General features: G+C 39.4%; 1 protein-coding gene across 2 annotated transcripts; it reads right to left on the reverse strand.

The window, feature by feature from the left end:
• Positions 1-22,004: 22,004 nt before the first annotated feature.
• LOC149303351 (HEAT repeat-containing protein 1-like) lies at positions 22,005-50,819 on the reverse strand. 2 transcript variants are annotated; one of them, XM_089481516.1, is made up of 44 exons: positions 50,678-50,819; positions 49,346-49,562; positions 48,702-48,843; positions 48,268-48,369; positions 47,719-47,859; positions 47,327-47,535; positions 47,007-47,140; positions 46,751-46,853; positions 46,316-46,426; positions 46,093-46,210; positions 45,742-45,849; positions 45,262-45,357; positions 44,609-44,691; positions 44,238-44,449; positions 43,496-43,617; positions 43,117-43,283; positions 42,607-42,806; positions 42,028-42,176; positions 41,732-41,921; positions 41,324-41,496; positions 40,616-40,780; positions 38,948-39,190; positions 38,675-38,806; positions 38,478-38,587; positions 37,850-37,993; positions 36,848-36,966; positions 36,373-36,494; positions 35,107-35,235; positions 33,196-33,426; positions 32,469-32,598; positions 32,156-32,322; positions 31,242-31,288; positions 27,979-28,102; positions 27,234-27,374; positions 26,351-26,643; positions 25,777-25,927; positions 25,431-25,589; positions 24,822-24,956; positions 23,758-23,862; positions 23,492-23,660; positions 23,253-23,407; positions 22,724-22,882; positions 22,210-22,318; positions 22,005-22,093 (listed from the first exon to the last, which is right to left on the reverse strand). In XM_089481516.1, the coding sequence occupies exons 1-44, from the start codon at positions 50,817-50,819 to the stop codon at positions 22,005-22,007; spliced, it is 6,447 nt and encodes a 2,148-aa protein (XP_089337642.1). The 2 variants fall into 2 exon arrangements, with proteins under 2 accessions (XP_089337642.1, XP_089337643.1); XM_089481517.1 differs by having other exon boundaries at positions 32,156-32,295; positions 32,451-32,598; positions 41,732-41,935; ... (1 more) ...; positions 42,607-42,790; positions 43,104-43,283.
• Between the last annotated feature and the right edge of the window lie 13,295 nt (positions 50,820-64,114).

A 64,114-nucleotide genomic window follows, 5' to 3' on the forward strand; every position in this document is an offset into this window, starting at 1 on the left:
TGTTACCTGGTGATACCTGGGAATTTCAGTCAGCAAGCTACCTAATGCTCACCCTCTTCTAAGGGAGCGGCTTCATGGTGTCTAGGGCTACCCACACATGAACGTAGGCCTAATCACTCACGGAGTGTGGCTAGCCATCGTAGTGGCGGGGCAAGACATGGACAAGAGGAGTAGTCCAAAATTCCATTAAATGGGTTAGAAGTGAGAAGAAAATTTGTCAGGGACTGGGTGTTGTTAAATGCCTTTCCTATGCCCCGGAGATCAAGGACAGTGACCAGAGACCTGGGGAAGCAGAGTCACCAACCTGGAGAGTTCCTGGTTATGGCCATGATTCACCATGAGTGAAAGAGCTGCTTGATTGGACATGAGAGGCATTGGAAGAGGATTCATAGAGGGAGGTATGATGGGAGAGGCAGTGCTGTTGCCAAGCAGGGGAGAAGTGTCCCAAAAGAATAACATGGAGAAAGTCAGCACTTCTTTTGATTGCCCTCTTCCATGGAGAGAAGAGGCAATACCCCTATGAGCCACCTTATCCTCACCCAAAGATGTGCCATAATAATCATAATTGGTTGTTTTTTTATGTAAATCTCTCGGTTTATTGGTTAATCTGTTTCGAAGCCTATTTTAAATTATATAAAGGGCTCATGGTTCATGTCTGTATGGATTGGGCAGGAGAGGTTAGATACATTGCAAGAGAAAGGGTGTGTGATCAGGGATCATGGGATGATATAAAAGGGACAGTTCTGCCTTCAGACTTCTGTGGATAAAAATAACACATGGATTAGTGCTTCTTTTTTTCTTTGTTTCTAAGCGTCCAAAATTCTCAAAACAAGGCCAGCCTAAATTGAACTAAGGCGGAGCATAGTGGGGTAACATAATGCAACGCTACATTACTCCATGGTAGTAGTGCGGCTGCAAAGAAGGGCCCGGGAAAAGTGACTATGTCAGATGGGGGGTAAGAAGTGTAAAGAAATGATGTGTGATAGGAGTACTGTGTGACTGATAGGTGTGATGGGAGTGAGTTGTGATGTGTGATAAGTGCGAGGGGATTAGGGGTTATCTGGGATATATGTGAGGAAATGAGGTGTTATATGTGGTAGGTGAGATGGGAGTAATGTGTGACCTGAGTGATGTATGATAGATATGATGGAATGAGGTGTTGTGTGTGCGATAGTGTGAAGGAGCAAATTTTACAGCTGTGATGAGAGTGAGGTGTGATGATAGAGTGAGGATGTTTGAGTAAGTATGTGTCTGTGTTCTAGTGCATAAATTGGTTAGAACTGTTGTTCTGGTAGAAGGGAGGCATGGTAAGGGCCAAAAGGTAGAGGTTGGTAGAAGAATACAAATCCATTCTGGTATCCAAGCATTGTCTGGCTGATAATTGTTTTAATCCTTGAAATTTAACCCAGAGCTTGGACCATATCTGTTAATATATTTTGTGGCGGGACACACAGGGAGGGTAAGGTGGGCCATTTAAAACTGTTTCAATTTTTCCACAGCAAAATATCTGCCCACTGTCTGCTGACTTGGGTGCAAACAGGTGGAAAAGAATACATGACAATATGCTACAAATTATTTTCTACGCATAAACCACAGTGGGTACCAAAAGCTCTATTTGTGCGTAGAACACATGGGGTTCTGACAGATAAACCAGCAGATAAGACAATAACCCCTTTTGTCAGAACTCAAAGTTCCAAAAGTAATCATAAATTTGGGAGCAAAATCACTAATTTTTCCTTTTATCGCCCAGCTCTACACTATATTGTATGTATTCGCAAAACTTGGGGATTGCTAGGTATAGATATATATATATATATATGATAGATAGATAGATATAGATATATACACAGAGCTCACAGAATACCAAACAGTTTGAAATAATATAGTAAAATCCATTGTTTTTATGTTGTATTTTTTTACTGTTACTAGCTAATAAAGCACATTAACCATTTAAATGCTAATAATCATTATTCTGTATCCAATAACAAGAAAGGCTATAGCTATCCTGTATGATGAATAAAGGATTTTTATTTCACTATCAAATAAAGAGTCTTTGAAAATTAACTGACCTCTTCGCAAGTCGATAAAGAACAAAATGTTGACTTCACTTGATAGCATAATAAAAGTCACTCTATCTATCCTTATGATGAGTGCTATAACCTGAATTATATTACTAAGTGGAGTAGTTTGGCTTTATGTATTATATTGTTCTGTGTTACAGAGAGCATTGATGAACTGTTGGATCTCATGTTACCTTTTGTTAGGCAACAACTATCGGTATGTAAATGTAGGCATATATTGGAGAATGAGCAATAACATTTAAATTGACAGCGTAGAAAATTAACAATAATCTGAACACACATAAGACATATTGTTGCTAAAGGAGAACAGGGTCCAGTTCTTGCAATATTACTGTTTGCTAGGAGGATTTGATTGTAGTGAAGGTCACATGAAGAAGTCAGCAGTTTGGTAATCTTCTTGGTGTGGGAAGAGATGGTTCTTTCCAAAAGACAGGTTGTGGGATATTAAGAGGATAAATTGTATGTTTCTCAGATGATGTGGGTTTTAGTGTGTGTTTAAAGCTAAAATAATTAGGAGACAGTTTTATAGCAATAGGTAAGGAATTCCAGTGAATAGGTGCAGTATAGGTGAAATCCTGGAGAAGTAACCGTGGTAAATATTGTAGGGCAACACAAGTGATTGGCAGATCCCAAATGGTTTGGAGATTATAGTAATAATAATAAATAATTAACAAATTAAACATATAAATATAAACATTTAAAAAATCACTACACACCTTGTATCTGTAAAAGCCAGAGATATGAAGCCATGGAGGGAGGGGGCAGCTCTCCAAAAAAAAGACAAAAAAAAGACAAAAGCAACATGAGTAAACACAAAGTATACTTTTCAAATTATAATTTCATTTATGGAAGGCAAAGAGTGAATCAAAGCCTTATATCATCCATGTGAAAAAAGTTATTACCCCTTAAAACTAATAACTGTTTGTGCCACCCTTAACAGCAACAACTCCAATTAAATTGTTGCGATAACAGGCAATGAGTCTTTTACATTAAATGTAATTTACATTTAGACTGAAGAACCAATTGGCGGCCATTTTTGAGGCCAAATAATATCCAACTGCAACTGGATACCCTATTATAAGGACATGTAGAATATTACATATGGGATATACGGAATCATTGTTTGACAACCACAAAGCACATTGTAGTGTTTTTTATTGCAGGAGTTACTACTCATTTCCAATGCATCTATATTCAATATACATTACTGTACAATACCACTTCTCAAAAGGTGGTATTAAGATATGCAACTTTCGAAAATATATGATACTTGCTCTCTATTACAATCCCTTCTGGATAATTTTCATTATAAAAAAAAAAAGGTTTTAGAACATTCACAAGTTTGCGGAAGGCAATATTTAATACATTCTGACAAATTAAAACTATGAAAGCCACTATCACGAAATCCATTCGAGGTAGGCACGCTGCCAGCATGCTGGTGCCAGCACTGCACTATGAAAATTTGTAGTGTCTGCAAAAAGAGCAAATTCCATTAGCAAAACCAATCTAACATTCACATTCATTAAATGACTACATGCAACCAATATTAGAAGTGATAGAAGTTCATAAAGACTTTGTGAATTACAATCCAACCCAAGTACGTGTCCTCCAAGCAGCAGGCTTGGTAAATAGAACCTCATACTATTCCTTCAGCATTTATTTATAATACACACACATCTCATTAAGGGCAGTTTTTTTGCTATGTGCATTTTTAGAATATAGAAAATGAAATATTAAATTACAGCAAGAGACAATTACGAGCACAATTCCATATCACTGTGTACATTTAAAGACACTCAAAGAAATGTACCTTATGTATCAGCAGCATGATATATATATATATATATATATATATATATATATGTGTGTATATGTGTATATATATATATGAATATCAGATATATAAAGTACATTGCACATGAAAAAGCTAATCACTACTGGTAAATAAAAGTAGAATGTTAGTATCTTACTTTGGGATTTTATTGCGTCTCTTGCTATGAGGTGGTCTCGCTGTCTACATTTGCATGCTTCTTATGTGGCACTTTGGTCACATCTTCACACCACCTACATGTGCCCATATGTTTCTGGTGTCTCTTATGGAATCTCATTGCATTCTTAGGGCATAGTTTTCACGGTCATGTCTTGGACACACCTTGGTGTCTTTTTACCACTAACACCAACTGCAGATCCTTGTGTGTGTAGTGAGCCTTGTTGGTGATCTTTGGGTGCCCTTATGTGTTTGTTGGTGTCTCTTTTATTCTCTCAGTGGTGGAAATAGTGACCCCCATGTGTTTTGCTTTACCCACAGGTCAGATGGCATATCTCAGATCCCCTACCCCCTGTCAAATGCCTTTCCCTCAGGCCCCTATCATAACCCCCATCTCTTAGTCATATTTCCCCAGAACCTAGTCATATTCCAAGAGAACTCTGTCATTTCCCTTAACCCCTGTAATATGCCACAGCCCTGTATTTCCTCCCCTAGCCCCAGTAAAATACTGAACCCATTTTTTGTCCCCAAACCCTTGTCATAAGCCACTATCCCCTGTGTTGTCCCCCAAACTTTGTATTATTACCACCAAATACTATAATACCCCCTGATTGTCTATGTTTGTTTTGGGATGGTGACAGCATTCCCTAATGGACCTGTCAGGGCCCGGGTGATCAGGTTGGGTAGGAGCCTCACTGCAGGGGATACCTAGGGTTCTGTCTGCACACGGCGATGCATGGTAACCGAAGGATAAGGTAGACAGGCACAAAGGAATACACCACAGGCAGAATTCCAGGTAATGCTATGTATTGTATATTATGGCAGGACAAGCAAATACAGGTAAAACAGTCTCTTGGCAAGAAAACGTACGTATGATAGGAAGCCCACTGGCAGGGCAGACGGCAGGAAGCCCTCTGGAGGGGCAGACGGCAGGAAGCCCACTGGACAGGGCACAAGGTCACTGGCAGGCTGAAGGTAGGAACATTACAGGACCAGGTACGCAGGAAGCCATGAACAAGTCAAGATCAGGTACAGGGCCAGAGCAAAACAGTCCTATAACTTCAATGCAAAGGCACCTAACAAACAGGGGAGTATCCAGATATAGGCCTGGTCATTAGGTCAGGTGTTAATGACATAGACTTCAGGTGAGGGAGGGAGGGTAATAAAGCCTGTTGGTTAGGTCAGGTGTGGTAATGGCATAGATATAGGTATAACCAAACACAGCTCAACATAAATACACAGAACATGGATTAAATACATAGCAAATGAAGGGTTAGACTTGAACTATCCTGAAGTACCGGATGTGATGTCACATCTGCCTTTCTCAAGGGAGCCAACAGGTCTGTGCTGCAGCTGCGTCTTCCGTCGTACATTTAAATGAGCTCCGATGATCTTGGCACCTTGCATTGGCTTCACTCTCTATTGTACAGGCCTTGCTTTGTCTCCTCCTTTGACTGCCTGCCCTGACTCTTTGGTCCGTTCCTTGACTTCGAGTTAGGTCCTCTTTTTTTTTTTTAGAGAAGTGGCTAAGTCTTGGCGGGTTTCAGACTGTTATAGTCAGAAAACCTCGTCTCCCATGTTTTGCATAGTCATCTAAAGGCCCAAATGTAGATGTGGTATCATTACATAGCAGTGATGAAGTGACAATATTTAAAAATCTAGTATATACAATATAGAAATACATCTATCATTACTCAATAACATGTAAGTGTAATACCTGGACTACCAGTTTAGGTCATGCTTCAGCTTTGGCATGGTTTATAAGTCTTGTAAATATCAACGCCAATATCTGTGAATTACGTATTATACTAGTAATAATTAAAATACAAAGTGTAACTGGCTACCCTTTCTGTGATCATTTATCATTACTGACAACTGAGAGACAAATTACTGTCTTGGATTTCTTGTTTTACAACCCCAGAAGGGGGTTCCATAGAAAGGTAAATAAAAGTCTACGAATGTTATGAATAATAAAGTAAATAAGGCTAGTGTTCCAGAGTTCTTAGGAAATATACCTTACTGTATCTCATGTCATTTGCTGCCTTTTGATGTCATACGTGTTTGTTGCTTTTCTGGCTGGCATGTAGCTACTCAGAAAATCACCATTCTTTCTGTGTCTAGAAAATGTCTACAATTGGAAATCTAAAAGCAGCTGCCTTTAATTTGTAATAGACCAAGTAAGGGAGATCATCACTGATAGCAGCTTTTAAGTGGATACAGCGGGGATGAATTTTAAAGAGGGAAGAGATTCCCTAATATGTAAATGCAGCTTATCGTCGTATTGATTATCTGTAAAACCTTCATACAATTCGCTTTAATCCATCCCCTCCTCTGCATTTGCTCTCTTGCCCTAGCTCTTTGGCTAGCTGGTGATGTGTTTGGCTAATGTGCATGTGCCCAATACTTGCCGCCAACCAGCTCCAGCACTGGCTAGCACTTGCGTTCCATGGACCATCTTCATGCACGCACAGATAGCGTCCCTTTTGATTTCAATGGCAGTGTGCTGTAGCTCTGGAGCTGCAGCTGCTCCTAAAATCAAGTGCCTGTAATTTCTTTCAGCTAAAGACAGTTTATTAGAGTACTTAAACATTACTTTAATATGCATTCTTTGTTTGATAGGCCAGCACACGGCACTGGAGTGTCCCTTTAAGTTGAGAATAAAAATGTTTTATAGAAAAGGACTATTTAACTGTAGGTAAGTTACGCTGAAATAAAGAAAATGAATCTCGTCACCATAACTATATGCAAAACGGAAAAATGATGGAAACTAAATTGTAACATTCAATTATTTCATTTTACTATTCAGTCAAGAACATTGACTACAAGATCTTTAAAATGTTATTGTTTATCGAGAAGAAATTTGTTACTTTGTTCTCGGAATACAGAAATCAGTCCCATTAGAGTCCCAGTATTTATCTCTGCCAACCTAGGCTTGAATAATCAGTCATGTGCTGTCGTAGCTGACTTTCTGAAGGTTTTTTATTTAACTAGATGAGTCACCCAATCAGGACCCGTCACCCTGGAATTGTGTTCTCATAAATGTACAGCTTTTCTGTCAAGCGCGGATTCTGTTCCTTTATCCCCGGATTGTAATGACAGCATTTATACGATCTTTAGGCTAATCTGAACAAATGTTAATTCTCAAAGGGTATAGCAGATGTCAGTGCCGTTTATTACAAAGACATTTTAATCAGGGTAAGAAAAAAAGGTTATTTTCCTGGAATTTTTTTTTGTTCTGGCTGTAGGTCATGGGTGCTAAAGCAAGTATTGGATGGTCCCACTCTGTTCTAGAATGAAGACAAGCAACTGGTGAATATATTCTGTACTCTCCTGGCAAACCTAGGACTGTTGGCAGCTATGAGTTTATACAGAATAAAGTATCTCCTAGATCTGTTTTGTCTAATTCTTGCACAGAGAATATTTCCTTGGTAATATTATTTTAAAAAACGAGTGTATATTGCATGAATTACTTTACTATGATTTATAAATACCTTCAAATTGGGTCATTTATCTTTTCTATGGCAAGGTGAAAAATGTCATGCACTTGAGTTTATACACTTTTAGTAAACAGTCATTTAATCTCAAATTAAAAATTAAAATTTAGCAATTAAAATAGAAAAAAACCCTCTATGGATAGGTCATTTGGAACCATGAAAATGTATTTTTTAACCCTTTTATCTCAACTGTAAAAATCTAGTATGCTTTGAATGTCTTTACTCTGATTATTCAGCATTAAACCCACTTAAACAGGTCTGTTTATATATGGTTACAACATTTCCAAACAGTGCTGCTTAAAGTCTCATATATTAATAGCTTATCTATTTGAGACAATCGCTTTCAATAGACTATTCTGCATTGGCAATAGTCAGCAGTTCCTGTCTCCTCGGTGTTTATATACAGTAGTAAAGCATATATCTTTTTAATAAGAGACAAGGAGGCTATTATTTTTTTTGTTCTTTGCCATAGTTGATTCTTTTTCTTTATCCAAGAGTGCACATTGATTGCCTAGTAATTACCTCTCTTCATGTTGCTCTGCCATTTTACAAGTGGCAAGGGAGTTAACCACTATCGTTGGGTACCGCAGAACGGGCTGTGTAGGCAACCGTCATCACTATTAAAAGGGAAACAGAATAACATTACATTTTCCATGCACACTAATGTAGTGTTGATAGCACTAAAGAAAGGTGTTGCATATGTTTTAGAGGCTACATTAGGCATGCTTTATTGGCTGATCTGGAACTCACCATTTTATGTTGCCTTTTGACTCTTGGCAGTAGCCCATACCTGGGAACTTTCCAGAGGTGTAATGCAACTCAAATTACTTATGCCCCTGTCTGCACATATCTTTTGGCAATGTCGCCATGCAATGTGCCTTACTAAAGAATAGACCTCTGTAGCCACAAGCTCCACATGCATCAGTCACTGGCCCCCTTTTTATCAGCAGTGTTTCTGCAAGCTTGATTTTTGGGCATGCGTTATTTATGCCTCTACACTTGAGATAGTTTTGCCCAGGAATATTCTGGAACTGCTCCTGAGTCTCCGGGCTTGAAAGCAGACTCTTTGTCCTCTGGGGCAGAATTGGATTTCATGATGTGGGGATGGGGCTTAGCTCTACTCAGTTTCTAACCTTCTACCCTTTTTTCCTCTCCCATATGGAGAGAGGAGCCACCAAAACTTTCCAGGTATGCAAGTGCCTATTGGTGATTTCTCTCTAGCAGAGTAGTCATTGGTCAAGTTGTTAGCTTTTAAAAGTTGTTTGTGTACCCTTATGCGCCACAATTTGAAAAACACAATGTTTATTACCATGTTGAATGCTTGCAATCAATTTGCAGTCGAGCTCATGTGAGTTGGAAATTGAGTTGAACTTACCTTTGATTGTAAATCACCCTTGCATGCCAAGTCCATTTTATGTAAATGGAAATGGGCCACCAAAAAATAATAAATAAATACAAAAAATGGTGTAGAAAGGCTAAAAATTTTAGTTGAAGTGGGTTTAAAAGCGTCATTAATTTAGCTCCATGGTAAACCATACAGCCGTATTAGGATTAGATATGACCTAAAGGTTAGCTACTTTGACATAGTAATGCGATACCCAATACATGACCACATAGCATGAGTGAATCCCCAATATTTATAATTGGCATTGCATTGCAGAATGAATCTGCTGGGTCCGCACTGATTCCTTGCTTTATGGAAAAATAAGTCTGGCTGATGATTGAAAATGCCTGCTGACTGCGCACAAGCCTGTATATATGCTCCTGTGCAATCAGTGACATCTGATGGTTGAACAGTGAATTATATGTTCAGTCGCTATAATATAATGTAATGTAGTTCTTACAGGAACTACTTCTTTGCAGGTGGAAGAAATATAACAAGATAACGTTTATTAATAACATAATAAGATATGACCCAACAATTTGGCCCTACATTCAAATAATGTGCAGCCTGCAAAACTATTTCACATCTAGAACAAACTAGCCTTGTGTCCCACAGCTAGTCTCATGTCAAATGTTCTGCATCCTCCCACATGGCATACCTCTGTTGCAGTGTCCCTGAAAAGTTCCCTTACTAATTCTCAGTCTACAACCAGAACTTCATAATGAATATGTCATAGGTGTACACTATAACCACGATTTTGGGGCCATCAAGGTGGTTTCTTGGTGTGATTGCAGTTGGTGATTAATGGAAGAGCTCTGGACTGTAGTTTCATATTCCATACAGCAATGATTATTCAACATAATTGAAGATATGAAACAAACATTTTAGGGCAGTCGTAATATTAGTATATTAAATAATTTAAAAAAGATATTGAGATCATAAAATATTAGTATGAAAAATAGAAGGGATCATGCTAGCAATTTTTAATGGACTGTCTTGCAGTTAAGCTAAATTGGAGGTTGGGCCCATGGTATGAGACAACTAGGGAAACCCTGAGAGTGCAAATGTTCCGCCTATACCACTCATTACATTGCCTTACATTGAGCTTAATGGTACTGTCTGTACTTTGCTGCTACATTAATAACCAAGGTGCTAAGGTAAGAACTCCAAGTTAATAATCAGGCAAAAGTGGGAAGGCAGGATGAGGTTAAACTATGTAAAAAGAGCCTAAACTAAGCTCTATGTCAATAATCAGACCAAAAGGAGAGGACATGCTGAGATCAAACAAAGTCAATAGTCAAGTCAGGGTCAAATACCATGAAGACTATAATAAGTCTACCCGAAGACCAACCAAACTACAAATCAGTGTCAGGACTCAGCCTAATGCAACATTTTGGCGCCCACATTGTAGAAAAGACACTACTGCAAAAACTTGAGCATGTGAACCCAAAACCAACAGAAGGATCTATGGAATATTCGACTAACAAACAACTTAAACTTGCACCACTACACGGCAGTGGTGCTGAACATACGTAGAAGGACTGGAATCATCAGTTACGTATAATTGTGCGCGCGTGTAAAAATACTTGGCACTCAGCGGACTTGTTGCAATGTCATTTGAATGTTTTACATTACAACTGGTGTGTAAGTTACAATTAGATAAGCTTTTCTATAAGAATCACCCACCCACATATATATAGCAGGATGCAATTCCTCCCTCTTAAGAACAACCTGTGGTTATTTAAAGACAGGATATTCATTTAGCCATCAGCTCAAGTACACATTAACATTAAACACAGGTTTGCCATCTAAATTGTGGTCTAAATAATTAAGTGCTCCTGTGGCTTATTTATACATTGATAAAGTTTACAATGGATCACAGAAATAATGAATATAAAGAACAAGACATAGGTTCTTCAAAATATATATTTTTTTAAATACGTATGGACCTTTTCAAAATGCTCTCCTATATATTGGGTTAGAATCATTTGGGCATTGCATCCCTCACTAAATGGAATAATCAAACAATAGATTCTCTGGCTGGGTGGAATAAATGAGAGACCCAACATTACACAGTCAGGTGGCTGGATGTGGGGAGGTACTGTACTTGTGAACTCTTTGGGTTTGACTCGAAGTCCCCAGGTGAAGCCCTGCTTCTGCAGATCACCGCCTTGGTTTCTTCTTTCTCGGTTTTTAGGGTTTTGTTTCACAGCTTTTAAATTGAAAATCCAGACACATATTCACCACAACTAACCATCTGCCATTAGTATAAACTAATAACATCATATTTTCTTTGTATGTTGGCTCACCAGCCGCTCTTTTATTTACTTTGTGTATCACTTCCTGTTCTGGCTGGAAGCCGAAGCAGGACTGTGCAGCCACTGCCATTTTATTGCAGGCAAACAAATCCTGGCTGCCGTGTTTGCTATAAAACATGTCTTTAAATTAAGTACTGCCAACAGTCATCGGGAACACAAGTTGGAATCCATGGTTATCGACATGAGCGGCCAAGTAAAAAATGTATGTGCAGAATTTTAAAGTGATACATGAGTCACTCATTAGCATAATGAATTTGGTTTAAATCCCAGGGTCATTTCTTAAACCTAGATACAAATCCATTGTTGTCACACTTTGAAGTCAAATGCCAGCGTTGTACAATACTTTTGTGATGATGTAGGCTGTTGCTTGATGAATCCCAGCCATGGCGTTAATGGGCACTTACGTTATCCTAGGTCCTGGCTGGTTACCTTGTTTCTTCTATGCTATTTGAAAGTCTGCTTCATGTTGTCTTATGAAAACCCATCCTTCCTTAACACATAGTATGACATTGAAGGGACAAATAACCCATGAGAGCAACAAAACGTCTGGCTCATAACGCAACATATTTTGCTATCCATTTACTATCTCAGGTAGTCTGAGGGTTAACAATATTTTCTGTTTTTATTCAGTTGATAGGCTGTCAAATGACTGGTTATTAAAAAGCTGAAAATCATCAATTAATGTCAGACATGCAAATAACAAAAGTTATGAGATGTGATTGCTTGAGTCACCCCATCAACTGACATGAATTGCATCTTTCTACAGAACCTTCCATACCAAAACTAATATCAACAAAACAGATTTATTCAGTATTTACTTATCTGGCAGTTATTTCTTAATTATCAGAAATTTTCATATCGGGAATGGAAAACTAGAGAAACCCAACCCTGTAAAACTGAACTTTACTGTACTTGTGATCATCTATGATGTTCTGGTCAGTATGTTTGTCTGCTAACATGGGTTAGATAAGCCACCATTGGCTAGAACAGTGATTTCCAAACCAATCCTCAAGGCACACTAACAGTCCATTTTTAGATTCTAGACTGTTAGGGTACCTAGAAGACTGTGTTGGGAACCACTGGGCTAGAATCAAACATCCGGCTTGGCTTGTCAGGAAGGTTAGAGGGTAGGCTGAGCCATCAATACTACCTTCCAGAAGGAAGCACATGAGGACCTGTTTATCGACAGGGTAACCCTTGTTCAGGTCATGCACTGTATTGGGTCTGACCTGCGCTGCATCGTGCCGGTTCACTCACCTCTCATTTTCATGAAGAGCTTCAGTTCTTTAATAAGAATGGAACAGAGAGACCTCTCCCTCTCTATTTTACACCATAGATACTATAATTCAGCATCAATGCCTTATATACAATTAAAAGGACATGTTTGTTGCATGGAATACACCTGTACAGGTGACTTGATTGCAAATATCTCAACAGAAATATTAGCATTTAAAAGTGACCACATTTCATATAAAACTTAATTGTGAGTCAGTTAAATACTGTCACGAAGAAGTCATTGTAAAAATTAGCATAATGTATAAATAAAGAGACCTGTTTAATGCATTTTGAGTACATTAGGCAGTCTTCAACCTACCAACCTTAGTCTGACAGCTAAGAAATGACTTTCCATTGTGTCTGTACCACCTGTTTTCTGTCGCAATTGCTAATGGTTTATTTGATTTCAGCCAACAAAAAGCTTAAAAATGTTTGCTGAATACAGATAGAATGTATACCGACTTTCATTAATATGTCGTCATCCATCTGTGAAGGTTCTCATGAATTAGACAGAACAACTGTATTCAGTTCAGTGCCTCTTTTCTAGGAGTAGATTGGGTTTCTCACACATTTGTGAGTTCACGCAGCGCTAGCTTACAGCACCACAGGTACAAACAGCTCTACAATTTAAACCACGAGTGGTTACAAAGAATGACAGAAATATAGTGCTTGTTGCATGGACCTGATGGAGGCAAATATTGTTCTATAAATGCTATTCCTTTGTGTTCCTCTGTAGGTATCTGCAAGGCTAGAATATCTCCCATGATCCTCCACCAATCCATGTATTGTTAATTTTTCCAGAACATTAACCATATAATGCCTGTGAACATGATGTTTTTAACACTTCCTTTCCCAATTCTCACATATTGTGAAGAAAGATGCATATAGGATAGATAGTTCAGGTTAGATTCAATGTAATTGGTAAAAGAGACATTAACGGAGGACTTCCAGTATGTGCACTTTGATGAAGCTGCCATTTTTTTTTCCATTGGAAACAACAGTAGGCTCTCAGCCTTTCACAGACTTTTTATTTTACAGGAGAGTTATGAGAAAGTGCCTGTGTAGAGAAAGGGAGACCCAGGCAAGGGTCTGATAAACAGTGAGTTTGTCGTCACAACTCCATGGTGAATAACAGAAAAGGATTGGGAGCAGGGACCATGTGTAAACCTTATTTTTGGGCCCCAACATATATTTTTGATGCATTTGGCAGATAAACCACATTACAGAGATACATGCAATCCATATAAATTATTTTATCATAGTGTTTTTTGTTTATACATAATAAAATTGACACATCGTGGTACACTCCGGACAGGAAGTGACAGGAAGTGCTCATGAAACTTTTCTTAGCTGCTTTGTCTCTAATCACACCCTGACACACAAAAAGTATAAAGTTTTGTTTGTGATGTCATTAAAAAAAAGATGTGGTCAAAGTCTCAAACAGGATGTCAAATCAACTTTTAATTTAATCAAATTAAAATATTTAAGGTCATCTATGATATATGGAATTTTACATTCTAGTTGGTAGAGCTGAGAAACCAAATGTGCTCCACCACCCATTACTAAAATCAAACGCAAACAGGTACACAGTATATCCACTGGTGGTAGAGTATACTGAGAACGATATGAAAGCATGCTCTTTTGGTGAATAGCTAATAGTTTTTTGGGTTTTTTTTGTCAATATAAAGGTTAAACAGCTTGTTTAGTAAATGCTAATACTTAGTTTGTGCCAAGTTTCATGAATATGTCCCCCCATCTGAGTATATTTAGATTCAGACAGAGCAGCTGTACTGTCCCATATACTGGTATAGACTAGACGGGCCAAATGGTTCTCATCTGTTGTCACTTTCCATGTTTCTATAGCACAACATTCTGGGACACCTTACAAGGTGTGTTGAGGGGCCTCTCCCCATATATGTATCCAGTTTTGAACTGAGTGCTCTCTGATGTGTATTTTAGATTTATTATGGAGAAAACTGGGTTGGGGCCATCATCATGACCCAGAGAAAGGGCGCTTCGCCCAGACAGTTCCCAGGTAGGGCTATTTGTTACTGTTTATGCAAAGGTACTTAAAGCAGGATACATGCTGTGGTACCAAAACGTTGAGATGGTCTCACCTAGCACCAATTTATTAAGAACTTTAGATAAACAATAATTGTTATTGGTAATGGCAGGGAAAAATATAAGACATAAATGGAAAGGATGACATTTCATTTTCTGCCTTTTCAGTACGGATTCCCTGGGCCCAGGAGAAATCATCCTCTATTAAGATAATCCAAAATTAATTACCATGTTGTTGTATTGTTGTTGGTTTGGAAAAATCTATTAAAGTTCAATATTGGCATATATGGTATTAATGTGAGGTCTTGCATTTACGTTATAGTATTAATTTTATTGTTTTAATTATTTTATTATTTTATTTTTTCTTAATTTTGAGACCAGCGATTCATTTTTTTCTAAAAGAAAATTCTCTTTGGATGTGACAGCTCCTTTTCAATGAAGATCAAACTCCCTCTGGCCACCGGGTACCATACTGATGGGTTTATTTACTGGGAATCGGAAGCAGAGTCTGCAGGATAGTTGTGGTTTTATGCTCCTGAACTCACTATGCATTATAAAGAGTCATTATAAAGGGCAAAGGTAAATCTCTCTGCACAAAGGGCTGAGCCGGCTCTGTATAAGGCATTGCTCAGTGAGGGTGCAAAACAAGAGAAAAGAAAATTCCCTCATACCTACAGTGTCCAAAAACATAAGATAATTGTAGCGATATGCCTGATGAGTTTATGTTACAAGATTCCTCTAATATGCCTAACATTTATACTCTGTACAGAACATCAGGGGCTATGTTGTTGGAAGGCAATGTTTCATCACTTACCAGGGACACCACTGCTAGAAAGTTAACATGATGCTAGAAAGTTGAGTTTAGCTAAAACATACCAGTTTGAGATATACGCCTTTGCCTGCTTGCCAGAAATGGAAGTCAGGCCCTCATTCAGGTAAGCAACACCTAATAGGAGAAGGGTGACACACATAAGACAATATGCTTCTTCATGAGATGTGGATCCAAAGAACATCATTGTAGTCTACATAAGAGCAGAGACATAGGCCAATAATAAGTAGAAAAGCCTAATGCATTTCATGAATCATGGATAGCCTTTGTTACTACACCCACATTAGTCTCTCCATGTAAGACGGCGTTGGATCTGTCAACCTACATTCTAATGTCATGCATCCACGCAGCACAAAAAATCTATTACAAATATACTTAACATTTCCCAATAACTTACTTTACTTGGCGTATCTAAAGCTGTTTGCTGAATTCCTTTATTATCGCATATCATGGTAAAGACACTGGTGTACTTATCATTAGACTAATTGTCATTTCAATATGAAAATCTCTATTAAGAACAATTAACTTTATATATGTGAAATAGGATACACTATAATATCTGTAAAATTGAGAGGGTTTATGATTTACAACTCAGTTATTTTGTTAGGACACGTCATGTTCCACTGCATGGATGACATTAAATTAAATGACATCTGTAACACTCCATCTAATAGACTGTCTATCCTCACTCATTTAGTTAGAAATCAGTTATGGATGCTAATCCTAAATAATTCAATCTCTCCAAATTCACATTGGAAATGTAAGCAGATTTTAACCATGCAAATAATATCCAAAGTATATCCATTTTGGATATTAAAGATTTAAATTAAGCTTTAAATTAAGACGCCTATAAGCAGAAAACGGAAATCCTAAAGCACAAGTATTATTAATTGATAATTATGGAAAATATCCATATAAGTGAGAATCCATTACCAATAAACCCATACACTATCATCTTTTTTTTTATAAATTATTAAAAAACTGATATAGTGGAAAGATTATCGAAAGATTTGTCTTTATTATGACAGTAGTGTTTCAGAAAATGGCGCACGTCATGGTGCTAGGCATATTACCCTCTACATCGCATAGGTTTAATTTCGTAAGGAAGCCACGTTCCTAAATAAAACTGGGCATAAAACATGTTAAATCGTTGCCTGACCAACTAAAAATCCCTCGGATTAGCATTAAATAATAACCCAATACATGGTTATCTTGGCTTGTTATTGATATAAAACTGTTTTTTGGTAAATTTATTGAAAGCAATCCAAATAATAAAACGGACTCTCAGGAGCTCCATGAAGTATGTGTCAAATTTAATAACATTTCCAGTTTTCAGAAAAACTTGATTAATGCAGGATTATTCTGCAGCCAACTTGGCATCAATTATGGATGTGAAAACGCCAGGTTTCCATTCTAATTTGGCATCTAATGATCTCTCTGAAAGTTTAAAGCACTATAATTGCACAAATATGTCCTCTGCGTAACTGCAAGCATGACACTCTTCAATAAAGGTCTTCTAAAAGCTGAACTTGATCATGAACCTAAAAAAAATATTGAACAAGATTTCCGCCAGACAATGATGAAACATATGATTATGGAGTGTTTTGTGAAATTATGATTATCCTAAATGACATGTATACTCTTTGTAATTATGGATTGACGGTTTATGTTGTGGGATAAACCGCTTAAAATTCAGTATGCTGCAAAATTTTGTAGCTCTGGGGATGTCTGTACTAGCCACAAATGGGCTTGGAAAAATTGTGTTAAATTATACACAGATTGATCGTAGGACTCTCCTGATCTGCCCTGGAGGCTCAGGGATTGACAGCTGGTTGCCGGGCTTCTACTCAGACTTTTGATCTCTCGGTGGGGCAATATAACCCACCTTTTTTGCATGCCATATGGAGCAACCATCTTGACTTCAAGTTCCCATTTTTGCAATTTATTTAAAAAGAGCCAGCAGATTCCATAGTGCTGCTACGAAAGGTGACTGAAAATGATGATGATGATGATGAGATTGATGCATTTAAATGAATAAGTAATAATAACACGTTAAAACATACTGGTATGTCTTACAATGTATGAATTGTAATTGGATATTAATAATATATTCTAGGTCTCATCTTCCCTGATTCGGAAGAACAATAAGTAAGTCGTCTTCTTCTCCCACGTCTTAGTGTAACCTTGTAGTCTGTCAGGGAAAGTCCTATGATAAGCATTTCACAGGCATCATTAGGAAGCAACTATGTGAGATGACTCCGTTAGAGGAAATAGGTTGCATGTGTATTACATACCATTAAGAAGACTAATACTGACATGTAGGTGTGCTACAGTATCAAGTGCCATCTTTAGTAGAACAAACTTACTTTAGTTAAAGGCACACCCTGCTAAAGACAAATGCATATTAAAGTACTGTGATATTACTGGAGATAGAAACTGCAGCTCTGAAGCTGAAACTGCCCTCCTTCTCCAGGGTTAGACGATTCCTGCGAATGGCTGCTTGAAGTACATAAAGTGCATGGAGACAAGTAAAATGATTGTAGTTGGTTGGTGCACATGTGTTCTTCAAGGGAAACAGTGCTGGATACCTGGAGGGGAGTGAGGTTGTATAGACACTGGGGAGAGCAAGAGAGACAGAGGGGCATGGACACTGAGGAGAGGGGGAGAGGCAGAAGTGCATGGACACTGAGGAGAGGGAGAGAGGCAGAAGTGCATGGACACTGAGGAGAGGGAGAGAGGCAGAAGTGCATGGGCACTGGGGAGAGGGAGAGAGGCAGAAGTGCATGGACACTGAGGAGAGGGAGAGAGGCAGAAGTGCATGGACACTGAGGAGAGGGAGAGAGGCAGAAGTGCATGGACACTGAGGAGAGGGAGAGAGGCAGAAGTGCATGGGCACTGGGGAGAGGGAGAGAGGCAGAAGTGCATGGGCACTGGGGAGAGGGAGAGAGGCAGAGGGGCATGGACATTGGGGAGAGAGGCAGAAGTGCATGGACACTGAGGAGAGGGAGAAAGGCAGAAGTGCATGGGCACTGGGGAGAGGGAGAGAGGCAGAGGGGCATGGACATTGGGGAGAGAGGCAGAAGTGCATGGACACTGGGGAGAAGGAGAGAGAGACAGAGGTGTGGACACTGGGGAAAGGGAGAGAGGCATGGATACTGGGCAGAGGGAGAGAGGCAGAGGGGTATGGACAATGGGGAGAGCAGCAGAGGGGTATGGGCACTAAGGTGGCAAGGGAAATGCACTCTGAAGGAAAGAGGTTGCAGGAGAAAGGGACACAGGGGGAGTAAGTAGAGGGGTATGGACATGATGAAATTAAGTGAATTATATATTTTTTTCATAGGCGTATCCGTAAAACAAAATGTGTTTCCTTTTTATATAAACGTATGTGTCCAAATGCCCAATCACAATTTTTAAAACTGGTCTTGCTTAATACGTTTTGTCACTATCCCCAAAATAAGGAAACTTTTATTCCTTCCGTTAGATGCAGATTAATTGCAGTTTGTTTACTGTTCATGAATATGTATTAACAAATTGCAGATTACCTTAGTGTATTTAGATAGTCCCTAAGTACAGCGATGGGGCAGTATGCTGATAAAGTATTGTGAAGGTTACTCATGAAGGTTAAAACCACTCGCTATAATGAAATATGCTGGGCACAGTGAAACCTTGAAGCTATGCTTCATGAGTCTGTTCCCACCTTTTTGTATGCAACGCATGGAATACATTTTTCTTAAACTTTACTTTAGGTGACAGCTTGTAGATCCGTACACAAGAAGGTTATTAAGAGGACGGCCTAAACTGAATGAATAATGAATATGATGTCAGTCATTTCTTGCTTATCCGATGTGTATTTGTACAATGTATAAAGTATAGCTTAGATGTTTTGCAAAATGGTAGGATAGGGAACAAAAAAACCAGCAGAATGAAAACGGTTTAGTGATAAGTAATAGCTGAAATTATAATGAACGGAGGTTCTGCTTTAGCTGATATGGAAGGAAGACTCCCAATGCTGAAACCCTGGACCTACAGAGAAGACAGAAGGATCCAATCCTTGCTGGATACATTTTATGAACTGGGTAATTAAAGAGGTGTGAGAGTGGTTGTGCTATTTGAAACAGGTCTGGTAATCATTCCTGGATTGGGCTTGGCTCCAAATGGAACAAAGCCGCTGACCATATAGAATCTTGACCAGTAGAGATGTAACACAGCAACAGGAAGGGAACAAAATAACTGACAGCAGAACTCTGACTTCATGTAGAGACAACTCAGTCCAGCAGAGTCTTCCAAAACTGCTGCCTTACCAAACCGGATAGAAACGCCAGCTGCATCTGCCCAAGATTCGATACAGCTCTATTAGGATGAGTACGGCGTTCAACTAGGGTCTGCAAAGGTAATCTGGACAACTTTTCCTAGTTGTCCTATCCAAATAAACGGCAGACATCTCAACACATCTAACGCACAGAGGAGGAATTCCTTCTCATTCCTTGGATTGGGGCAATACTGGGAAATAATCTGATTCTGGTAGAGTGTGGAATACTTGAGAAACCACAAACTGGAGTGAGAGCCATGAGTGATGCAGTCTTATCAGGAATCTAACACACACTTCTTGCAGAGATTCAAAGGATGTCAAGGTTAGCTGGGAAATAATAAAACTCTCCATCATTCTTCCATGTCACATTCAACAAATTCCTACAGAGAACTGCTTCTTTAAGATGAAATATTAGTATGGTCGCTGGACAAGGTACTAGTGTAGTATCTTTACCTTCAGGGTAGCTGGGTAAAGACCTATTCAAATCCCTTCTGAAGGACATTTGGTATTTGGCTGGCAGAAACATCATGTTGATCAGTGCAGCGGGACAGTGCTTAGATGAGTAGATATTAACCAATCCATGTCCAGCATATGTCATACCTTGACTGCTTGCAGGGAAAAGGCCATATACAGACGCCATCAAAAAACAGGTCTTGAAGTTGACTGCTTTAGAATTGTCTTCAGACAGGACTTGTGATTGTCATCCCTTCAGGGCTACTGGGAAATCTTCAATCCTAAGTGACTCAGACTTTATAGAATACTTTCTGATCTTGCACTTGGAGAAAATTGTTCTTCCATAACAGCTTCCCAACCTGGCATATCTCATGAACATTGCCCACACATGATGTGCCCAGGACATGCCTAGTTCTCTTCTTCTGCTGCCACCAACTGGGAAAATCTGCCATCGTACCAGGAAACTGAAAACTGTATTTTCGCCTTTGCATAGCTGTAACAGATAAGTTATGCGGTTCTGGACCTTGCTGTCTGGCAGAAATACTCTTGAGGAAAGTCTAATCATAGATTCAGGAACCACAGGTCAATATGGTTGAAGATGGAAACTCTTATAAACATCCATCAAAAGTCTTGCAATTTTGAACGCTGCATTGTTCTTTTCTCTTTGACCATGTGAATGTGGAACGTTTTCCAAATTTCCTGCCAGCTGATCAAAACATCTGCAAACCTTAGAACTCAAGCTGACGTAATGCCCTTTCAACAAATCAACTGCACTGTTTTCACTTTTGCTGTTAACTTTTACATTATAGCCAAACATGATAGACGCATATGCATTTCACCCCAATTCAGGACACCAACACATGACATCTCCTCCTTTAAACCCATTTTGAGGCTGAAAACCTTGGTATTAAGAGAAAAGCTAATACAATAATCCTAAATGTATTTCAAAGCCTAAGCAAACATTTTTTTATTTTTTTTAATCAAGCGGTGTCGGATAGCTTTTTTTTTCTTCAAGAAATCCCTAAATTGGTGTGCAAAGATCATTTAGTATTTGCTGGCTAATTGGGTTTTACAGGCTTCTTAAGATGTGGGGGATTTATTCTGCTTATGTTCTGTGTAATGGAACAATTTACATCATATATATTTATATTCCCAAGCATCGACTAAGAAAATATTTTTACCCCCCTTGAATAAAAAAAACCCAGCGTCTCCATTTTAATACTCTTGTTCAGATTGGCTGCAGCAGCGCGACATAAAAGAATACAAGAACTATATGCCAACACTGCCCCCTAATGGCAAACAGGATGTTTTCTCGTGTGTACATTTCTCACAATGGTAGTCGATTTTGGATGCACTTCATATAGTGAAGATCTAACCTGTTTTAAATTTGGATATTTTATTTTATTTGCAGGACTTCAGCCAGATGGCCTCACATGGGGTGATTCTGTAAAGTGAAAGCAGGTCACTCTAGTAGGTACACAACAACATTTCTACTTAGGAAGCCTATGCTGAGAATAACAAACTATGTTGCTTATATAGAATCATTCAATGGGTGCTACTGTACACTGCCAAAGAAAAATATGAAATCTTCAAAGGAGGATGGATGTACAATATTTAATATTGCACTTTACACAAGTTCATTTTTTTTTTAAGACTAAAATCCATTGGTGTTTACAGTACAAAAACAGAATATCCATGTTTAGTAGATGGTATGATCCATACTGGGAAGTACCATCTTCCTTTTATGAACATCACTTTATCATATGGAGCCTTTAGGTCTGCACTGTTGTAAGTTCTTAATATTGCTCTTCTCTTAGAAATAGCTCTGTAGTGACTCTCCCAATATGGTTTCCATCTGTTTGATGGTCTTCTGGCATTGGTGTTCCACCTCTTCATTTTCATCTAAAAAAAAAATAAAAAAAATATCAGGCATTCAGCTCCGATATATTGCCATGGCTTTTCACCATTCAATGAAACTAATTAAAGGTAATGCACCTATGACTATATGAAGTGCTTACCTTCCATCAGTTCTGCCAGGAAAGGAATGGATTCTGGGAGCAACACCATATAATTCTCTCTGAGCTTTTCAACCAGATCAGTCAACGCCAGCAATGCAGCAAACCGAACCTGAACACGAGTGAAACATTAAAAACATCACAAATGCTGTAAATCAACCATGTGACAAAATGAAGCAATTTTAATAGAACACAGGGTCAAAAATTTACACATTTTTATATTTGAACATTTTCTATAAGATGTAAAGACCATCATCTTTAAAATACTACATTCTAAAGGTTAACATTTCCAAAGCAATGAGACATAAATTGCTTAGAAGTAATGTTTTGTTTATATCTGTACACTACTTTTCAAAAGTTTATGGTCACTTTTAAAACAAGGAATACATGTCCTTCAACTCATCATTCATACACAGATTAGTATATCCAAATACATAAAAATCAATTTTTTTGGTAATATGACATGTAAACAGACTATGCCATATGGTCCTGGATCTTCACAAAACAACTTTCTCACCTTGGGAAAAGAATGGCGCATCTTCAGGAGAATCTGATAGTTGAGAGGTTTCCACAGCGAGTCATCTGCCATCGCTACAGAGAACTGAGCTATACAAGGGACCAGACAACTGCTCACCCTCATCTGGAATTTTTCATCACCACCCATCAAGTTTTCAAGCTAATAAAGAGAAACATTGGTAGTGTCAGATTTCAAACAAACCAATAAACCAGATATGTTCAAGGACATTGGTTAAGCAGCAATACAGAGGAATGGCCGCCGGACCATTAAAAGTGTATTGTTTTGAATATTTCAGTGCTGTGAATGTAATAACGTTGATTAAAGATAATGAATGAAAAGAATGGTTCACATCCTTCTGTTTTAATTCCCCCCCCCCCCAACATTCTCTACATATACTTAAGTCTGTATGTAGAGTTCCGCACCACAAAAAAAACAAAATACATATATAATTAATTGAGCCCTGAAGTAAACCATATCTTCTACACTCAGATCTAATAAAATTGCACAAAAACTTTTCACGCTGGAATACCTGATCAACCAGTGGCATCATCAAAGCTTCTGCCCTCTCCTTGCTCACAAAATGTTGAGTATCATACAGAAATATTTTGTGCAGACAGCTCAGGACAAACTCCAGTATCAAGCAGCTTTTCTCAACATTGTTATCAGAGTCAAAGTATGCGTCATCTGTAAAATAAAAATATATATAAATCAGAATATACTTTCTAAATCAGCATGGTAACCATGTATTTGTAACACACATAGACCTACCAGTTTTACTTGCGTTGATCCGATTCAGAATTTCAGCGAAGGGCTTCACCAGGTTACCGGCAAACAAAGTAAACAGTCCCTTTAGCTTGTCGGCGATGCAGTCAGCCAAACGACAGAAGGTGAGGACTCTGTCCTTCGAAGAACCTTCAGTCTTGGCCCAGTCAAACAGCTGCAAAGGGCGAGGAATTTATTTATTAGAAGCTGGTGGGAGGAAGTGATGAAGCTAAATCTTTTTATCATTATTATTTAAAGTGCAGTTATTTTACCTTGAAGAAGAGCGGTCTAAAGGTCACTTCAGAGAGCTTCATGACCATGATGATTAGACAGTTAAGGATATGACCCTCTGTGTTGCCCACTTGTTCCAGATCATTCTGTAAATAAAAAAGGTTGGCATCAGTTATTATTAATTATATTTTATTTATATAGCGCCAACATTTTACGCAGCGCTTCTAACAATACATATATTCAAGGGGTAAGACGAGAACTGACAGGATAAGACAAACCGATACATTTGGTAGAGAGAGCGCTGCTCGCAATCAGTTCAACATCTAAGAATCCCGCGTTTGTGGACACACAAGAAGCGAGAAGTGTTGAAAAAAGCTTCCTCAAGCTCGCCGAAGCACAGTATACGTTATTTAATTATTTGTCATCTTACTGGCTATGGAAAAATAAACCCATTGTTTACAGAGGCCAGATAAGTATATTAACCAACGAGTAAGGCCGGGTGGGCCTTAATTTCCTCACAGAATTCTAATGAATATTGTAGCCTCTGCAGCAGTCTCAAAAAGATTTTGACCGCAGGTTCAGTGGAACTATGAAGACCTGGGAAAGACCCTTCAGAAAAGGCCACCGTTTTAAGGGTCAAAAGAGCACCCCAGTCCTATTTGCATGTTAAAAGTATATTGGAGCCCATTGGGCATGGACGCCAGTGCAGTTTACGGCATACAAACTGGTGTAGGTGCTTTTTAGTTACTGGAGTTAGTAAAGGATACTTCATTTTATACCTAAAACTTTTTTCCCTAGCTGCCTCTGCTGAAAGTATGCTGCTTGAATTACTTCAATGGGGGCTTCTGCTGAGCAGGTCCCAAAAGTGTACATATCAATGCTTTCTAGTGTCAGTAAAGGGGATGGGGGGCACTGCACGTAAAATGGATTCCAACAAGCATTACTAAAACTTGGACTGCTCATGTAAGTAAATATAGAACAGTGCATCAAAAACTGTAGTGACCCTTAGAAGTAACACACGCACATCAAGGTTCTCTGTTCTCATCACACCACCACTAGATAACAATGCGCAGCGCTGTACACACTAAAAGGATCATATGAATACCTCAGGATGCTCAGCACGATAATCCAGCGCCTTCATAAAGAACGTGGTGAGCTCAGACTGGTGAGACGAGAGCTGTTGCTTGTCCATTATCGCAATGTGTTCCTGGAGAATATCCATGAGCGAGCCAAGGTACTTCTGCGAAAGGTGGAGGGGAAAAAAATAATAATTAATAAGTCTGGAAATCCTAAAATCTAAACCATGTTTTGCTCCACTGTGGACTTAATCCTCTGCGCTCCACACAATCTAAACATACCAGTTACTGGCAATTAAACTGCTCATCGAGTGAACTGAATGCATATACACTTCAACAGGCTACATTGATAAAGCAGAACCCATTGTCCCAATCACTCTCATACCGTTTATATAGTCTACATGCCAAGCATAGTCTATGCACTATATATGCCTTAAAATATGGATTTTTACTTCTGCACTGTTTATAATAATAATAATAATAATGTCTCAAGCATGCCAAATGTTATTAGTATTTTTCACTATACATTCAAACTCACGCATTTTAACCATACGCTGCTACCTGCATACATAGCCCCGGTATTTATTTGCCGAGGTCATAAATGCAAAAACTTTTATAATCATCCAAAAGAACATTACCTGCTGAGTGTCAGCCAACTGACAGTAACACTTGGTAATAGTTGGAAGAACGACTCTGGCTGCCAGCTTGGTTGCGAGAGTGGTCTTGAGCGCTGTCACTCTTATAGAGAGCTGAGATGTAGGACCCACTTTACTGGAAATCTTGTCAAGCCGAGCCACCTAAACAAAATTATGGAGCAACAAAATTACCCACTGAGTCTCATACATCAGATCAAAGGCCGGTGTCTTCAGAAACGTAGTAACAGGGTGCGGAGGACAAATTTACAATTTCTAAGAAAATGAAGTTATTTTATCTACCAGCTAGACAGAGGCAAAGACAAGCAAGAGACGTGTGGCTTTCACTCACCTGCAGCACGCACTCCTGTAGGTAGGGGCTGAGGAAATGGGGAAGAGTTTCCACCACTTTCTGCAGAGCAGTCACGGTGCTCAGTAAGTGGATCTCGCTAGAGAGCAACTCCTTCTTGTGCTTCAGTGTGGATAACAGAGCTGGCATCAGTCTGCAAAAGAGTCAGAACACACAATATAAGCTAGAGTTAAAAGACAAATGTAACATCTCTAATATCTACAAAGTGGAGGAGGACATATAGTTTCATTAAGAATAGTTCGGCCTTGTAGATTGATGTTTTACCCTGCCAGAGGGGTGTACTATCACATGCTCCCATCCCCATCATGCTATCATCATTCTATACTCTTACTATAGACACTATGATAATCAGCTTTCGTTCCTAATCGATATGTCTATATACACACATGAAAATATTTCCAGTGCCAAACCTATAAAATTAGCACATACTGAAATTTGCCTTAATTGCCTGAAAACAGGCCAAATATAAGCCCATGGAGGTGGCAACAAGAGCACGGAGCCTATCATGATTGGAAGGGGTTTTCTAAAGAACCCTAGTGGTCTTGAAAAAGAATACCTAGGCAGCTGTGGTATCGCCAAGGCCTTGACCGTGCTGGCGATTTCTGCGATGCACAGGAGTGCACTACCCATCACGTTCTTTTCCTCTGGTATATCCGCAGAGATGAGGTTCACAGCCATGTTCAGCACAGGTACAAACACATCTGGTCTCTGGGACCCGAAGCATTTGCAGAGCAATTTCATGCTGTACAGGGCAGTCTGCCGGTTGATGGCTTGTTCCTCCTCCTCTACACTTGGCTTGCGATTCACAATGCACAGGAGGTCCTTGATCAGTCCTAACAGCAGCTCAATCTACAAGAGAACACACAAATAAAGGGTTATTCCAAATAACCTCGCTTGGTGGGAGAGTTGGAGAATGATTTTTCCTGCCATATCCAGTTGTGGTCAACTTGACTTCACCTCATTCATTCTCCAACGGTGATACATTATATTACACTGTTCTCATATTTATGACAATGGAAATAATTTAGCAAACATCAATGTCAGTGAATTGCCATTGTTTTGAATGTATTAATTTCTACATTATTAATTTCCTTGAATTATTATATTAAAAACAATAAAACATTTTTTCCACTGGACTAATGAACTGGGAACTTCGGTATGACACAATCAATACTGGTATGAAGCGTATACAAAGTTTACATTTTTATTTACTTTAACACTACATTAATAAAAGGAAGAAGCTACTGTGGTATTATTAAAACTCCCCAAAGTATTTCTTTTTTTTAGTATTGTATATATATATATATATATCTTATGCAGGTATAAATATTTATGGCTATTTATACATGGACTACAACATCGTTTGATCTGTTGGTTCCTGCTCAAACGATTTTTACCACAATCTAATTAGAAACCTTAAGGAACAAGATCGTTCTTACCTGTTCTTCCTGCCACTGCGAGCGGTGCTGCAACTTGTTATTCAAAAGATCCATAGCCTTACGTCTCACGGATGGCAACTGGTTGGACATCAGCCCTCGTATTACTGGGATAAAGGTTTCTGTTGGCAGCAGAGCATTGACCTGTGGGGGGAAACAAAAACTGAACAGTCATATCTTCTGAATACAAACATAAGAATCAAACAAGATTAAATTAAAAAAAAAAAAAAGTGAAGACAAACCAACAGCCCTTCATTACACGGTTAAATCAATGTAGTAATCCCTTAAGGACCGGTCCACAGTATATATCCCCAACACTGTAGATCTTTGAAAACAGAGCCCTGGTCATCTCAAAAAACATAGGATGCCCAATATCAGCATCGATAATTTTAAAGCCCTGATTGTTACGATGTCATCATTTCTTACTTAAAAAGCGTATATATATAATAAAACATCATCTGCACAACACCATCAATCTATTTTGTACCCCAAGCCAACCATGTCAACTAAACAATGAACACAGATGGAAAACAGACGGAATCTTTTGAGAATTGGTGTTTTTGTTATTAATGTCTATTTCTGAAATCATAGGGTGCCGAATTCAGCAAAACCTTGGGCCAGTAAGTGGTTTCTAGTCGCCATTGGGAAGTGGCACCCGGGGTTAGTCGAGCCCTGCCTTAAAGCCTGTCTTAGTGTCCAGTTTCCACATCCCGCATGTTAAACATACAGGATTAATGGCAGAACTCACCTTATCCAACATCTCGTAAGACTTGTTGAGAAGAGCTCGCCAGAACTTTGCTGTGGGTTTGTCGGCATTGCCTTCCACGGAACGGGCTACTAAATTGATATAGCAAAGGACCTCTTCCAATAACCTAAAAAAAATTAATTAGAGGTAAGAAAGATGTTTTTTTAATAACTTGGTTGTTATAGCATATAACATGCAGTGTATAGCTACCCATGCTTTTTAATCATTAACCCCTTGATGACAATTGCCGGTCCGGGCACGTCACGGAAATTCAAGTCGATAACGACAAATGACGTGCCAGGACCGGCACGTCATTAAACGGGTGCAGAAAGCGATCTATTTTCGCTTTCTGCACCGAAACGGCGTTGCTGTAATGCCTCGACCTCGAGGCATTCAGCAACGCCATTATCAGCACAAAGGGGCCATCTCTGGCCCCTCCCTGGGGCGTCAACATCCGCCATACTTTGTATGGCGGTGGACGCCCGTTTTAAAAGCGTTTAGGAGGCGATCAACGATCGCCTCCTAAACTTAAATGGTGTCGCTGGAATGCCTCGATCAGGAGGCATCCAGCGACACCAAACACTTACCTGGGGATTGACTGTGACCGCTCCGGAGATGGCGGCGGTCCGGGAAAATTCAATAAAGAAAAACAATAAAGTCTAAAAAGTTCGCTAGACGGTCTCCAGACCCTCTAGAGAACTCTGGCTCCACTTGCAGGTTGAATATAGGTACTGCATTCAACCATGCAAGTCAATGGAGCTCAGCTTTCTAATCACAGTGTGATTAGAAAAAATAAATTAAAAATAAAATAAAATTAATAATAATTAGAAAAAAAATAGTAAAAAACCAGTAAAATGTAAAAATAATTTCCCACTGATGTCACTATCAGGGGAACCTTCAAGTTGAAAAAAAATGTTAAAAAAATTAAAAAAAAAGGCAAAAAAAAAATATATATATATAAAAAATATATTTTTCTGAGCAAGTCCTAAAATTAGCATATTAGCTTAAAACAATTCTCGCATGGAAAGAGTTAAAATACTGGCATATTAAATGCCCATGGGGTGTCCCAATTAACACAGGGGGAAGGATGGCCACACATCTAATTTCCAATTAGAAAAATGCACACGTACCAAATGTGGCCTTTTAGTTCCCCCCAAAAATGACAAACCCATGCATGTGGGGTATCACTGCGCTCAGGAGATGTTGCTGAACACATATTGGGGTGTCGTGTGACAGCGGCATATACCAGGAGCTGTAAATTCATACATAAAGTAGGTGTGTGTGGGAAAAATACACACACAAAAATACTACTGCAAACTTTGAAAAAATGCTGGTGGTAAAATGTGTGCATGCAAAGAGTTAAAATACCAGCATTTAAAATACCCTGGGGTGTCTAGTTTTCAAAAATATATGGTTTTGTTGGGCACACTGAAATGGCCCGGCTCAAAGATGTACCAAATAGGGCATGGGCAGTGGATCCCCAAATGCCAAAGTTCAACATTGAAAAATGTGCATGCCCCAAATGTGGCCCTTTTGCCCCTGAACAGCCAGGCAAAATCATTCATGTGGGGTATCACTGCGCTCAGATGTTGCTGAACACATATTGGGGTGTTTTGTGATAGTGACATATACGAGAACTTTTTAATTCATACCTGAAGTAAAATGTGTGTGACAAAACAAATGCAAAAAAATGACTATCACAAAGTTTGACAAAGACTGGTGGTAGATATGGTGCATGGAAAGAGTTAAAATACTAGCATTTGAAATACCCTGGGGTGTCTAGTTTTCAAAAATATATAGCTTTATTGGGCACACTGAAACGGCCCGGCTCAAAGATGTACCAAATAGGGCATGGGCAGTGGATCCCCAAATGCCAAAGTTCAACATTGAAAAATGTGCATGCCCCAAATGTGGCCCTTTTGCCCCCAAACAGCCAGGCAAAATCATTCATGTGAGGTATCGCTGTACTCAGGAGGTGTTGCTAAACACATATTGGGGTGTTTTTTGATAGTGAACTATACCAGAACCTGTTTATTCATACCTAAAGTAAAATGTGTGTGAAAAAACAAATGCAAAAAAATTACTACCATAAAGTTTGACAAAGGCTGATGGTAGAATAAGTGCTTGGAAAGGGTTAAAATACCAGCATTTGGAATACCCTGGGCTGTCTATTTTTCAAAAATATATGACTTGATGGGGTAAATTGCATTGGCCGGCTTCAAAGATACCCGAAATGGCACATGGGGGGAAGAATTACCAGATTTGGAAAAAATGGCTTTGAAATAGCAAAACGCTACCTGTACTTATTGCTCCATAACGTGCAGAAAAAAGCAAAAAAACATAAAAACATTGGGTATTTCTAAACTCAGGACAAATAGTAGAATCTATTTAGCAGGTTTTTTCATTACCTTTTATAGATGAGTAAAAGATTTTTCAACTAAAAGTTAGAAACAGTCATTTTTTTCGAAATTTTTCACCATATTTTATACTTTTTTTAATAGTAAATAATATGATACAATCAAAACAATGTCATCTAAAGAAAGCCCTTCTTGTCCTGAAAAAAACAATATCTAATGTGTGTGGGTTCAGTAAACGGGAAAGAAGAAAATGACAGCTAAACACGAGCAGCGCAGAAATGTTAACAAAGGGTACAAAAAGTAAAATCAGCCTTTGTCACGAAGGGGTTAAGTAAAATAAAGCTGGAAGTTTTGTTTTTTTTTTCAAAATGCTGGATCGATCCCTTTGGTTTTTTTTGTATAGCTACCCATCACTGGAGGATGATGCTAACAATGTTACCTGTATAGTTTTAAGGTATTTATACAATTGTGTAAAAAAGGCCAAATATAACAGACGTGGATAAAATAAAAAAGCTAAATATGCAGGGGCTTTTAGGCACACAGTTCATACACAACCTCAGGTATTAGCGATGTCAGATTTGAAGGTCTTGAAAAATCTAAATTCTATGGATGCTTATTTCCTTAAGCTTAAAGAAAACCTATATGTTTTTTATTTTTATTTAATGATGGGCCACACAGGTCTTCATCAAATTCTATGATGTCCGACGATCAGTTTAAAACATGTGATGTGCCCGCAAAATGACAGATCATATACCCAGCAGAACAGAGGTATAACTGTTATTTTGTCAATGAAAAGAAAAAACACCTTGTACGTTAGGTTCTGGACAATAGGAAATGTGACAGTAACCTTTCTGATCTTCGCTTTAAAGTATTAGGAGATCAGAAGGGTAAAACAGTGCAAACATGTACCTCTGTTCCAGTTTCTCCAGGTCTCTGGCTGTTTCACATTTAACAACCTGATAAAAGATAAGTAAAGACAGTCTTTAAAAAAAAAACAAAAAACAGATCACAGGAACAAACATTAGGTTACTGCATCTGTTACCTAAATGAAACAAATCAAGATCAAAGCCATCCAAAATGTAAACATAAAATATATTTAAGCGAGTATGAAAACTATACTTTCGCTACATGCGGAAACAAGCTTTGTGTTTGCAAGAGAAGTAATATACCAATCTGCTGCAAACACCAAAATTTGTTTAAAAATTGAAACAATATGAAAAAAAATTCTTAATTGTTAAAATGTTTCAGCAAAACTGGTTTTCCCAAGACAGTCCTGATTTTCTGGCACTGTCCTGCATAACGGTCAGGGCCAGGGGGCTGTAAGATCAGTTGAGGTAAGGTGAGAAGAGGCCACACTGACAGCCCCACCCACTGCCATCTCCCGCCCCACCCACTGCCATCTCCTATAAACAGGATCCATAGGTCGCAACCTTCTTCCAAAGGCGGGGGGGGGGGGGGGGGGGTCGCAGGGTGTAAGTGGATGGGGATCATATACCCACCCAGGGTTATAACCCACTTCTCCTACACTGACTAGGGTCTTGATAGAAATACTAATTGCATGCACATTCTCGGAGCAGAACTGCAAAGTGCCCCTAGGTGAACTGTGTCTTCCTATTTCTTGCACTTGCTGGTGGTAGCATCAGCACCCTAAAGCCTATATGGCGGTGAAGCCTTGACGCCACCCCTTCTTGATTTCACAATAACACCACTGCATAAAACAATTTCCCCACAATGACCCATAATTGAAATAAAGGAAGTATTGGAGGCTGACAGAATGCTGTAAATCTAAAATGGCCTTAAAAGTCTCAGGGGCCAGAGCTTACCTTGGCAACAAAACTGTGTGATGCCAAAAGTTGCGCCATAAAGGATACAGACAGGAACTTAAAATGGCGCAACTGCTTGGCTGAGTTAGACTCCAGACTAAAGAGACCATCTACTGCATTTTGAGGTTTCTGTTTCTGTGCTCTGCTTGGCCTACTCTCGTGATCCCCTGCAAAAAAATAAAAAAATATATATATTATATACACACACATAAGCAAAGTCGCCCATGGATTCAATATTTTATTTTGTAATTTGCCACTATCGATTTAAAAAACAAATACCATACAAATCTTTGACAAACACAAATTTTCTGACCTTCATCTTTATTTTCTGGAAGCTTTGAAAGAAACTGCAGCAACTTGATTAAACTGTCGAGCTGATCATAGGCACTGAATTCGCAGCACACAGATATCCAGAATTCGGTGTCCCTCTCCAGAACGGCATCCTGTTGGAAGTGAAATTGTTAGCTTGTGAGCGAGACGGAGACCACAAACAAAAATACAAAATGCCAATTCATATGAACATACGCTAGCAAAGGCTCGCCACACTACTGACTCCAGATCCACTACCCTTAAAGATGATGTCACACTCCCACGGACACCAAATAATGACGTCACTGCAAGGTTTGATCATTGCCGTAAAAGTAAATGCAATTTTAATACCATGTTACAATTCTGACTGTTGAAGCAATTCAGAAACCCACAAAAATTTCAAACTAAAGGAAAGCTGCCTTAAAGTATGTCTGTAGCTTTTAATCTCAATGGCACACAGATAATTGGGGGGGGGGGGGTATTTTAGATTTTGAAATCGCTTCACTCCTATTTCCTAGTCACATGACCTGTATATTGCATACATAACGATGGTAGAGTTATTATACTTGGCAGTTCAGCACAGCTCATTAAGGCTTGCTCACTAAAATATACATTGATGTTGTTGAGTTGAACAATTTCAAAGAGAAACTCACATGCAAACCCCAGTAAGTTTAAACGTGGTTGACATTTTCCAATACATTTGTTTTTGAGGCCATTATTAGGAACCCAACCTTTTCTCCGTTGCTTGCACTGGTGACGGTTTTAGTGACGTGTTGTTGGAAAAGCAGAACCAGCAGCATCCATAGGAACCTCTTCGCCCCAACTGTGTCAATGAGCTGGGACAAAATGGGGAGACGACGGTGCTCTGGAACATGGGGAAGTGCATCCACAAACACATGGATTATGTTTCCAACCACCTTCTCCATATCTTCCTTCTCCTCCTCTGAGGCCTCCTCGCCTGGCTGCATCACGGTAGCAAAGTAAGGTAGGTGGGGGGGGGGGGGACAAAAAAAAAAAAAAGAGCTTGGATATTCTCCGTTTAAAAGAAAGTTAAAAGAACCCAAGCCTTTCACTTACAAATTTAAACGTGGAGGTTTATTCACTAAGGGAGGTGCTTGCACTTCACATGAAGTCCCAGTTATAACAAGCTTTTAATCTATAGAGGTAGCATAAGGCGGATTAATCAAAGTGATCAAGAACTCTTGATTTACTATGCTCTATACAGGGCCAAGCAGAGCATTTCATAATGAATAGTATAGCTGGAGAGCTGAAACCAGAACTGTCCCGCAAACCCCTGATTTAACATAGACTCTTTAAAGACTAAGCATATAACACGTAGTGGAGCCATCACATAACAGCTTTTAGTATTGGTAAATAATAATGCTTATTATTATTATTCTGCTTGTTTGCTAATGAGGTCATTGTTTGGAAATATTTAAAGGTTCTCCTAATGGAAGCTGAAATTGGTTTCTCAGATCCATGTGTTAATTTAAAGCATTTAACCATATAATGTAGGCTGGTAGACTTCCAAAATTTCTTCCCCAAAGCCTTAAAGCAGGGGCGTCCAACATGTGACCTCGAGGTGCGGCCCGCGTGAGATCGGCAGCCAAGATCACAAGCCCTGCCCTGTGGGGAGAACGAGGGAGGCCGCGCCCCCTGCTGAAGTCTGTGAGCGGCATCAAGAGCTGTAGTGAAGGTAAGGGAGTGGGGGAGGTTGTTTGAATGAATACGCCTGTGAGGGAATGATTCTGTGAATGAATGAATTTGTGTGTGTGTGTGATAGCATGGATGTGTAAGTGCTGGAACCTAGGCATGATGGGACTGTGATTGCTGTTAGCAATCACACTCCTATCATGCCAAGTCAGCCAGTACATGCTGAAACCTGGCTAGCTGCCCCCTTGTGTATTGATGCTGCCAGCAGTATGGGGTCTGCACTTACAGCCAGTACATGTACTAGCATGTACTGGCTGACTTGGGATGATAGGAGTGTGATTGCTAGCAGTAATCACAGTCCCATCATGCCTAGGTTCAAGATTTACTGGTTGCCTGGGTATAAAACGAGTGTGTTTGCTGTTAGCAATCACACTCCTATCATGCCAAGTCATATTGTTGATTTTTTTGTCCAATTGTGGTGTGTTACTTTTAATAAAAGTGTGGTTAACACTAAAATTGGACAAAAAATACTGGTACAGCCAACCAGTACATGCTGGAATCTGGGTATGCCTGAGATTGCTGTTAATCATAATATATAATTTTTTGGTACAATTTTGGTGTGTGACTTACTTTTAAGTGTGGGGGGGGTAATTTTCAGTTTCGGCTAAGTGAACCCTGAATTTTCGGTTTTGGTCCAGATTTTCATTTTAGGGCATCACTAAAATAAATAGAACTATTTCATTTTAACTTATCCAGAATCCTGAATTTGTAGTCACAAAACTTTTTAGGCCCAGAAATCAGTGAGAGGAAAAGTAACGGTTTTGTGTCATTTACTTTATTTTAATCTGCATATCTTATTAAAGGCCATATTTTCTCACAGTGAGAAAAGAGTGCGTCCCGCACACGGAAACAATTCTGATGAAGTGGCCCACTGCAGAAAAAACTTGGACGCCCCTGCCTTAAAGGTTTTTCCTGGTGTTGGCTCCTACCTGTATGAGCGCGGGGATCACAGTCTGCACCGTCTTACTGATCACCTGGAAGCTGTAGGTGTCATCGAGCCGCATAACGCTTGCTCCCATGAAAGTGAATATAGGCATAATGTTGTGCAGGACCTTTTCCTATGCGGTGGAGAAATAGCAAACGTTAAGAGTTTACAGCGAAAACACCATGTGTTAAGTAAAACTGATCCATTACAAATAAAAAGTGTCCCCATACACCTCTACAAGCAAAAGAGCAGACAGATGTAATAAGATGGGCCTGGCTGGTTCGAATGTGAGCCGGGCTTAAAAGCAGGAATGAACGTGCATGTAGGAAAATATAGGCTTAATGTAACTTAGTACAGGTTTGTTTTACAGATCAGCCATCCGGGTGCTGTGAAAGTATTTGCCTCCTTCCCAGTCTACTCTTTTTTAGCTCATCTGTGACATTCAAATGTGTCAGATCATCCAACCAACAATAAGACCAAGAATGTCAAGAAACAGAAAATACAGCTTTTAAATGACCATTTCAGTTAACTGAAGGTAAAGTATTTTTTTTTATTAAACCGATATCATCCATGAGAAAAAGTAATTGCCCCTAAACCCAATAACTGCTTGCGCCACCCGCGGAGCTCACTGGAAATGGCTTTGTAACGTTCCAGACTGATAGATGTCAATGACTTTCTCATCAGTTCTTGAATTTCTTTAATTCACAGCCATCATGTGCTGCTTTTTGAGACCTTTTAGCCTTACTTATTTTGCAAGACATGTTCTATTTAATTGATGTTTAGAGTCAACAGGGCTGACTCAAAAATCATGCAAACTAACAGCAGATAAGAGCCATTTGGCCCCCTTATCTCTCTGCTGTAAGGCCCATCATGGATATGTCCCATGGCCTGTCGTATGAATTCAGTAAAGCCTTAGTGCCTATCCTATACATGGTTAGAATGATGGAGGTCAAGTCCACATATCCACTTATATTGGGAGCAGCGCTGGTCCAAAATTCAAAAAAATAGATAAAAATGCAGCAGTGTTCCTCGCGGTGGCAAGAAGAGAGTGGGAGTCACGCAACTCGACGTTATGCGACACTGCGGTAAAAGCGAGGCTATGTGCACGAGCAGCTAGGAAGAAGGCTCCAGACAAGGTAAGAGGGTAAGGGTGTGTGTGTATATATATATAAAATAAAAACGAGTGAGAGGATAAAGGAGTTTGAGAGGGCTCGTAAGTTTGCGTGAGTGTAAATGTGTATGCTAGTTGACAGGGTGTTTCTGTTCTTACCGGGAAGATCCCAGCAGCGGCGCCAAGAAGAAGCAGAGCGTGGTGGTGCGTCTGTGGCATCTCTGAGGTTCTCACACACTGCACAATCAGCTCAACATTAAACTTTTCCTCATCCAGGACTTCTAAAATGGGACAATAATTTTTAACATTACAAACACCCTTGCAGGGGACAACATGTCCCATTAACTACATATAGCTTCATATGAGGATGATTACACAACATTTGCAGTATAAAATTGGGTAAAACAGTAATACCAAAGGATCCTTGTGTACAATAGATTTAATTACTAACAAGTGGAGCGGCACCAAAAAACAAGTGTGGTCACTCAACATAATTATCAACTTTTGCAAATTACCAACTACTACACAAGAAAAGCAAAATATTTCTTGATAAGATGAATCATTCAAGACATTCCATTTGCACAATCAAGTGGAACTGCAAGCAATTTCTGGCTCTTAATCGTCACACAAATACCTTTTGGGATGTTCTCCTCATCTTGTGAAACCTTCTGACAAATGCCGAGCAGACAACTCAAGATAAGCTGCTTGGTGTACTCCAAATTCTCCTGCTCAGGAGCTGTAGGTTCCAGGCACCTAATAAATTCAAAACATGTCTTATTGTACATGCAAAGAATAAATCATATATTATATATAAAAACATTAAACAAAAATGACTTTAATTACAAATCTGAACAAGGAGGTGTAGGGCGCTGAGACACTTCTGGATTAGTTGACGTGTTTTATTTATTTTTTGTATAGGTATGAACTATTTGTTATTGTCATGTGATTTTACTGAAGGATGAAGATTCCATCCTATTGGTGTATTTTGGTCAGGTGACCACATTGAGGGGAGGGGACTATCATTTATAAGGAAGCATATGGACACTTCAAAACCGAACCACTCTGGATTTGTTGAGTTATAAGGAAGGTGGTCTACGTTAGATTTTCCGGCAAGCTGCAAAGGAAAATCCTGATTCATCTCCTGAGGAAGCCGGTTGTCCGGTGAAACGCGTTGAGAGAGAGGGATATATTGTGAAAGTTGTTGCTGCTGGACGGTGGACTTTCCTGTGCCTGGTTTAAAAGCTGATTACCTTGTGCACGCTTTTGTACATTTCGTCTGTTGCAAGTGCAATATTTTACCTCATCCACATGACCAAGTGATACTGTGCCATTGCTGCTGTGTTTTTATATTTTTTAGCCACAAAGAATTAAATGATGAGCGCATTTATGTCCTTGGAAATGTGAGTGCACTACTAACTTGCAGTATTGCTAAGCCTTATTTGCATACAGAGTCGCACTATATTTTTTTCACATTTTTTTTTTCCTCTATCTGGATGTGCGCCCCATTTGGAAGAATTGTATAGATCATTAAGTGTTGGAGGAACGCTTATTTGGGTGCTGCTGCCTAATTAGGGAAAGTATTGCTTATTCATTTACACTAGTGGTGTGTGTTTTCTTTTCTTGTGTTTTTCATTACCTGGAAAGAAGGTAAAATAGTGTGGGCACCAAGAGATGTGGCTCTCTGAGCTTTTTCTTATGTTGTAGCAGCTCCAGGATAAGAGTGGTCCTTGGCCAATTGATGCTTCCCTCGTCTGCCGTGCCACTAGGAGCCTGAGATTTCCTGCATGGGTCAGAAAGTAGCATATTTTAGTACGGATTATACTAATAAGGAGATTCTCTAGATGCCACAACTTACACATAGTAAAAATGAATACTAAAAAAAAAAAAAATAAACAATTTTAAAACAATTACAATAAAACCGGACCTCGTGTATATTTTAAAGGTGGCGTACTACTGGCCACGATCTCGTGAATGTCAAATACACTATTAGATTTGGATCATTTGCATCCAATGAAACCTTCTGGTACATTTGCTAGATTTAACCAGAAGCAACTTTAGAAACGAGAAGGAATGTGACAAAAATGTTTAAAAATTAAAGAAAAAAAAAAAAGACTAATTACCTTTTTATTGACAGCCAATCTAGATTATTATTACCATTTATTGTTTTATATACAACGGGTAGACAGGACAGGTGAGGATGGCCCTGCTCAAATGAGCTTACAATCTAGAGAACGCACATAACACAGAGAAGATCCGTCATATACCTTTGCTGCAGCTGCATTTTCTGCCTCCTGGTTTGCCGAACTGTAGTAACCGTTTTCTCTCTTCCCGGTGGCTCTAGTTCTGCACTAATGTGACTTGCACTGACTGAGATCTAAAGAGAATAGTCAATACTGTTCAATACTGAATATGCAGAGACAAAAATCAGCCCCTCCAGGCTACTCTTTTGACAAAAACTTACAGATTTGAACGCACTGCTGACAGCCTGGGCACAGGTTACATTTTTGGAGTTTAAAAGCAGATCAAACAATACACCCAATATCTTCTGCTGAACATTTCCATCTTCTAGCGCAGCAAAGAAAGCCTTGGTGATCTAAAAGAAAAAAAAAAAACGCATGACTGGGATTATACCATGCCAGTTAGATGATAATAAATGTTGGGGCAGGGTAAAACAACCTTTCAAATTCATTTATGCCTTTTTTAAATGTCAATGGTTTGCCAGTATAGAACGCACCTGTCCGAGCGCAGTAACCTGGAACGAGGGCATTCCTGGGTGGGTGATCTGGGTAGTTTGCAATGCTTGTATGAACATCTGCAGGCTTTCGGGGTTCTTGGCCAACAGGCTGGCAGAATGTTCATTAAACTTGCCCAGGAGGTGGTGCAGCAAGAGAGCTTCATCTCTTAGTACCTCACTAGGAGAGGACGTGACCTTCTCAAGCAAGGCCTTGATCACTGGCAACAGGTGAGCGAGAAGAGCCTGTAGGGAAAATAAACCATTCAGATGGTCAACGTTGAGTACAACTGCTGTCAAAGAACCCTTGTTGACTACTATTATTATTATTATTATCCTTTATTTATATAGCGCCAACAGTTTACGCAGCGCTTAATACAATACATATATTCAAGGGATATGACAAGACAAGAATTGACAGACTAAGACAAAACGATACATTTGGTGGGGAGAGCCCTGCTCGCAAGCTTACAATCTAGAGGGAAATGGGGTGACAAACATAAGGCACAGAGAAAGGTGAGAGGTAGTGTGGGGGTTGTATCGATGACAAGGAAGTTCTAGCAGCTAAGATGGTGCGGCTTCTCTGAAGAAGTGGGTTTTTAGATGTTTCTTGAATGTTGGGAGGGTGGGTGAAAGCTGAAGGTTCCTTGGGAGTAGATTCCAGAGATATGGGGCGGCTCGAGTGAAATCTTGTAGACGGGAAAAGGAAGAGGTGATACGCGAGGAGGAGAGCCTTAGCCCATGGGAGGAACGTAGGGATCGAGTAGGAGAGTATTTTCTAATGAGGGCAGAAATGTACGGAGGAGCAGTATTATGGATGGCCTTATATGTCAGTACCAGGATCTTAAATTTAATTCTAAAGGTAATTGGGAGCCAGTGGAGGGTTTCACAGAGGGAGGAAGCAGAAGAGGAGCGACGTGCAAGGAAGATGAGCCTAGCAGCGGAATTTAGGATAGACTGTAGAGGAGAGAGTCGAGACAGTGGAATGCCAACCAGAAGTGTTGCAGTAGTCAAGATGGGAAATGATAAGGGAATGAACCAGGGTTTTTGTGGATTCTTGGGTGAGGAATGGGCGGATACGAGAGATGTTTTTTAGGTGCAAGCGGCAGGATCTGGCGAGGGACTGAATGTGAGGGATGAAGGAGAGGTTTGAGTCAAGGATGACCCCAAGGCATCGGGCCTGGTAGTAGGAGAGATAGTCGTGTTGTTAATGGTGATAGAGAATTCAGGTAGTGGAGTGGAGATGGAGGGAGGGAAGATAATGAGTTCAGTTTTAGAAAGATTAAGTTTCAGGTAGTGTTGTGACATCCATGAAGAAATAGCAGACAAGCATTTGGTAATACGGGACAGGAGAGATGGAGAGAGATCAGGAGAAGACAGGTAGATTTGGGTATCATCTGCATATAGGTGATACTGGAGGCCAAATGAGTTGATTAGTTTGCCAACAACAACCGAAATTAGTTTGGGGGACACCAACCGAAATAACTATATTGTAACCCTGATTATACTACCGATTATGCCTTTACAAGCTTTAAGAAACTGTTTATTTAATGTCACTTGTGTATGATCAGACTGGCGTTTACTTTTTCAATAAGGAAACAAAATGTCCGACCGTTTCTTTTTTGGTCTATGAGAAATAAATGGTATAGCCCATGAGACTATTTGACAAACCTCGCCATTAGCATCTCGGAGAACTTTCATCAAGGATTTCTTGACATAAGATGGGCAGCTGGGCAATTCCAGGGGACTCAATAGATGCTCCATTGCATTGGAAATCTTCTGTGTCGACTTCTGAGAGCCAAGGGGCTGCAGCTCCTCAAACAAGCTCCCTAACGTCTGTTGGGTAAACACAACGTGTAAGGGTAAAAGAAAAAACACTTACAATAGCTACACAAAAAACTACAACCAATCAGCACTTGGAAGATTTAAAATAAATCCATATGCATGTAATGGACTTTGAATCTCTTAATATTACCTATAAACTGAATATTTTTCATTAGAAATGCAAAACGTGGGGCACATTTGGGTTTTCATTATTTTTTTTTTTCTTTACAATGCTCTCAAAATAAGCTCAGAATACTTAATTATTTAAAGACAAATAGGGTTTATAAAGTCACATTTTGGTTCACTACAATAATGGTTGCCCAAAGCACCAATGGTCTGGGTTCTTTGAATCTCTTTATTGAATAGAATGTGGTGAGGACTAGGCTGGTAACCTCTTCTAGATAACATACATTTCTAAAAAGGCTCCAGGACATGCAAGGTAACGGATAAATACATGGGCTAAACACAAAAGCAAAATCATTTTTCTCACGGACTTTGTAGTAGCTCTTCAACAAGCAAACAATATCTCATTAAAAAGTAATTAGTCACAATTACCAGAATAACAAAGGTTGAGTCTGCAACTATCTCTTCGGTTTTTTCTACCACGCCTTGTAATACAGGGAGGAACGGTGAATCCGTCACTGTAGAGAGATCTTGCAAGCAAGTTATGGCTGCTCTGCGCACTTCTCGGACCGGGCATGTCAAGTTAATCAGCAAAGACACGACCACTGTTGAAGATAAACAATTTCAAATTATTAGCAAGAAGATCACAAGATTTCTCGTTGAGAATTATAGTTCTTTCCTCTTATCCCACACTGTCATGGCATAAGAGCATGGACATTCAATTCACTGTGGATATATATATATTATATACACATACATACATACATACATACATATACACACACATATATATCATGTTGCAGATACAAAGTGACAGGTTAACAAATCGACTGTGCGTACCAGGGGAGGTGGGAGAAGCCAGTCTCCTCTTGATCTCTGCCTGCGATGCTAGCAAAGTGTGGCCAATGTACAGAGCTCGGGTCTGCAGCAGCGCATTCACTGTACAATCTAATGGTTTGGACAGATTACAGCTATAGGTCCACAGCACCGAGAGGAAACGGAACAGTTCCATGTGATCTTTTAGGTGTTCCTTTAAAAACAAAAAAGAAAATAAATGATGAAATTAAGATTTTAAAAATTAAAAGGCAGGTTTTTTCTGTTTTCCTTGAATAAAGGGACCGCCTGGGGCCACCTACCAGAAATAGGGATCCCATAAGAGCTTTGAAGTTGGCAGAGTATGGTCCCTCACTGGCACCCCAAATTATCACTTCAAACAAGCCAATGAGAAGCTGCAGGTACACTCTGCTCAGGTTGTCCATGGTCTCTGGATTCCACCACATGCTATCTGTAAAGCAACCACATTCGAGAAGAATTAAGGAGTGAATGACACAGTGGCCATGCAAAACATATCAAACAGCACATCTAACCTATCACAGACAACAGAAAAAAGTTGCACATCTAAACACAATACATCACAAGTCACAGTTCACGGGACCAACAAAGACGTCTGACAAAGTCATTGATTTTATCATAATGGGGTTTATTCCATAAAAGACCGTTGGCCTGAGGCTTGCTGTTTCAACTCTCACCTAGGCACTTTGAAGAACCCACTCTTCCTGGAACAGAAGATCACTGGGTTGGACTTTCATCGTGTATGTTTGAAATCACAACTCTCCTGCCAAATAGTTCAGTTTCTTACTGAATAGACCCCAAAGTCTCTGAACATTTGGAATCATTTTAGGAGGAGATCTTGTGGCGCTATCAGGATTTCTCACCTTTTGGAAAGGATTCCGGGCGGCGGAGATTGCTTATAAAATTTCTCAACAGCAGCATAAGTAAAACAGCTTCTTCCATGTCAGCAGACTGTCCAGCATTCAGTGTCTTTATGTACTCCGTTAGTAGCTGGATTTGCAGCTCTTTCCCACTCAAATCATCCAGATGCCATTTGTCACGGGCTTCCTGTGGAGTCAGATTTAGAAGAGTTATAACATTTTGCAACAACACGGCTCAAGAATTGCCACAAATATGCGACATTTTCGATCACAGATCGCTTGCTAAGACACTATTTTTCATCATGCTACTTTTTAAGTAATCACCAACACTTGATCAAATGTGCCTCCTGTTTCTGGATTTGGGCCGAGTGCCTCAAAAGTAGGAAAAAGTCAGGTAAGGTGTATTTCGTTACAAAAACACCACTGTTGAGTTAAACTATTACAATCTTGCAATGTGCATGATTTTCAGGAAAGAAAAAAAAAGAAAAAAAGATTCTTACCCCTCTTGGTAAATCCATCTTTCTTAGTCTCTTGTCAAGTAGCTGGAAAACGCTGACTACGGCCTGGTGTTCCCGGAGGCTACAACATCCTTGCACAAGTGCATGCGACAAGACGTGAAATGATACCTTCTGCCTCACCTTATATGAATCCTTTTCAAGAGCCTGTATCATATCGTCCACCTTCATGGGCATAAAGGGGAAAGTCCAGTGAGTTCCATGCAAGTATGTACCCAACATCGGCACGTGTATTTAACATGGATATCAATACTTTAAAATCAAGCTATAAATGACATACGGCGATATGTATAAAACAAACAAAAAACGAAAGCAAAGTAATAGATGTGAGCGATTTAATCAAACTGGGCAACCACAATCCGAGTGCCGTCACATACCATTTGCAGAGAGGTAGGGGAGTCTGCAGCAGACATATTCTTTGACAAAAGATGAACCATACTGCTGTTTGCCAGGCCAAGTATTTGTGCAGGCTTAGCATTTTTTAACACTTCCTCAAGAGCTGTGAAAGAAAAAAAAAGAAAAAGATTCATGTTTAACTCATTTTATTCATTCTCCTGAAATTTTAATCACACAAACAAAAAATACAAAAACTTTGAGGGTGCTTTTAGTTTCTATGACCCATCAGACACTGCTTTTGTGTCACATGGCAATTAACTGGTCCCGGCAAAAGTTGTAAATGAGTCAAAATTTTACAAGAATTATGCCTGGAATAGGCTTGGGCATACATTAGTGCTAGGAAATATTTTTGTAGTTACTGAAGTGTTAAGTTCAGCATGGCACTTGGAAAAGCACCTTTGACATATACAGTGACTGGTCTGATCAGATGTCCTAATACTAAGGTGGGCATGTTAGATAACACTGAATGAGCTCATTTACCGGGGGGGGGGGGGGGGAATTACATGTATAATACCAAAACTATATGATCCTTGCCTTTGTCACTTAATTCCAAACTCATACTTCTTTTCTGTTCTTGTACCGTCATTCATTTTTTTTTTTTACGTGAGACCTAAATGATTATGCAGCAAAACACAACTCAAACAATAACAACCCTATACTAGCTACTAAAAGATAACCTTAACAGTTCCCTATGGTGATATTGCTTCAAAATATGACCCATACCTTCAGGCCAACCATTCATTAGTGGATGCAGGTGACAGACCCCACTTTTTGCCAGGTACAGAGCCAATTTCTGTTCAGAGGAGTCAGGGTCACTGTTTGTGAAGACCATGTATGGAATCAATGTCAGGATCACTCTGTTGCAGATAGCCTCATTATCTTTAATGGACATCTGCTGGACAAGCAGAACTGTTGCTTCTTCGAGAGCCTTGTACCTGTGTAAAACACAATGCGGTTTATGAATACAAAAACTATGAAATTCCATTTGTAAATGGTACTAGATATGTATTCCAGTTGTTGGAAGTGGAGAACAAGTGCAGATGTGAAATAGACGGAGATGTATAAGGCTAAGGAAAGGAAAAAAACATACATACCAATCCTCATCTTGTGTGAGATCAACTCTTTCAAAGAGGTTAAGAAGACTTGAGACGGCAACTTCACAGTGGGTGTGATACAACTGAGGACAAAATACATTATGACCGGTTAACATGTGGTTAACTACTACTGCAGTATCTAAGGACCTGTACACATTTAAGAGGATCGGTTTTTGTCTTCAATTATATTACATATCCCATAATCCCTCAGCGAAGACTGTATTGACACATTGAGATCAGCCAGCCCTTTTGGAAGTTAAGATTGCACATACAATCAGGTTCTCTAGACTCCCACATAACCCATAAAATCACGTCCTTAGAAGAAGAAAGATACTGGAACAGACACAAGGTGGGATCTCACTGTACATATGGAATGGCATTTGGAAAATAATAAGTATTTAGTGTAAAGAACTGTAAATTGTAGAAGTTGGAAAGTGGCAGATGTGTAGCTGATAAAGGGACCATGTAGTGGCACTGTGTATATTTTACAGCTACCGTTAGCTTCAAGTTTACGGATTGTCTTCAACATCAAATCACAGAACGTTTAGGAATAAGCAAATGCCCCTTTGTTCTTTACTTGGCGCGTAAGCCAATTGGCTTTAGCTGTTGTCATATTTTTTTCAAAAAGTAGCAAACTATAAAACATAATTTACCTTGAAGGCACTCAAAGCAGACATGACCACTTCCAGGTTATCATCCGCAAGACGGGCTAAAATTGCTTCCTGTATAAAGGATTCATCAAACCCTGCCTGTACGGCCAAACAAAAGGATGTTAGAAAGCACACCATATGTACTGATATCCAAAAACTACACTAATTCAATACAGAGAAGTCAATGCAATGCAATTCCACCCTTCAATAGTAACCTATGCATTTCTATTGGATGGAAGCTTCTGACCAACCCTTAAAGGATATATTGCATCTCACAGTGAGTTAGAATAAAAATTTAAATATGTGAAGTATATAGGTTTTTGGCCCTTGTACTTTCCAATATGGGTTCTAGTAAATAGCCTATCATTTTCACAGCAGACCATTATCAATATAACATCCAGCATGGGTAATGTTTTACAAAACAAGAATATGCAATACAAAGTGACAGCTCCCTATTTGACTTTGTGAGCGATAGACACATACCCTGGATGTCTCGATAATATCCTTCAAGTGCTGAAGGGCCAACTGTCTCACTCCGGCCTGTGGGTGATTCAGACTGAGCAGGAGTGAGGTGTCGCAGTCTGCCAGTAGCTAGAATGAGAACCAAGCAAATGAAGCAATATCCAAATAAAAAGCTAATATGTAAAAAAACAAAAAAAAAAAAACAAAAAAAAAATCCTTTAAGGGTATAAGATTAATTATTGAGTTACTTCAAACCCATTTACAATTGGTCCGTAAGCACAAGGATTCACTAGGGCATTTCAAATACACCATATTGATTGATCCAGCGTACGAGACAATCGGTATTCAATATGTTTAAAACAAGCAACACACCTCATATTTACCACCGCTGGTGGAGAGCGATATAAATCTGTGAAACAGGTCTTGCTTCTCCTTATCCGAGACGTCTTTCAGACGGTTTGCCAGAGTAGAGTCAAGAGCATCAGGATATCTAAAATTGCGAATGAATGAAAGTGGAATAGTAAATCTGTAAACCTGTGACATACATTCTAAATAAATATGCAAACACACAAATATATGTACCAGATTCACTTACCTGCTCTCTAAGAGCCTGATGAGAGGGAGGAGAAACCCTCCCAGTTCAGATATTCTGTCTGGTTCAGATTGGTGCATCTCTCCATAGGAGAGAAATTCATCCAGCAAAGTGCTGGCAGAGGAATGTGAAGACAACATTAGATGAATATGTTTAGTGACACTATGTTCAAAAAAGGTAAAATAAACATGGCTAATCATCCAAGGCCACCCCATTGTCTTCTTAAGAGGCGGACAGTGTTAAAAAAAAATCCTTACTAAATGTAACATTACGCCACCTTAAACCAAATTACACAAAGCTACATGACAAGCACAAATACATCAGATCCAACAATATTAACGCTATGATTCTATCAAACACTGGTTTTACAAATAACGCAAAAAGGCTTTCATATCATTCCAGCTCGGACGCGCTCCAAAGTTGAAGTAAACTCCTTACCGAGCCAAGAGCTTGTCTATATTGTTTTCGAGTAGTATTCCACTGAGTATCGCTTGAAGAATGTCTTTACAAGTGTCAGGACTGACCTCTTCCGAGCTTTCTGCTACTGGTATACATATGGAATAAACCAAAATATTTGGATCGGGTCAGTAATATTTTTTGGATCATAAATACAGCTACAAACACACAAAACAAATACAGACTGAACTAGCAAAAAAACCAGCACATTTGTGGGTGCGAAAATTCAAATATTTACCGGGAGTGGTGGGAAAAAGGCCCGATGCTAGGTTCGGCATTAGGTATTCTAACAGAGGGGTTGTATCAAAGGAGTCCGCAATTGCTTGAAGGAGCGTGATTAAATCAGGAACTTTGCAAAGATTAATAAACGGCCTAAAGAGAGAGAAAAAAAAATGATTAATATGATCTGATAGACATAAGGTTCATGAAAAGAAATGGAGAAATTATAATGAATTGAAAAAAACCACTGCAGCACAAACCTCCATTCCAGGTCTTAATATACACTAGTAAGCACTCATCCGTTACTTACTGCACTTATAGAGACAAGCATTTACTTACTTTTTGCCCGGGTCCTTGGACTGTTGGTTTTGCAGAAGAATAATCAGACAGCTCAGACCTTCTCGGACCATTGATGTTTTAACAAGACTCTTGCTGACTTGGGATCCAAGGGCTTTGACCAGCGTCGGAGCCATCACTGTCTTCACCGACAACTGGCAGATTATCATGTAAGTGGCAGCTTGGTAACCTTCCAAGGGGGACTTTAAACCCTGATGGGAAGACAGCATTTTGAGTCAACAACCTCTTCCAAGGGTGCTTACTAGCACTGACCACCAGTATTCTGATTCACAGCTACATCAATCAGGGCTTCTTCCTTATTTAAATTAACAGGTAGTAAAAACAAAATATGGAGCGTGCGCATTGATTTTGCGGTTCAAGATAAAAATGATTACCTTTTGCACATAAGGAAGAAGTTTAGCTACTAGTGTGTCCGAGACACGCTCTGAGGAGTCCAAAGCTGCCACTATCGTAGAGACATAAAATGACAGCAGAACTCTCAGTTTAGCTGCACTCCCTGCAGGTTCAGAAAACACCTAAAAACAAAAACAAAATATAAGAGCATTTTGAATTAAATTACAAGATACATAGAGGTTCTCATAAATATTTATCTGGTAGAGTTCTGTTCAGCACGTGGCAAAAGGGCAGAAGGATTGCAGATTTTATATAGATATATATGCATATACAAGAATATCTCACTTCCATGAAGTTTGATGATTGAGAAAAAAAGACTAAGAGTATGTTAGAAGACTAAGAGGATTCTTAAAATAATACACATGACAATATCTACACAGACCTCTAGCCAGAATTACAAACATGGCTTTCATAGATATCAAATGAACCGGTTCATTGCCTGATGTACAACTATAATCTATGCCATCACTTTAACTAAGCTATGTGCCGATAATATGTATTCACGCAGTCATCCACAGCTTTACACTAACCTTAATGGATTTGGTCACCAGCTTGCAGATGAATTCCATGAAGTCCATGTCCTTGTAGCAATGTGTAATGAGGGTGCCTCTGGCAAGAGGGACACCTGGAGCCTGTAATACACAAAACCCAAAAGTGAGCAATACAACCAAAAATTCCAATTTTATTATTGAAAACTATGTGCAATCACTGCAGACCCCCCAATGATCTCCCTTCTAGCTGTGGGGAATCTGTTTTTTGGATTTTATTGTTTTTATTTTGTCATTTTGACCAGCGCCCTAAAAATGTGTCTCCTGATGAAATAAACTGCACGATATAACACCGCGGAGTTAAATTACAGCTCTCTGGGACATCCTATTGCGTATCACGATATATAGTAAAACTCATAGCTTAAGTTTTCAAATAAAGTAATAACACAGCAAGAACACCTAAAGATTTACATTACCTGGATTGGATGCAGCCAGCTCCATTTGTGAGTTGGATCTGATATACGTAACAGCTGAATGACACGGACAAACACTTTGGTCTCGTGATACGGCAGAACACAGCCTATCAGGCTATCCTGATTGTAAAGGTGAATGTGGAACCTTAAACAAAAGAGAAAGTATTCTCAGCATTACAGGTAGGATAATCAACAACATGTTAAACCAGTATTAACTTGATCTAAAAACATGCATCGTCCATCATTGCACTATTCAGCAGGTTTTTAGGTTACACTAGAATTCACGAAGAACTTCAAGAAGACCACATGGCAGACTAAACAGAAGATAAAGGAGCGCATTGGCTCTTTTTATACTCTAATATTTTTGCCAGATTATTCAAGACTGAGTGACATAAAAAATAAAGAATATTTATGGAATGTCACTAGTAAGAGAACATCCATCCAAGGAGGTACGTACATGGCGACGGCCCATCTAGTCTTCCCTTTTTGTATTATTAATACACATTCAAGCTGTTCTTGAACTGCCCCTACTGTATTTACATGTACTAATTCCACTGGAGGCTTATTCCATGAATCTACTACACCTTTTATCAAGTAAACCTGTCTCACGTTATCACTCAGCTTCTTGCACCATAAGAATGCTGTACCTGTGAATTAGCCACTCCAGACACTTGTGGGCTGGTTTGAGCATGAAGTAAGGTGACAGGTGTATGAGAAAGAGGGATATGCTTTCATCCAGCTTTTGGTTCACGGCTTTAGTCTGGACACTACGCTCCAAGCTCTTTGAGGCGTGACTAAACAGAGTTTCTTCAAAAGCTTCAAAGGCAGGGTCGATACCTATCAACTCCTCAAGGCCGGTGCATCCTACAGAGGAATAAGGGTAAGAACATACCAGTTAGTTTCGCACTCTCTCTATAATAAGACAGACTTGGGTAACCAACTAAGAGAGTAAGGTAGCATGACACTGCATTGTTTTCAAATGGAAGAGCTCAGTAACAGCTTTTAAAAGCTAAATTAATGTCAAAACACCCACTTACCTTCATAGTAAACTACACTGTTGAATATAATTTAATGATAACTAGTGTTTGCACTTACATTCTTGACCTAATTTTACTGGAATTATACCTCAATTTAAAAAAAAAAAAAGCATTAGGTATTTAGGCATGGACAATGCATGTTCGTTTTTCTAGAGCTATAGCTGAAAAGGCGATCAAGGTGAAAATTCTTCATACTCTCACTCAGAGTTGCTCCATACCCTCAGGTACAACAGTTTATACCCTAAATGTTGTTTACAAAGAAATTTTTGGTACATAAGAATTATCATCCCGCCCACGGGCTTAATTATGTAGTATAAAATGTGATGGGGGCAGCATGTGACTATAGATCCAATACCACAAGTTAACAAAAAATGAAAACCTGTAAACACAAACCATTGTTTGATCTATACATCCGGCAGCATGATAACTAGCCAAAGAACTCTTATCATTTTCAACACTTTTCCCAATTCAGACTTTGGGAATTTGCAGCAGTGAATTCATTATCCTCGGAGCAGCTCCAAGATATGTCACAAGATGATTCAATGGGTTACCCAACTTGATACTTAGCACTGACCATACTGGTGGCCCAAGTGTCAAGACCTTGACGCTGAGTTAAGGTAAGTTAGTGAATATCCCGTGCACAACATTCTCATGTGATTGAAAAAGAAATGCTTTATAAAGCATCATTTTTTGAATTGTTATCTTTCCTTACACACGCCCCATACTAAACGTAACAAACCCAACACGAAAGCTACTCTTGTTTGGAAAGCGCAAAGGAGCACCATTTTTTAACAACAAATATAAGTGATACTAATGTTTTTCACCTTATTTCTGTGGTTGGGGTTCTCCCATAAGATAAAGCCTGTCTTTAAATACAAGTACTATAGAATCTCCTAATAACGTGCATACTTCGCACTACCTCATCATTGCCAAAGGGCTTACCCAATGCATAAAATGTCTCCCTGTCAATGTTAGCAGCTTCTTTGCGGTCATACAGAAGAGATGCGGCTTCGACCCGTTGGAAAAGACTTGAATCATTCTGTGGCAGCGCAAGGCGCTTCAGCTGGTGGGCTAAGGTGGTCATGTCTGCTGGTTATGCTGCTGTGAGAACAAAGAAACAAAAACTAATAGTAACAAAATACAAAAGAACAGAAAAGGGACTAATATGTAAACATACGCTTTCAGGACCTCAGAGGGCACCTCCAACTGAAGAGGTGGCCTCAAAAAGAGAGGTCTCAAAATCTTAACCCCTTAATGACAAAGTCCGTACATGTACAAGCTCAAAATACATTGTTTTCAATTGTCCTTAAGGGGTTAAGACACATAGTGAACACATGGGGGCTGTTGCTACTCCCATTCATTTCTACTCGTTATGTCATAGTACAGCGCTACGGAATGTGATGGCGCTATATAAAACAAATAATAAACCATGCCGTGGCAGAGGCGGCTCTGTATGGAGTTCAATGAGATAGAAGAACCAGTTATTCGCAGTAAAATTTAACAAAAATTAATTTTTTTGTTTTGCTCATAATGTCTGAACCTGCTGTCATCAACACAAAACACATCTCAGAGGAAACACAACATGGGCACGGCAGGTTTCCAAGTGGGGTTCCTGAGCAGGTTCTCCGCTGAGCAAATTCAATACATAACAAGATCTATATTCTACATTCTTACAACACAGGTTTATAATTACAAAAACATGATTCAGGAGAAAAGATCTAAACTTCACACAGAAATCACTTAATATATAGCCAAATGGGAAGAGTTGCCACTTTATTTTTTTTAGTTATCTTTCTAAAAGTACAGGTTTTTTTTTATACCAAGTCCCTTGCCGGTTGCTACTTTTTGCCGTTTAATCAGAAGTGACTTCATAATTTAAAAAAAAAGTATTAATGCACAATACAAAAGCAGAGGAATTGTACTTTCAATCAAACTTTATTAAAGTTATCTTCACATTAACCTATATGTTAACTAGAATCAAAAGCTTTTGAATGGCAAAATTCTTGGTATACTGGTAATATAATTTGTTTTACTTCCATGTAAATACAATCGCTGTCCGACTAATTTCCGCAACAACAAAACACAGGGACACCAAGCCCACGCTCTGTGCCGCACACGATGGCGTTATATCCGTGATCGTTTTACCTTTTGATGGACACTGGGCCGGTAATCACGTTCCAATACCGCTGGATGTATATGCGGCAGCGAGCTCGGCTCTCACACCACATGTGCGACCCCTTACCCGGAAATCATTAGCGACACTCTATGCCAGTTCCTGTCTACTCTATGGCCTCATCCCTCACACTGTGACAATGCCGTTCGGCACGAGCGGCCATTTTTGTTATGGGTGATTACGCGAAGTTCATGTTTTCCAAAACTGTACAAATGTCGCCAAGTAGGGTTGTCACGTTATGCATTTTTTGCATGTGAAATTAATAATATCCCCCAAGTGTGCTTTTTTCCAGAGGGACTGTCCCTCTAGGAGTTAAGAATGTGTGCTTAATATCTGTGTATTACAGAGTTCTGCAATCTTAAAAGTTGAAATAATGTTAATATTAACTCTTTCATGACAAGGGGTTTTTTTTACACTTAATCATGTATATATGGGGTCTTTATACTTCTTTATTTTTATCTTTATTGTAATTGTTTTTTTTTTTACTATTTTTTTATTTATTGGTAGGCAAGGTCGGTTTGCCCCTCTTGTCTTTGATCCCGAATGCATACCTCCCAACATTTCAAAATGTCGCGGAACTCATCGGAACTGGCAGAGCATCATGGGCATGGCTGGGAACTCTCCAGGTTTGACCCGGAGATTGCTGCGTGAGCGCTGCTCCTCCGGTTCAAGACCGGAATCCTCCCGGTTGCGGGGTGTTGACATGCCCCACTCCCCGCCCACCAATGTCAGCGGGACTACCCACCAACATCAACGGGACCGCCCGCTGACGTCTGTGTGCAGTCCTAGCCGCATCCCATAAGGGAAGGCTCCGGGTAGCCGGAGCCAAGAAGTTCCCAGGTATGATCATGGGAAGTGCAGTTAACAGTAGATGTAAATTACAATTCCCATGATGCTCAGCCAGCCAGGTGTCCACATGACTAGGCATCGTGGGAGCTTAAATTCACAACTAACACCTGTCATATTATCTGCTGTTAACTACAGTTCACATGAGGCACAGCCAGACATACGGCTTCCATGATGCTGGCTGAGCATCCTGTTTAGTGCAGTCAACAGTAAAGCTGCAGGTGCTAGTTGTGAACTACAATTCCTATGATTCTCAGCCAGCCAGGTGTCCACCATAATGCTGAGTATCATTGGAAGAGTAGTCAACAACAGCAGAGGTTTTTTTTTATTTAAAAAAAGTCTGTTAGCCTCCCTGCCCATAAACACACATATACACATACACTGCCCTTACACACACATATACGCATACAGTGCCCTTACACAGCTGTCCATACACACACATACGCTGCCCTCACACACACATATACACATACACTGCCCTTACACACACCTGCTCATAAACGCAGATATACACATACACTGCCCTTACACACACCTGCTCATAAACACACATACATTGTCCTTACACACACATATACACATATACTGCCTTTACACACACATATACACGTGCATTGTGTTTACACACACATAAACACATACACTGCCCTTACACACAGCTTAGAAATACCTATACTGCTCTTACACACACCTGTCCATACACACACACACACATAAGCTTACAAACACATACATTTATATACACTGCCATTACACCCCTTTCTCCTCATCTCATACCTCTTCCACCATCCTTCTTCCTTCATTCTTCATCCGCCATCCTGTGGTGGGAGGGCGAGACCTGTCACTTCAGACCTCGCTTTACTGCTCCCTGATCCTTTCCCTCCATAAAAGTCACTGACTCTAGCCTAAGCCTTAGGCCTTCCATAGTATAGCAACGGTTAATAAAGGAATCCACATAAGAAAAAAAGCTAATGGTGTAAGAAAAATAGATCTCTAGAACTCTAACCCGAAGATAAATCAATGGCATGAAAAAAATAAATCCCTAACACTCTAACCCGCCGCTCGTTTCACCGAGATGCATCTCTGCTTCATCAGGGCAGGGAATCACTAAGCGGAAAACCTGGCTTTGGTGCCATAAGAGCGAATCTATTGGTCACCGGCTCGTCTAGCATCAACCAATGAAGAGTTTGAGCAGCTGCCCTTTCCCATTCAATCTTTAGTGTGAAATGAATGCAGCTAAGTCAATGATGCTGCTAACTGTTACAGTGTTATACATTTGTTTCATTAATTAACATTTACTTAATTTCACCTACTTTCTTTATATTTTGACCTCTTCTTACAGGAAACGGGCAAAAATTATAAGCAAAAGAAACTGCTTCTGATCTATGAGTAATTTAGAGAGAACTGAAGAGCCGAGTGATGTATTTTAGGGAGATTGATATGGAATTTTTATTTTTCTGGGATCTGAAGACTACTTTCCTTCACTGTCCGTGTCACCCTAAAATCCAAGAATAATTTATTAACGTCAGTCAAGCAGCAATGGTGTGTAAGGGCACATGTTGCTTACTGCTGAGGACACAAGCACTGGACACATGTAATGGGAACCAAGGGGACTGCCATCGCTGAAGCCTTCCTCACACTTTGGCCTAATGGGTAGCCCCTCCTGTCCTGACAATAAGGTAAAATATTGGGAAATATACTCCCAGATTTAAAACACGACATGAGATCAGGTGCCGGTGGTCATGTAGGCACCAAGGGGCTCCCGGGATTAAGTGAGCGGCTACTGGATGTGGAGCACGGCTATAACAAATTCAAATAAAAAATATACTAATAACTTGAACAGAAAAACTAGAAGATACTGTATTGGCCCGACTTCCCCCTAAGTCTTTAAAGAGGGGGTGCGGCCTATAATCATGGTTAAGCTCAGGGATGCAGGATTTGTATTGCCCAACGCCCGAATCGATGGGCAGGTGTTTTGTTTTTTTCATTTAGCCCTGCTGCGGGCAAGCAGTAGGGCTAGGATCCAGATCCCCTGCAGAAGTTGTCTATGTGCATTGTGCAGACGTCCATTGGCTATCCCCACTAGACACCAGGGAGTCTGGAGCACATGGGGCAAGCCTGGTGATGCATTGGTAAGTCTGGGGGATGGCATAACTGGGTGGCAGAGTTGCATATAAAGGTGGTGTGTGGCATATCAGGGGGACAGAGTGGCATATCAGGGGGCAGAGTGGTATATAGTGGGGTATAGGGAATATCTGGGGTAGAGTGGCATAAAAGTAGGGTATAAGGCATATCAGGGGAGCAGAGTGGCGTATCTATAAGTAAGGTGGATTATGGGGGGACCTTAAAATGGCTTCTGGTTTTCCAAATTTCTGTTTATATATAACATATGCTGTCAAAAGCAGGACTAACTGCATAAAATACATGTATACAATGTATACAAATAGATTCCCGTTTACTAAACATTATCATTCCACTAATGGGTATTTGTTCTTTAAAAATACATTTCTCTTTAAAATAGCACCAAACTATAAGGGTGCAACCTATAATCGGGCCAATACAGTAATAACAGGGATTTTAACAATAATAGACACGTGTAGAGTGTGTTTCCACCAGGGCCAGCCTTAGGGGTGTGCGAGCTATGCGGCCGCACAGGGCGCCACAGCAGCAGGGGCGCCGTGCGGCCGTCCCATCACCAATGCCGAGGCGGCATGGAGAGGAGGAGAGAAAGCGGCGCTGAGAGGTCGCACATAAGGTTTTTAGCAACTGCTCGGCCCCCTTTGTCCCCTTAGCGCCCTACCGCTGCCCTGACTGTGGTAGTGGGCGCTTGAGGCCTCTGTCGCGGTGCAGCGCTTCATGATGAGCGCCGGAATATGACAGAGAAACAGGCCTCGCATTCCCATAACAGGACTTCTCTAGGGTAAGAAAACTGGAAAGGGGAGGGAGGAGGTAGATAGTAAGAAGAGGGATATAGTAAGAAGGGGGAGGGGGAGATAGTAGGAAGGGGGGTAGATAGTAAGAAGGGGGAGGAGATTGTGAGAAAGGGAGGTTGTAAGAATCTTGAAAGAAAGAGTGAGAATGAGTAAGAGAATTAATGTGGATTAATGTGTGGATGAATTGTGTGAATGCGTGAGGATGAATTGATATGTGGATGAATTTTGTGAATGTGTGAGAGAATAAATGAATTCATGTGTGGATGAATTGTGTAAATGTGTGAGAGAATAAATGAATTAATGTGTGGATGAATTGTGTGAATGTGTGAGAGAATAAATGAATTAATGTGTGGATGAATTGTGTGAATGAGGAAGATAATGAATGAATTAATGTGTGGATGAATTGCGTGAATAAGTGAGAGTATAAATTAATGTGTGGATAAATTGTGTAAATGAGAGTGGATAAATTGTGTAAATGAGAGAGAATAAATTAATGTGTGGATGAATTGTGTGAATGAATTAGAGAATTAATGAATGAATGTGTGGATGAATGGTGAGAATGCATTAATGAATATGTGTGAATGAGTGAGAGAATGGATAATTGCGTGAAGAAATTGTGTAAATGACAGATTGAAGAAGTGACTGTATAAGGGTTTTGTGTGTATGATAGATGTATAAGTGATTTGGGGAAAGGCAAAGATGGCACAAGCAGGGTGTATGAGCTTTGAGGACCAACATGGCACGATCTATACCTTCAGTGCTGAGTTTGCATGTGATCCCCAGTTGATCTATACCTGCAAAGCTGGGTTTGTGTGTTAATCTGTTGGATAATACCTGCAATGCTATACACGCAAGTGTTGTTTACATGTGTTGTTTATTTGATCTATACCTGAACTACGGGGAGGAAGGAAAAGAGACGTGTGGCTTAGTGAATGAGAGGACAAAAGGACTCTGGGGAAGATTACGGGAGAGCGGACCTTTCAAAGTCATAGTAGAGTCAGGAGAGAAGACTGCACTGACTCTCACAGTATTCCCCTAATCTGCAGTCAGTTTGGAATTTTTTTTGTGTGTGGGAGCGGAGTGATTGCATGCTAGGGTGCGTGGAGGGGGTGCAAAGGAAATAATTGCCTGGGGTCCAATTTTTTCAATATTTAATGGGAAATGTTTTTGTTACAAAGATTGCACTGTTAGCTGTCTTTTTTCCTATATTTCATGTATTTAAGATACATTATTGTTACCAGTGTTTGCAGTTATATATTATTGTACTTGTTTGCACTTGCACATAAATAATCTCCAATTAAAACTAGATTTATTCCCTTTCTTTTTTGTCGAGGGGGGCGCCAGAGAGCTAGTCCGCACAGGGCGCCTGAACACCTGAGGCCGGCCCTGGTTTCCACACTCCCAATGCCTCCCACACTAACACCAGGCATAAACTACCGTGTTACCTTGTGTCAGTTCTTCAGTAAAATCTGACTTTGGCCCCACACAGGGAATGAAAACAATTTGTATTTTAGCCATGAATCTATCTGCCTCATGCTTTTAAAATACTATCTAGGCAAATGCCTTAGGGATACTGTGGTCATGCAGTTTAATATGATACCACATTATCAGATTTCCTTTTTATAAGAATTGCAGATAAATACTCCTTCCGGTATTGCTCATTATATTACACTTAGCTTTCATTAAAATCAATGAAAAGCAAAATTGAGTGCAAGACATAAAACAGAAGTTTTCACGCACACATTTTTTTCACCCTAAACGGAGGGAGAGATCAGGTTATATTCCATGTAGCAAGCTTAGCTGCGGGTATTTCATGAGAAAGTCGATACAATCTTAACATATCAGTCTCGGAGAAATGGTCACATTAATATTGTTGGCAACGATGACACAGAGAGTGATTATCGTGACTTTAGGGTCATACCATTGTGTGAGCAGCTCATTGTTTTCAGATATTAGAGTGATAAATGCAGGTTCAAAAATAGCCTTCAGTGGGAGTGCTTTCATATCTGACATTATTAAGAGGGCCTGTCACGTGGGATCTGGGGATAATAGACAGCTGCATAGCCGAGAGTTGGCTGCACTAGGGAAGCAGGCATAAGGGGTGTCCAGGAGAGGCAAATGAATTGAGTGTGAACTTTAGCAAAGATCATCTCTTCCACTTTTTTTCAACATCACGGTTTCATCGTAACCCATCTGCCATCAGCAAGTTATTCCAACGCAAACTATCTTGTGACACAATTCAACTTCAGATTGTTAGCTTTGTTTGTCTAACGGCATGAACCAAGTATCTGCCAACGAGATGTACAACTATACCTATGAAGAGGAAGAGTATATGAACCAAGAAGATGAATGGGACCGGGACATGCTCTTGGATCCGGCATGGGAAAAGCAACAAAGAAAGGTTGGGCATACCACCTAATTAGAAGACAGTAAGGTCATTTCAGTGGGCAAGGTTGTGTTCATCTCTAGATGAAAAGATCTTATTTTGTAACATGGGGTTTACCACTGCCTTCTACTTGATATATAATAGCAGACATGATGATAACTCTATACAATTGTATTAAATGTATGTTTAATGGAAAATGCAGTAAATGTTACATAAGTCCAGAAAGGTACGGAGTACAGTGAATATTCAGTCTGTTGCCTTTGGGAAACGATGCAATAGAGAGGCTATGTATACAACTGCAAGATGTGTATTTTAGGTTACACAGAACTCAACACAACATATAAAACAGTATATATTCCTGAAGGTTATACAGGGCACTGCATCTACTCAAATGTGGAGCATGCTAGGCAGAAATGTACTAATATGTGATACATACGAGAGCATTTTATTACATTTAGTTATACATCTCTAGTTTGTGCTTTAACCTCTGGATTTGTATTTATATTTAATCTTAGTATGTTGGTTCTGTGGGGTAGTTGGGGAAAATATGTCCTATTTTGTCTCTGCCAATAGTACATAACAGCCTGGGTGTTCTGGCAAAACACAGACAGATTTATTTTAGGTAATATGATCCAGATCTATGACTCTCAGGTTTTGGGATTGCGGGGCCGTGCTCAGTCTTTTTCTTACAATACCAAAAGTAACCATTTGGGAGTTTAATGTTGCACTTAAGCCATGACTGGGCTCATTTGGTGGTCCTTTGGTGTGTTTCCTGTGCAGTTATTTCACAGGACTGGTACTCCTTATTTAGAGTACCCCACTGTATGTTCATATAACAATGAGGGTCCTCTTTTAAAACATGCCAATGTGCATGTGTGGCTTTAGTCCATGCCATTTAGTTTCATTGATGATCATGTACATGCAAATTCATCAATGAAACTACAGAACATACAAGCATCTTGCATCATGAAAAAATAAGATTGTAATGGATTGGTTACTATCCATGCTGGTAATAATATAGATATTATTTATAGTATCGCAGGATAAAATGTTGTGAGTACCATCCCCAAGCCTTCTCCAACTCTTCCTCCAAACACTTTAGGGGTCAGAATCACTCAACACTACAAAAGCATATCCCCCAAGTGTCCCAGCTTTCTCTGGACATTCCATGTACTGGACTAGCCTGCTCTCCCACATAGCCACAGCTATGCTTTTGTGAGCGGAGGGCATCATGTGTCCTCAGATCTCCCCTGACCAGCCAAGGAAGCTGCAAAATCAATGCCGGTCCAATGTGGCCAACTCATGATGCTCTGAAGCTGAGAGCCGTGAGATGGTCTGGTCATGCCCACTCTCTATCTGCAGCTATGTGCAACACAGGTGTCCTGATTTGGACAACGGAAATGTTGGGGTACGACAAAGTGAAATCAGACCCAGTGGATATTTTATTTTAATATAAAACGTGGCAAAATAATTCATGGGCAGTGAATGTTTTTTTTTACCATTTTATATTCAACCAATATTTCTGCATGCTAATTTTCAACTCAAAAGAACCCTGTAGTGTGTGAATGACAAGGCTAATACCCATGAATATAATGATATACCCAATTTAAGGAGCTTTCCATAAGATCTAATTTTCCAAAGAATTACAGTCTCTCTCTCTGGAGTGAATGTTAAATTCACCTAAATATGTTGGAGAAAACATTGCCTTGTGATGGGAATGTAACACACCATCTTTTGTTCCAATAAACTTCCTTAATCTTTAGAACTGGAGGCCGCCATTGTAGATGGTCATGTGATATGTTTGGTGAATTTCCCTGCTCAAGCACCACACTGAGCCGATTCTTTATGGCAGTGGTAAAGAAGTCCTGCTTGTCTAATGAAACCCTTTCCTGCAGAAACCTTTGGCCAAAGTAACGGAGCTAGAACGCGTACAAGTACATTATATGAAGTGCTCTGAGAACATATATTAAAATAGAGCTTATCACAGATTTTATCCTTTTGGACTTGTTCTTGAACATTACCATATTGAGCAAGCCACAAGTTAACAAATTGGTAAGACTAACCTTTTTATCTGCTTGTCAGCAGGGATTAGCTGTCTGACATGAGCCATTTATATGATTTATGCCAGGCTAGCTGTCTGTGGAAACTAAGAGCCATCATTAACTGTTGGTGCAGACATAACAGTCCTGTCATTTCAGCCTGTGTTTCAATCGTGATCAAGGATGTTAATACTAACAAGGTTCACTATTCTTCACTGATCAATAATATAATGCTAGGTCTGTTCAATTTTATCCGGCTAATAGGACAATACAACCTCACCAAAAAGGATTCATAATAGAGTACTTTATGAGAAGCTGCAGCTCCCCTTATATTCCATGGCCTGACCATTCTGACTGCTTGCGGCAGGAAAAAGCTCCTATTGAATCAATGGGAGCGTTTTCACGCATGCCAACAAAGTGGGTCTCATTAGACCTCCATGCAACGTTCTTCCAACCAGCACTGGACCTAACTGGTGGTAAGTGTAAATTGGCAAATTAATATGGGGGGAATCTGCAAAACACCATCTCAATATTTTGTCGTTATGGAACAGACCCTTAAAATTTTATAGCATAATAACTGAAGCCAGTTTCGGTTAATTTCCGGTATTTTATATTCTTTATGTTTTATCGCACTTAAAGCTGCATTTAAAGGTCATGTTTATTAAATGTATCAACATTTTTAAAATGTTATGATGGCATAAGAAGTAATTTCCCTCTGACCCATTACTCTTTCTCCACCGGTTAGTCTTCTATCGCTTTCCCAAATGCTATACATTTCTAAACAATTCATTCGAAGCGATCTATAATTCATGTTTGTGTATCCACACACGGACTGTGTTTTATTTTCTGTATATACAAGTGACCGGGAGCAATGTGCTGGCTGCGTGACAAAAACATTTGCTGCGGTGAACTGGCCAGAGTCTCCTGGCAGCCTCTACACATGTATACCCAATGAGACAATCTCCTGGAAGCGTGGAGACATGAGAGAGCCATTGTTACTATTGTGGGTAGCGGGATCTAGACTACTGCCATTTGGCCGATATGCCTGGTATGAAATCTGTCAACAGACGCCGGTAGCAGATGAAAAAATCCGCGGGATTACAATAGCTGATACTGCTTATTATAACTGCGGTTTGTTAGGAACTATAGCCTTAGGTAATCCAGCGTTTTTCTTTAGTACACTTTGCTGTAGGAGTATACGTTTTGTTACTATTTAGGGGGATTTCATCATTATATACAACATAATAATCAGATTTCCCTTTTTACTTGCGACATAAACGTTGGGTATTTTCTTGTGGTAGATGCCTATTCATAGAACCCTGATTTTTCACATTTTAATATTAATTGGGCGGGTGGAGTAAAAAAAGCATTTACCAGAATTGGGGCATTTTAATTTAAAATGTAAAATATAACCTAGTCTGGTTCTTGAAATGCTTCATGGAAAACCTAGGAAGAGAAAAACATGTTTGGTAGATTAGCTATGTAATTTAATGTAAGAAGTCTTTTAGAAAAGAAACACTCTATATTTTTAACATTAAAGGGGCTGTACCAGCTCCCCTGCTGGATTTAACATGTTAACTACTGTAAAATGGTGCCCAATTTGCCTCGTTTACATCTTTATAATCTGATACCATATGATACCAAAAAAAGGCACTGATAGGTCGTTGCAATAGAATCCGAAAGAACTTATTAAAAGTTTCCATTTTGTTTGTTGTCTTGATATAATTATCCCCTTCTTGACCAATGTCTCTAGAAGACTAATGACGCACCTAATACAACATAAAAAAGGGGTCCCACGTCACCACGATAACGGTGACCGGAGTAGTGAGCCTACAGCAGTGGTCCCTGCTACAGCCAATCACATGCATAGATTGGCTGGAGCAGCCTAAGAGGTTAATTATTGTTTAATATTGTGTAATGTGTAATGTAATGCATTGGGGGGTAGTTAGTTGGGAATTAGATTAGTGGTAGGGGTTAAAATAAAATAAAGATTAAAACAATAGAAAACCTAATTTAGGAATGTAGGATGGTTTTATTATCAGGGCAAGTAACTGAATATATGTTGCCAGTTTATTCCACATTCAACTGAGTTAATGTGGAATAAAAAAGAAAAAGATTTTTTTAAAATCTTTTTTTTTACTTTTTTTAATAGAAAATAATGATTTACTTATCTGAATAGGGTTTTTTTTTTATATACTATATATAATATATATTCCTTCCTTCACAGGAAAGAAAAAATTATTTGCTTAACATACACAAGAGTGCAATTATTATATATTGTCTAAGTGGATCAGCACCTTCAATATGTTTTGTAACATAGTAATTTAAATTGAAAAAAAAAAGGCAAAAGTTCATTAATTTCAACCTTGTAGGCTTTGACACTCATCAAAATACATATATATAGGCCACAATGTACTTGTGAGATGGATACAAATTCTGTTTATATAAGAAAACTTGTAGAAATTAGACAGTTAAATACAGCTTGGTGAGCCAGCCTTAGTTAGAGCAAAAAAAACCATAAACAGCTTAACCTGGGTTGTCAGGAGTGGAGGAGAAAAATGTTTGGAAGTTTGGTGTTCTCTGCTTGGGAGGACTTCCAGTATTCAGGCTAAACTGACATACAGTTCACTGAACCAAGCTTGGGGTCTGGCTCAGTCTTAGATTGGCTTCTGCCGCTTTTAACTCTTTGTAGCTGGTTTGGTCTTAGATTCATCTGTGTGGCAACTGTGTATTCAATACAGGATGTTTTGAAGACTATATTGATATTAAGCCAGGGGTTCATAAACCAAATATGTGGTATGCAACCTAATTATACTCGAGATTACATCTTGTGCACAAGCAAGTAAATGGAACCCTTAGCAATATTGTCCACACCAGTGTTCCCTCTAAGCTGTGTGCTTGTGCGCGCGCACATGGCTTTTTTTTTTAGAGAGCGCACACGTCCAAAAATTGTGCGCACAACAGTTTTTCCCCAAAAAAGAAAAAAATAATAATTTTTTTGAAACTTTATTCGGGCGCGGATATTGTGCGCACAAAATTTTTGCTCTGTGAAAAGAGAAATTTTCTGCGCACGCCAACTAAGAAAAATTAGTTGGAACATTGGTCCACACCCATATCATCCTTGAACAAATCAGTAGCTAATCAGCCTCCACTCATAAAATAATGGAATCATTTAATTAAAAGGTGAAAAAATTGTATAGATAGATGTTTTCTAGACTTTGGAGTGGATTGTAGCCAAAGATTGTAGCTCAACTTTATTGTTTAGTTGAGCTGTTAGTTTGGGAGAGATGTAATATCCACTTGGACATTACATTCAGGTAGAGACTAACAGCAAGGATCTAAGAATCCACCTGGGTAGGTGGAGCAGTATTTAGCTTATTCTAATTCATCCGAATCCTCTTTATACATACGGTGTCTTTCCCTGACCCCAATGATTTTCATTGCAAGTAGGCCAAGCACATCTAAGTGCACAAAAGAGAAGTGTTCTCATTGATTTCAATTGGAGCAAGTTTCTGTCAATAATTGGCAACTAATATTTTTACAACTATTTATGTTTCTGCTGTTTGAACGCTAGTGTAAATTCTTAAATATTGTTATATGAAATCTTGAACTTCCTATTGTGTGTGTGTGTGTGTATATATATATATATATATAGTATATATATATATTTAAGAGGAATACGGCAAAAACAGATAAAGAATGAATTCTTAGCTTCTATATAAATGGCTAGCACAAAAGGTTAGAGTTAGCTTACACCTGGATAGGTTTATGTGTGTGAATAGACTGCAGCTTATTTTGTAGGCTTACTTGAGTAACCTTGCAAAAGCTGAAATGCCTGGCTTACCGAGTTAGCATTTAAATGTCACAGGGTTGTCCTCATGGTCTATTACTGTTAAGAAGTAGTGCTCCCCTGGTACTCGTAGCTGGCTGCGCTCTTGTAACTAAGTATACAGTACAGTAAATCCTGTTGGAAGTACCGTGGAGTCGTGTAGTTTTAAAAGT

The sequence above is a fragment of the Sceloporus occidentalis genome, unplaced genomic scaffold (assembly GCF_023333645.1).
Source record: "Sceloporus occidentalis isolate IW3139 unplaced genomic scaffold, rSceOcc1.0.p SCAF_15, whole genome shotgun sequence".
Lineage (NCBI taxonomy): Eukaryota > Metazoa > Chordata > Lepidosauria > Squamata > Phrynosomatidae > Sceloporus > Sceloporus occidentalis.

Bases quoted from the DNA above. Each gene is read 5' to 3' on its own strand.
- LOC149303351 (XM_089481516.1), bottom strand. From the start codon at position 50,819: ATGACCACCTTAGCCCACCAGCTGAAGCGCCTTGCGCTGCCACAGAAT. The intron at 49,563-50,677 runs GTAAGCCCTTTG...ATTCCTCTGTAG, and splicing joins GGAGACATTTTATGCATTGG to GATGCACCGGCCTTGAGGAG. The intron at 25,590-25,776 runs GTGAGTGAAAGC...AATTTTGTTTAG, and splicing joins TACAGGAGTGCGTGCTGCAG to GTGGCTCGGCTTGACAAGAT.